A 67406-nucleotide genomic window follows, 5' to 3' on the forward strand; every position below is an offset into this window, starting at 1 on the left:
TGGAAGGATGAACTTGGGCTATGCTCCTGAACGATCATGTCAACTTTCCCAAATATCCTGTCATCGAATAGCTCAATTTTTTCATTTCTGCTCCCTTATTAGTCCATGTTTGTATTATGATCATTTCTTCTCTGGTTCTCTTTTTGAATGATACCAATATTATAAAAAGTTAACAATATATGTCTTTTGCAAAGAAAAAAATCCTTTGTGATTTATACACATATTAAATAAAGGTAACATTTCCTCAAATGAAAATAGCATTGCATTTGTGTTTTTACAGTGCCTTTTCACAGTATGCTTTAATTTGTATACCAATAACTCTTTTGCCAGCATGGTGTAGTGGTTAAGAGCGGTGGTTTGGATCGGGGGACTCTTACCTGGAGAACCGGGTTTGATTCCCCACTTCTTCATGTGAACACTGGATGCTAATCTGGTGAACTGGGTTGCTTTCCCCACTCCTATACATCTTGCCAGCTTGTTGACCTTGGACTAGTCACAGCTTTCTTAGAGCTCTCTCAGCCTCACCTACCTCACAAGGTGTCTGTTGCATGGAGAGGAAGGGAAGGTGATTGTAAGCTGGTTTGATTCTTCCTTAAGTGGTAGAGAAAGTTGGCATATAAAAACCAACTCTTCTTCTTACTCTTCTTTTAATGAGTCTGTAATACGGTTGGTTCTTTCTCATCTTTTGTACATTTTGGATGCTCAATGTTTACACGCTATGGATTATTATATAATAATAGCTGATCATACATGGGGGTCTGCCTATGTTGGTTTGTTTTTTTGCTATTATAGCTTAACATAGAGATACTTTTTGTTACAACTTTTTACTACTGCCACATTCAAAGATCACTCTCCCTTTCAGTCTGGTCCGTTGAAATGTCATCACATATGTTTAAAGTTAGAAATTTTTTGTTCCGTTTGTTACATTCCATGAAAGGAGGAACAGATTCAGTTTTGTCAGGGTTTGGGATTTTAAATGAGGGGTTAACTTTACTAATGTTTACACCTCCCATTATATACCCAGTCCATCTAGCACTGTGGATTAAACACATTTTTTCTAACTCTGCAGAACCTACAAGCAATCTTGGTGGACCAATCATACTTAAATATACTACATCTCTAAATTGTCTCATCTCTGTGTGAAAGGTATCTTTGAGTTCCTTTGGAGTTCCTTTGGAGCTGCCAAAGCAAGCTCAAAGTTCTTGGAGAATATCTCAGTATTGGATTCATTGGACCTATAATTAATAGAGGGCACTTTCACACATGCTGAATAATGCACTTTCAATGCACTAACAATAGTTTGCAACTGGATTTTGCCATTTCACGCAGTAAAAGCCAGCTTCAAAGTGCTTTGAAAGTGGATTGAAAGTTTATTGTTTGACATGCATGAAAGTGCCCTAAGGGTTGCCTTTTTTATTGCCCTTTGTGGCAAAGACTAAACTTTTAAGTTTTAGAACTAAATAATTGTAGTTGAACAGTTGGCAGCCATAATTATTTGTCCAAATCATGCTAATTTGCTGCCTGATTCTATCCACCCTTGGGGTCAGTATGGATCATGGAGAACATATTACTCTGCTGCACCAGAAAATTCTGAGAACGTCACTCAAGCATGTTTACATCAGTTCTCCTACTACCAATTACGCTGCTAGGATTCAAAAAGTTTTTCCAAACCAAACTGAGTAAATGTCACTTCCCCATGATAAAACAAGTCACTACAGGACCTGTTTTACCACACAGACTACAAAAATTGTGCCTATGTTCCACAACAATTGGGGGGGGGGGATCACAGCAAAAATGTTCCTGGAAAAAAATCCAGAATCTAATGGGGAAAGAATGGGAAACCTGTGAGCTATCTGAAACGTAGTCTGAAACAACTTTTATAATCTTGCGATTTACTTATGACAGTTCCACCAAAACCGACTGGGTTTTTCTTATCCTTGCCACGTTTTGAAATCATTGCCACTTTCCTGACCTCACTAGTCATCAGCGATTGATTTGAGTGACATCAGGCAAACATGTTTACTTCAATAGTTCTACTAGACAGGTGCCACATGAAGATGAAAACCTTTACGTAAATCATGATCTCAACCCCTCTTGTAATTATCTAAATGACCATAATTGATACATCTGGCACCTGGCCAAAGGTCTGGTAGCTTTACAGAAGGCATTGGAACAAAATTTCAACCAAGAAACCTGAAAAAGGTATAAAAAACATGTCATGTGCCTTTCAGAGCTAAGATTAGAAACTAGATACAGGCAGGGTTCTGTTAGCTTGACTGGAATCCCCACCACACACACACATTTAATTGCGTAGATCAGGCTTCGATTAAGTCTATCACCACTGGCATTCAATCCATGTTTTGGTAGTCCTTTAGATATGAATGTTAAGGTAGACATAGTTCCCTTTGAGAAGTGTATTGGCAGAGCCAAATGCATTCCAAGACATCTTGCTCAAATTAGATTGGTGCTTGTGGTGATGCTGTAAGGAGAGACCAGAGAATCTGTATCTTCAAAAAAGTTTCCCCATCAGGATGGTGGTGTGTTTGATGTTGCTTCTGATGCTGCCACACATGGTGTGCAGAGTCAGTGCTGTTAAATGCATCACCCAGGAACCCCTTTCCATTCCACATCAGTGGTACCAACCAGGTGACCTTCTCGTTGGTGGGATTGTTTCTCATATCAATTATGTTTTCCCCATGGTTTCCTTTAACAACCATCCTTCTCAAGAATCGATGTCTCAAGAATGGACTAAAATTCCAGTGTAAGGGGTGAAATATCTTCTCCTACAAAGATAAATTAGATATTATTTCAGTGATATTTTTGACTTTATGGCTGTTATGTCAATTTGGTTATCTTGACATATTTGAGGGTTTTAATTATGAATGAATGAAGGCTCTAGAACACAACGTTAATTCATTCCATGCTACAATGTAGTAATAAGGGACAAGTGACATATTCAATCCTATTGTTCCTTAAAATCAATAAAATAAATATTGAATTTAGGTTAGAAATTTTGCCGATGAAGAAACTGAGATTGAGAGAAAAATAATGATTCTTGCCAGGATGTGTTTTCTAATTCACTGGGGATAAAGACTGTGTTGGTTCCCATTTCTAAATATACATGTTGGGATACAATTTTAAACAGCTAGCCATTACTGATTTGTCTTACTTTCCATAGAGTAGCCCAGTCCTATGCACATATACTCCAAAATGTTCTGCTATTTTCATTGTGACTTATTCTGCATAGAGCAGCATTAGTTAAGACTAACAATGGCTTTGGGGGGTATTTTTCTTACAGGTGGATACTAGCATCATATAATATAAACTGTATATTTGAAGTTAGATGTGATTCTTTAGATGGTATTTTTGATTTAAAAAATTCATACGCTGCAGTATTCTCCTATAAAATGGCTTGTAACTCTGCTTGCAGGGTGCTTACAAAGTTTTACCAGCACATCCTGGCCTTGGTGTTTGCTGTCAATAAGATAAATGAAAATGTTAAAATCTTGCCCAATATCACCCTTGGGTTCCACATTTATGATAGCTACCATGATGCAAAGATGACCTACCGTGCAACCCTGGACCTGCTCTTCAAAGGGCATACGTTTGTCCCCAACTACAAATGTGGGATCCAAAAAAATGTCATAGGAGTCATTGGGGGAATAAGCTCTGACACTTCCTCATTCATGGCAGATATCTTGAGTGTTTACAAGATTCCACAGGTAGGATTTTTGTATATGGGGATTCTTGGGATTTCTGTAATCTTGCCCATTATTTCTTTAAATGTTAATTTGTATACTTGGGAGAGCCAGAGAGTATTTCAAGACATTTAGTCCTTAGTAGAGGGGTAGGGGACCTGAACTGGATGGCCCATGCTGGCCTGATCTTGTCATATCTCAGAAGCTAATCAGGGTAAACCTTGGCAAGTATTTGGATGGGAGACCTTCAAGCAATACCAGGGCCATGATGCAGAGGCAGGCAATGGCAAACCACCTTTGAACGTCTCTTCCTTGGAAAACCCTGCAGGGTCACTATAAGTCAGAAATGACTTGACAGTAAAAAAACAAAAACAAAAGAGGGCTAGGGATTGCTCCAAACTTGGTTAGGATCACTGTGGAGGGAAATGAATGTACAAGGAGGGGTGTGTGTTTGTAAAAAAAAGGAGGGTTTCTTAAAAGTAACATTGCTATGGGGAGTGGAATTACTTTTTCTGTAATGCATGTCTTAGATATAGCTATTGACTCATCTTATTTTATTTTTCTCTTTTGAAAGAGGAATTTCTCTTTGATTGCTCATTGTAGTTTTCTGTTACATTTTTGTGTGTCCTTTTAAAAAAAAACAGCCCTGGCAATGGGAAGAGTGGAAGTTAGATACCAACATGTTCTAACAAGAACATTGCCTGACTCTGAGCATTTACAGAGTGAAATGCTGAAAATTTCCTCTCTTTCAAATTCTATTGCTCAAAATGGAATTAATTTGCAGCAGAGTCTGGGGAATAAATGAATGTAGAAGAATGGTGGATGAAGGTGCTTTTCTGAGGAGAGATAGCCAACTAATTGTAGAACTTTGAACAAATTCCCATTCAGAAAGCTGCTTTGCCCAACCTTAGCCTGCCTTGTTTGGCAGAGGCTCATGACATAATTTAATTGCTATCCAGGTGGTTTTCTCATACAGTGGCTGAACAAAGCTCAGACAGAATTTGTTAAATGGTAGTGGGAAACGTTGTCAAGTAACAGCTGACTTGTAGTAACTCCATAGGGTTTTCAAGCCAAGAGTCGAACAGAGTTGATTTGCCAGTGCCTGCCTTTGAGTAGCATTCCTGAGAGCTAGCGTGGTGTAGTGGTTAAGAGTGGTGGACTCTAATCTGGAGAACCAGGTTTGATCCCCCACTCCTCCACATAAGCGACAGACTCTAATCTGGAGAACCAAGTTTGATTCTCTACTTCTCCACATGAGCGGCAGACTCTAATCTAGTGAACTGGGTTTGTTTCCCCAATGCTATACATTAAGCCAGCTGGGTGACCTTGGGTTAATCACAGTTCTCAACTCTCACTCCCACCTACCTTACAAGGTGTCTGTTGTGGGGAGAGGAAGGGAAGAAGATTTTAAGCAGGTTTGATTCTCCTTTTAAAAAAAGAAAAACCAACTCTTCTTCTTCCTTGGTGGTCTCCTATCCAAGTACTAAGCAGGGCTGACCATGCTTAGCTCCCAAGATATGACAAGATCTGACTAGCCTGGGCCATTCAGACTTAACAGGGCTCAGACAGAATGTGTTAAACAGTTCCTGAGAAATTGGTTCACATCTTTTGCTGATGATCTGCTTGGTTCATTCTGCCTCAGCCCCAACCAGCCTACATGACTTCATCTTATGCCAAGAGTCAGGGAGATGGTACTAACAATGCATTCTTGAGCATCCAGGGCAAAAGCCCTTAGGAGGCCAGGAAGGCACTGAGCTGGTGTCCAGGCCTCCCGCGCTGGCGCCCAGGCCACTTACGCTGCTGTTAGTGGCCCTAACACTGGCATGGAGGGCCAGACACCAGTCTTCAGCTGCTGCCACGGCTACGCCACCCTGGGACTCCGGTGACCCTTCCACGGCATCTTGCTGCCGTAGACACCCATGCCAGCATCTTGGGAGGCGTTTTGGCATCCTGGGAGGCATTCCAAGGGTGTTCCTATGCCCTTTCAGCCCTGGACGCCAGCGACCAGGACAGTGTTGCTGCACCTGCTTTAAAAAGCTTTTTTCGTCCTGGCGGCGTGCGCGGAGTGGGTTAGGAGGCGGCGTGGCTGCACCTCTTCCCCACAGTTCAGGAATGCACTCCAAGTGTTACAGCAGCAAAGGGACCAGTATAAAATTTCTTCTAAGCCACTTGGTACATTCTGCTTAAGGGCAGAGGGGGGAAAGGGAAGCATGCATGTGTCTGAAGCAACAGGAATGGATGGAGGAAAGTCCCAGAGGCTGCGGAAGTAATAATATTCCAGACTGAAATTCCAGGAATTGGGATGGATCCAACCATCTTTTCTGCTGGTGAATATGCCGAGGTTCCATCTGACCAACCAAAACAGCTGTGCTGGTGACCCTGGGACTTGCAAGAACAAAAGCCATGTGGGATGGGAGCTGTACTAAAGAGGAGAACTGGGTATGAGTGAATGAAAACACTGGCTAGATCCAACCCATTGTTTCCTCCATTGCAGATAGCAGCTCAGAACTGGTTTATCATCATTTCACAATCAGAATTTCTTATTTATAAAACTGTTCACAATATTTCTAGGGAATGGACAGTGGTGAAATCAGACAGGACTCTGAACACCATCTTAAACAAACAAAAAGCCAAAAAGAGTTTGTTATGCATTAAAGTATATTTAGAAATATAAGGTATAAGGGATGTTTAATAAATATCTTACCTATATCTTGTGCCATCTTTACCCCATGCACAATTTTGTATTGGAATCAAAATTTGAATTTGGTATTAATAAATGCCCACTTCCCACTCATAGGAATGTGTTTCAGGCCATATTTAACAAAATCTGTGATTTTTTTAGATCACATATGGCTCATTTGCAACAAACTATGAAACCCGGTTTCCCCCTTTTTACCATATGGCTCCAAACGAATATCTTCAGTATCAGGGAATTGTCCGATTACTTCTGCATTTCAGATGGATATGGGTAGGGCTCATTGCTGCGAATGATGAAAATGGAGAGCATTTCCTGCAGACCCTAGAGTCTTTGTTTTCCAAAAATGGAATCTGTTCTGCCTTCATAGAAAGATCTACAAAACATTCCTATACTGTTCTTTCAGGAGAAATTTTTGATCAGAGTGTGAACATCCATCCACTGTTCATGGAAAGTGAAGCCAATGCTATTGTTGTCCATGGTGAAATAACATCCATTACATGGGTAGCATTTACTATTATGGTAGCACTTAGAATAGATCCTCAATATAAGGAGAAGAACTTTCCAGGAAAGGTATGGATTACAACAGCACAGGTTGATTTCATAGTCAACATATTTCTAAGAGGCTGGGATATACAAATGTTCCATGGTGCTCTGTCCTTCACAGTCCATTCAAGTGAGCTTTTAGCCTTCCGAGAATTTCTTCAGAAAATAAATCCATTTTGGACAAAAGATGATGGCTTTCTCCAGGACTTCTGGGAGCAAGCCTTTGACTGTTTATTTCCAGATTCCAATATGCAGACACAATTCCCTGGAACATGTACTGAAGATCAGCGACTGGGGAGCCTTCCAGGTACTTTGTTTGAAATGAGTATGACTGGACACAGCTACAGTATCTATAATGCTGTCTACAGTATGGTGCATGCATTGCATGCCATGGCCTCGTCCAGACTGAAACACACAGTAATGGGCAAGAGAAACACTCTGGAACATCTGAAAGTGGAGCAGGTAATATCGCCCTACTGATAAAGGTCTAGTGTCATAATTATGATAACTTGGGGTATGGCTTGCAGTAATTAATATATCACCCATCAACTTTAGGACATGGTCTCCTCTTCTAGTCTCACTCATCTTCTCAGATCTACACACTTCTATTTCAAATTTTGGTACTATAAAATTTAAGTGTGCTCATTGTGTTTCCCGAATCATGATAACACTTTTTTAAATCAAGTATGGATCTGTATTTAAATATATGTCTGCCATACGACAATATATGGCTGATTTATTGCCAACATATGCTTATTTCAACATAATCTATATCTGATTCCAAGTAAGTGAAACTCAGGGATTGGACAAGAACCTAAGAATTCTTTGGAGACCAGAGTTATTCACTGGATTTGCATGTACTGACAAAGCTTACTTCTGGTGAAACAGATTTTGTTATACACTTACAGCACATTCCTGAAATGCGCCGCAGCTGCGGCGAAAGGCCTTAGGAAGCCGACGAAGGCAAAAGGCCTTAGGAAGCTGACTAACCCTAATCCTCCACCAGCACAGGGGCCCACACCGCCGGCGCCCAGAAGGCACATGCCGGAGTGAGTGACCCCAGTGCCGGCATGCAGGCCTGGATGCCACCGCAGCCTCCCACGAGCCTCCGGCCTCTGGCTCAGGCTGTGGCGGTGAGCCGGGAGGCGTTCCGGCACCCCGGGAACTGTTCCCAGGGCATTATGGTGCTGGCCAGGGGGCGGGGCCAATGTTAGTCGGCCTCCTAAGCCGTTTCCCTATGAGGGTTGCAAGGGTTTTTGGCGCTGGGAGGAGGTTTTGGCAGTGCCAAAACCTCCTTAGGAGGCAACGCCGCTGGGTTGCCTCCTAAGCCCAGCACAGGCATTCCTTTTAGGAATGCGCTGTTTATAACCTATGGATTAAATCAGGGGCTGTATCCAATTACTCCGTGAAGCCTTCCTCCAGCAGAAGAAACATTTAGCACAGTGGAGTGGGAGGAAACTATCCAAAGGATATAGATTTTTTCATCAGTGAAGAAAACAAATGTATAACTTTAAAGAAAACACCTGACTTATTAGTGACCATGGGATAGCTATACGCACACGTAAAACAAGGCTATCTGGATGCAGTCCTTTGAATAAAGTGGACCATATTTATAACTGCTAGTGTCTATGGCCTGATGTCTTTCTGTCTGTCTGCTAATATCTTTCTGACTTTGAAAGGGATCTGCCGCTCTAGTGTCCTATGTGTGTGATGTGTGTGTTAAGTGCCTTCAAGTCGCTTCTGACTCATGGCGACCCTATGAATGAAAGTCCTCCAAAATGTCCTATCTTTGACAGCCTTATTCAGATCTTGCAAACTGAAGGCTGTGTCTTATACTTATATGTCTTATACTTTATGTAAATAAAGTATGTCTTATACTTTATGTAAATGAGATTTCCCCCCACACGTGCTAATGAATCTAAAGCTGGATACAGATAACTACCCAAGGGATCTTCAGGGAAGAATAGAATGTTTTACCTTTATAGTATGTTACCAGATAAGAATCCAGATATGACTTTTAAAGTTGCAAAATTTGGCTGGCTGGTATTAAAGATCAGGAAATCTTGGTCTGCACAGGTTCAAGAAGGACCATAAGCAGATATTATTATATATCTCCTTTTATTCATCTTCATTTGTTTTAGTATTATTTTATTCTAGATTTTACTGATGACAAATGGTTATCAATCATACAGAGTTTGATTGAAGACATGATATTTATATTTACAACCTATGGTACACTTTTAATTCTATGTATATAATGGCATTCTAGTCTAGGACCATAATAAATATTTACTTACTTACAGATAACCACCGTAGCTAATCATCTGAAAGACATTGCATTCAAAAACTACTTTTCCTTGAGCAAAGAAGCCTAAATTGATCTCCTGCTTTTGATCTCTCTCCATATAGCTTCAATTCTTTCTTCGAAGGATTTCATTCAATAACAGTGCTGGAGATGAAATTGTTTTTAATGAACGTGGAGAACTCATGGCTGGGTTTGATATTATGAACTTGGTCACTTTCCCAAATAATTCTTATGTTAAAGTCAAAGTTGGAAAGCTGGATCCTCAGGCTCCTTCAGGGAAAGAGATGATAATTCACATAGAAAGAATGGTGTGGCATAAAAACTTGACTCAGGTTGGACACTGATTTCTCAGTCTTAAAAAGAAGAAATGCATGGTCATCCTTGATGTTGACATGAAAACTAGTGTGTGTGTGTGTGTGTGTGTGTGTGTGTGTATTTGGCATGGAGTGGGTGGGTAAGGAAATTACATGGCATGTGGAATGGTGAGGTATAGCTCTAGCTTGTGAAATCTTAGAAGCTAAGCAGAGCCAGTACTTGGATGGGAGGCCATCATGGAAGGCTTTGCAGAGGAAGGTGATGGCAAGCCACCTCTGTTTCTCACTTGCCTTGAAAGCCTGTTACTAGTGTCACTGTAATTCAGTTGCGACTTGATGGAACATATGTAAATACCTCAGGAAATTATGTGCTGGTAGCCTCCAGGGCACCAAAGGAGGTGCGGGACACACACCCCCATTCCCTTTTCAGGCCACATTGTCTTGAACAGACTGATTTCTTCTCTGACCATTTCCATTACATACTATTCATTGGCTTGATGCTCCTACACCATCTTCAGTACTCAACAGACTAATTTCTGGCTTACTTTTCCTTTGACAAAACCCTGTTTTACTGGATAGCTGCAGTACCCCCCCCCAAGTATGAGGAAACCCTATTATGTCTGAAGGCTGTGTGGCTTTCATCATCTACACATGGTCTTGCCCATTTACTATTGTGTCTGGGTAAAGTGCTGTCAAGTTGCAGCAGGGCTGTAACTGGGGGAAGGGGAGGCAGGAGGGCAGCTGCCCCCCCCCCGGTGACATGCAGAGAGGGTGGCAGGACTGCAGGAGGGTGGCAGGAGGAGTGAGTGCCTCTGTACCTGGTAGTTCTGCCACCCTCAATGCATGGCACAGGGGGGCAGCTGCCCTTCTTGCCCCCCTAGTTATGGCCCTGAGTTGCAGCTGACTTATGGCGACCCAGAAGGTTTGCAAGGCAAGAGACTTCCTCTGCATAGCAACCCTGGCATTCCTTGGTGATCTTCCATCCAAGTATTAACTAGAACCAACCCTGCTTAGCTTCTGACAAGATCACGCTAGCCTAAACCATCAAGGTTAGGGCCCATTTATTATTAGATTCAATGCATTTGTAGAGGTTTGGTGTCTAACTAGAGACAGAAAGGAAAGTGAGGAAGTATTAGCATTGAAATTGTTTGTGAAGGTATCTAGAGAAAATGCCTTTTCACAACAACAACGATAATAATAATACATTGCACTGCAGAAGCTATGTGGTGCATTGGAGAGAAGTCATGACCGTAACGAGGCAAACTCCATACAGATGATGAAGGGTTGGTGTACTGAGGGCTGGTGGCTAACATCTTATGTAGTGTTGCCAATTATTATGCACTTCTTAGCAGGATCTCTAAGGCAACTGATCTAAATAGGCCATTTATGATGAAATATGAACATCTTAAACTCCTTGAGTTTGTGTCATGCTAAAAAGTTCCCACTGAATGTGGCATCTGTAAGGTCAGATAATTTATTTTGCTACTCCATTACCCTTTTGACTGTCAGAAGGTAATTTGTAAATCAAAAAACCCCAGGTATCACCTCCATGCTAAATCCTTCCTTTGTCCAAGGATAGGTGCCTCCTTTCTCTCTCTGTAATGAGAAATGCAAGCCAGGATACAGCAGGAAAAGGAAAGAGGGGGAGAAATTTTGCTGCTACACTTGTGCTCTGTGTCCAGAAGGGAAGATGTCAAACCAAGAGGGTAGGAGTTGCACGGTTCAGAAATATTAATCTAATCAAATGTCTTGACAGTTTTGTTGGATTAATGGAGGGAAGGGTGACTTCAGTGTGTTTTAGGGTTGTGCATATCAATATACCCGAACTGAAAATAAACCCAAAACTAGCCATTTCAGCAATATGTGGGGTTTCGGTTTTACCAAATGCCAAAACCTGGGGATATCCCCAAATCCAAATAGGTAATTCTCGGAAAACCTGAATAATTATTCAGCTTTTCAGGTTCGGCCATTCACCTTTGCTCAGATGCACGGGTCTGCAACTTTCTCCCATTTTTCTATCTTTTTTTGGGGTGGGGAAATGACTGGTTTTGTCCTTTTGAGGTTGGGATTGTGTAATAGGAGCCAACTTGGTCTGACCAACAATTCAATGGGTTAATCTGGATAAAGCATAATGGTTTTTTAAAAGACAGGGCTCACCAAGTCCCTGTCGGAGGAATATACCCTCCAACTAAAAAGAACCAGCTTCAACATCTGCTCACGCCACCAGGCTTCCAAAGAAGACTCCCTTATCCACATGGATGAGCTGTCTCCTTCAAACAGCCCTCGTGGTTGAGACTGGCTGGCTCTGATATCACCCCCACCCCCCGAAAACCTGCTGTCAAACTGAAAGTTGCCCAAGTAGAGGCTTTGTTTCCTTACACCGTAACCATCTCTTGAAATCAGATTTTTGATGATTATAATAAAGGACTGTTCACAGGATGTCATTTGAAACCAAAATAATTGATTTCTGTGCCTTATTTTTCTTGCAATTAAGCCTTTTCCCTCAGTTTGCTAGCTAATTTGCATGGACATCATGCTATGTACCCCATATACGAATGGAGCCCCAAGACTTTGAGGTGCCAGCCAGTCAATTGGCTCTGTTTGCCAGTCCTCAGCAATGGTGAATTTCTGAACCTGAAAACCGATGGACAGCTCGGCTTGCAAATTGGCAACATGCAAGAGTGAAACAATAAAATTATTGCAGAAGAATGAAAATGCCCATTTTGTCCAGAACAAGTAGACTTTCTAACCCACATTGTTTTAGCATGTCCACAAAATAATACTACACGAAATAAATATATCACTCCCTGGATAAAACAGTTAAGGACACTTTCTGAGAAGCGGATACTGGATTATCTGTTGTCAATTAGATTGGTCATTTGCTTGAGAGATGTGGCAACTTTTCTCTTTATAGTGTCATGGAAAAATTTAATTTTATTTCCCCTTTTTTAAAGTGTGAAATGGTAGGTGAATAGCCAATGGCCATTAAATTTAGGGAAAGGTAAAAAAAACCTTATTACTGTGGTTCTTAAAACAGATTTTAAAGATGGGCCAGAATTATTATCTGCTTATTATTGTGCATAAATGTAAAGCGAAAGTGAAAAGCCACCCATAAATGGAGGGAAAAGATTCTACACTTACCAGTGAATGCACCCCTAAGGGATCAAAGTTAGACTCTATGGTTCTCATTTACAAAACATATGGCGGCATACCTGGAATCTCTTGATAAAGAATCTCAGGCTAGAACAGATTTACAAATATGATGCTGGTCAAATGTTCATTTATAGGGATCCTTGAAATTATGCCTCTTATTCCTAAAGAAACAGTTAAAATATTCTTTAAAATGTTTAACATGTGTAAATATGCTTCTTTCAGACATCGATTATTGTGTCACCTGCCCAGAAGATCACTATCCAAACATTGGTCAAGATAACTGTGTTCCTAAGAGTCCAACATTCCTATCTTTTAAAGAGCCTTTGGGCATTAGTTTATCTTTTTTGGCTCTTTTCTTGTCTCTAATAACGCTTCTGGTGCTTGCAGCCTTCATTAAGCACTGGAACACTCCCATAGTCAAAGCCAACAACCGGAGCCTCACCTACATTCTTCTTGTCTCTCTCTTTCTTTGCTTCCTCTGCTCTTTGCTGCTCACTGGAGAGCCTAACACAGTGACCTGTCTCCTACAACAAACAGCCTTTGGCACCGTCTTCTCTGTTGCTGTGTCTTCTGTGTTGGCAAAAACCATGACAGTGGTGGTGGCTTTCATGGCCTCAAAGCCAAGCAACAGTTTCAGAAAGTGGGTGGGGAAAAGGTGGCCATATTCCATTGTCTTGTCCTGCTCCTTTGTCCAAGTTGGCATTTGTGCTGTCTGGTTGAGTACTTCTCCTCCATTCCCAGATTTGGACACACATTCACTCACTCAAGAGATCATCATGGAATGTAATGAGGGGTCAGTTACTATGTTTTACTGTGTCCTGGGCTACATGGGATTTCTGGCCACTCTCAGCTTCACTGTGGCGTTCCTCGCCAGGAAATTACCTGACAGTTTCAATGAAGCCAGGTTCATCACCTTCAGCATGTTGGTCTTTTGTAGTGTTTGGCTCTCCTTTGTCCCAACCTATCTGAGCACAAGAGGAAAACACAAGGTGGCCGTGGAGATTTTCTCTATTTTGGCCTCCAGTGCTGGGCTACTTGGATGCATCTTTTTCCCCAAATGCTACATTATTTTGCTGAGACAAGATTTGAACAAGAGAGAGCAAATAATGAGGAGAAAGCATTAAAGTTTTTAGGAATCGGTATGTTTTGCTGTTGTTAGATTTGTTCCTCTAGCAAATGTGTGGAATGAGTCAGTCACCTGTGGAAGGCTGAACTTGGGCTATACTTTTGAATAATGCCATCTATGTCCCTCAACATCCCATTTTGGAATGGGCAAGTTTCTTCAGTTGTGAGCCATTGTTATGCCATGGTTTTATTGTGACAGTTCTGGCTCTGACAATCTTTTGGCATGATGGCAAAATTTCCATATGGCAAAATTTCCATAGATTGATATTTTTTTCTTTTGCAAAAACCCCCAGCAACAACTCCTTTTAAGATTTATAATGAACATATTAAATAATTAAATAGAAATCTTTGTTGAGTAAAATTTTTATATTCTGTTTATGTTGTGTTACCAGGTACATATTATACAACTCTTTTGCAAGTTAAAAGTGAAGATGCCCCCTTAAGATCTAACTACTTGCATGCCAAACATTGAGAGAGAGGAATTGGTTCAGAACTGTCTTGACCATGAATTGGAGCCAAGAAGGTGGAGTGGAGATGAAGAAATGTTGAATGATAATGCTGTAATTCAGGGGTCCCCAACCATTCTGAACCTGCGGGCTGCTCTGGAATTTTGACACAAGGCAGTGGGCACAATCACAAAATGGCTGCCACAGGAGGTAGTGCAAATCACAAAATGGCAACTGCAGGAGGCACAGCCAACCATAAAATGCCAGGGATATGTAAATCTAATATTATCTCTTTAACATATCAGGCCGAAGTTCTGATTAACAGGGTGCTTTTAAATCTGCACAGCCCATCAAAAGCCCAGCTGGGAAAAAGCTCCATCTAGCCCCACCCACTTTCTGGTAGGTACCAGGAAACGTGTCGGTGGGCACCATGTTGAGAACCTCTGCTGTAATTCAACATGTTATCTTTCTGTAGACACAGTGGAGGGAACATAGTCCCAATAAAGTTGAGCACAGGTCTGAGCCACAATGTTCTACCAACAATTATAGACTCTTGTTGGGAAATACCTGGAGATTTTAAGGGTGGAGCCTGAGGTTTGAGGAGGGGAGGGACCTCAGCCAGGTATAATACCATAAAGTCCACCTGTCATGGGTCAGCCTGCTGGGGCTTCCTCAGATGACAAAGTCCTAGAACCTTTTTTTTTAAAAACAATTTATTATTATTATTTTTATAACATAAAAGCAACATACAAATAAAAAGAAAAAGAAAATACAAAAGAGCCCTTGCTTAACAATTGATACTACTTATTATAATAAAAAATTACAAAATTCATAGTGCCCTGAAAAACCACCACCCACCCTGTAATAGTGTCCCATGACCACATTGGACTTCCGGAGAAGTGTTATGACAATTTTTTTAAAAAAAGATGTATTAAAATAATTATAAAAAAACATTAATCAATTATCTACAACTCAATAACTAAATTAGTAAAATTCATTTTTGCCAGTTTGTCCCAATATGCGACTGCCTTTGACCATGTTTTTTAAATCTTCCATGTCCTTTCCATGTAAGGACTCTGTTAATTTGGCCATTTGCATATACATACATAATTTCTCTCTCCAAGCATTGATTGAAGGTTTATTTACTTGCTTCCAGGTTTTAGCTATTGTAATTCTTGCCGCTGCAAAACTATATTGACATATCTAATTTGTTTTTAGGTATACTCAATAAACAAAAGGAAGGGTCCATTTTCACTTTAGAATTAATCGGATTGTTAGTTTCATTTAATACTTTTCTCCATTTTTTAAAATTTATTTACAAAGCCACCATGCATGCATAAATGTTCCTTTATCTTTTCCACATTTCCAACATAAATCAGAATCACCTTTTTCATTTTACTTATAACAGGAGTAATATACCATCTGTAAAACATTTTATATAGATTTTCTTTTATTTCATTGGAAATTGTAAATTTATATTGTTTTTTCCACAGATTTTCCCATATTTCCAGGTCAATATTGTATCCTAACCCCTTCATCCATTTCACCATCACTGGTTTAATTCTTTCATGTTCTAAGTTCATTTCAATTAATAATTTATAAATCTGTCCTATCAATCCTTTATTTCCCTTGTTTAATATGATTTCAAATCTGGATTTATTTTCATTAAAACCCTTCAACTTATCCTTATTAAATATATCTTTTAATTTATAATACATAAACCAGTCTTTTATTTTAAGTTCTTCTCTACTCTTTAATAACCAAATCCCTTCCTTACATTCTATAATCTCTCTATAAATATCCACATCTAAATTAAGTTGCATACCCCTCTTCATAAATGCTTCTATTGGGTTAATCCAACCTGGAGTTTTAATTTCAAAAAATCCTTTATATTTTCTCCAAGTTTGAAGTAAACCATATCTAATAATATGATAATTAAATTCTTTATTTACTTTCTCTTTCTCATACCACAAGTATGCATGCCATCCGAAATGTAAGTTAAATCCTTCCAATTCTAAAAGTTTTATGTTTTCTAATAATATCCAATTCTTTAACCAGTTAAAGCAAGATGCTTCATAATAAATTCTTAAATCGGGTAACCCCAAACCTCCTGTTTCCTTTAGTTGAATTAAATAATTATAAGCTATTTAATTTTTTCCCCATAAAAAAATTAAAATATCTTTCTTCCAACTTTTGAATATATGTACTCCTTTTATGATTGGCAAATTTTGAAACAAAAAAAGTATCTTGGGTAATACCATCATTTTAATCACAACAATTCTGCCCCATAGTGATAGTGGTATTTTTTCCCAATTTTTAAAATCTGTTACAATCTGTTGCCATTGTTTAATATAATTATTTTGAAATAAATTAAGATTATTTTGAGATAACCATATACCCAAATATTTTATTTTATGTTCAATAGTGAAGCCCGGTTTTTTGTTAATTCTTGTTGCTGTGAGAGACATATTTTAACCACTATTTTGGTTTTATTCTTATTTATTTTAAAACCTGCAAGTAGGGCTGTTGATTCGGTTCGGCCCAAACTGAAAATCAGCCGAATTTCCCTTGATTCGGCGGTTTTTAGTTCGGGACGAACCGAATTCAAAACTGGTGGGCAACCGGGGAGCCGAATTCAGCGAGTTCGGGAGTTCACGAATAAATCCGGCAAATTCGGGGCATCAGTAAGCAGCATAACCGTCAGTAAGCAGCATTCTCCTCCCCCGGCCAATCGGTGGCCAAGCTGGGTCTCCTTCTGGCCAATAATTCAGGATTGAATACTGGAGGAATCAGCTGATGTGCGGCCCAGCCAGGGAGAGAGAGAGAGAGAGAGGGAAATCCTCCTGTGTGTGTGTGTGTGGGGGGGTGCTTGTGCACATTAGCTCCTTTCCGTGGCTGCAGGGGGTGCATTTTTGAGGGTACAGACCCCAAACTTTCAGCGGAGATTCAGACAAGCCTTCTTAAGAGACCACCCAAGTTTTGTAAACATTGGGTCAGGGGGTCCCGAGATATGGGCTCCCCCCTTTTTTCTTTCCATGGCTGCAGGGGGTGCATTTTTAGCGGTACAGACCCCAAACTTTCAACGGAGCTTCAGATGAGCCTTCTTAAGAGACCCCCCATGTTTTTTAAACATTGGGTCAGGGCCCCCCGAGATATGGGCTCCACCCCTTTTTCCTCTCACCCTTTTCTATTTCCGTGGCTGCAGGGGGTGCTTTTTGGGGGGTGCAGCCCCCAAACTTTCAGCATAGCTTCAGGCAATCCTTCTTAAGTGACCACCCAAGTTTTGTAAAGATGGGTTCAGTGGGGGCAGAAATATCGGCTCCCCCCTTTTCTCTTTCCGTGGCTGCAGGGGGCGCATTTTTGGGTGTGCCGACCCAAAACTTTCAGTGGAGCTTCAGACAAGGCTTCTTAAGAGACCACCCAAGTTTTGTAAACATTGGGTCAGGGGGACCCGAGATATGGGCTTTCCCCTTTTCCCTATTGGGATGAATGGATCACCCTCGAGAGATGCATACATATGGATCTCATATTGGATACAAATGGAATCATATTGGATTACCCAGCCTCCCAGCCCCTCCTGATGGAACAGAAGACAGCCACAGTAAGACCCCTTTGGGGGCTTTAATCTATAATTTTTCCTTTCTGTGTGTGTGTAGGGGGGGAGGCAGAGTCTGTGTGTGTGTGGGGAGGGAGCAGTTTCTGTGGGTGGGTGGGGGGAAGCCAAAGGGGGCTTTTGCCGGTTCTGCCTGGGGTGTGTGTTCCCCCTCCAGTCTCTCTCTCCCTGGTTGGAGGGGGGGCTTCAGTTTTGTGTCTTCAGGTTTTCCCTCATTCATAAGATCAGTTAGGTTATTTTGATGCTTGCTCAAAACTGGTTTTCAAATGGTGGCTTAAAGAATGCATCTGCCTGGTCCCAAGTCCAATGCAAAAGGAGAAATTCCACCCCTTCCTGCTCATTATGCATAGCTAGCTGCCTCTGTCCCTTTCCATGGTTTGCAAACTCCCAGGTGTCAGGTGTTGCTTTGCACTGTTGCAAAGGTGTTGCATTGCATGCTTGTGTTGCTTTGCAGTTGTATTGCTTTGCAAATTTTTTCACACCTGCCCCGCCATTGCTCTCAGCTGTTTGTCGGGGCTGGGAGCTTTGTGCGTGGGCGGCAAGCTCTGCTCGGAGATACACATTAAGGGTGGGGGGACCCCTTTCAGGGTCCATATCTCAGCCCCCCTAACCCAATCTTTACAAAACTTGGGGGGGTCTTTCAAGAAGCGTCCTTTGAAGCTCCTCTGAAAGTTTGGGACCTTTACCCCCAAAAATGCCCCCCCAGAGCCATGGAAAGGCACGGTTGTGTTTTTTAATGGCTTTATTCAGCCGAATTTTTTTTCCGAACTTTGAATTCCCGCCAAATTGCACGGACCCAAAGCGGGGGAGTTCGGACTTCGGCATATCTCAAATCTAAACGGGCCAAATTCAGCCGAATCCGAACTATACTGAATTTTTTTTAAATTCAACAGCCCTACCTGCAAGTTTTCCATAAACTTCCAGTATTTTATTCCAGTTTTCAACTTGATTGATAGGGTTTGTCAAAAAACATACGAGATCATCTGCATATGCTTTAATCTTAAAGTGATTTCTCCCCATTTGAAATCTGTGTAAATCTTCCGTTTGTCTAATCCTTTTCAATAAAACTTCCAACACTACTATAAACAATAAAGGAGAAAGAGGACAACTTGTCTGGTACCTTTTTGTATTTTAAATTGTGATGATAGTGTACCATTTATCAACAGTTTAGCCGTCTGATAACTATATATTTTTTCAATAGCTGTTTTAAAATTTGTTCCCACATCTATAAAGTCTAATATTTTCTTCATAAAATTCCAATTCACATTATCAAATGCTTTTTCGGCATCTAAAAATATCATAGCTACCGGAGTTGGCACATGTTCTGTATATTCTAAAAGATCTATTACCACTCTAACATTTTGACTAATCAATCTACCTTATAAAAACCCCGCTTGATCTTCATGTATTGTCTGATTTAAAACAATTTTTAATCTGGATGCTAAAATTTCAGCGAACAGTTTATAATCATTGTTCAATAATGAAATAGTCCTATAATTCTTAACGTCTAATAAATCTGAGTTCGATTTTGGTATTAATACTATATTTGCTTGTTTCCAGGTTTGGGGAATGGATCCGTTCTGCAAACAAGCGTTCATTACTCTTAATAAATGTGGAGATAATTGTTCTTGAAATGTTTTATAATAAAGTGCCGTAAATCCATCCGCCCCTGGAGATTTATTTAATTTACTCTTACCTATACATTTTTTTTAAATTCTCCCATAGTTATTTTAGATTCTAATAATTTCCTGTTTTCTTGTGATATTTTTCCCCAGTCAAATTGATTAAGATAAACATCCATTTCTCTTTCTGGTGCTGAATTTTTGCTATACAAATTTGTATAATATTCTACAAATGTTTCCATATTTTTTTGTTTGTCTGTTAATACTTTCCCATCTTTCTTAATTTTCAAATTTGGTAATTTTTTCCCTTTCTGTTTAAGCTGCCATGCTAACAGTTTACCTGGTTTATTCGCATGTTCAAAAAATCTTTGTCTATTATACATTACTTTCCTTTCGATTTCAGTGGTTAATAAAAATTCATATTGATGTAATTTTTTCAAATTGTTTAACTGTTCCTGTTTTGCTAATTTATCAAGTAAATTTCTAAGCTGTCTTTCTCCTTGTTTAATGTTTCCTAATATATTTTTCTTTTGTGCCTCTTTTTCTTTAAACCATCTTGTATTTTGTTGTATTAAAAGTCCTCTAATTACTGCTTTACCAGCATCCCATATTACCTCTTCTTTTATTCCCTTATCTACATTGTCAGAAAAATAGTTTTGTATATCTATCTTTAATTTGTCTACATTTTTTGTTTTTTTTAATAAAAATTCATTTATTACCCACTGCTTGTTCCTTCTATCACCTATCTTAACTTTTGCTGAAACTGCATTATGGTCTGATAACACCCTAGGTAAAATCTCCGCATCCTCTGAGATGTTTATCAAACCTTTAGAAAGCCAGATCATATCTATTCTTGAATAAGTAAGAAGTCTAGCTGGAAAAAAAGTATATCCCTTTTTACTTCCATGTAACAATCTCCATACATCAAACATTTCCCATTGATCTATAAGATTATTAAAAGTACCAGGTAATTTACCCTCACAATTCCCCCCCTTTTTGCAGATCTATCCATCTTAGGTTCAATTACCCCATTAAAATCTCCCATCCAAATCATGAAATGAAACAAAGTCCTAGAAGCTGAAGGCTATGAAAGAGAGGAGGAACAGCAGGCTTAGAAGCCAAAGGCAGTAGAGTCCAGGCAAATGGGTATGCACATGGCTGAACCTGCTGAAATGGATGAGCCTACTTCACTAAGATGTAGAGAATGAGTAGTACAAATCCCAAGAATTTTATTCCATTAGGGATCCCGGAAAGAGAATTACAGGTAAAAATATGTTTCTGAATGAAACTATCCTGAACTTGTATCATTCTAGTCAAAAATAAAATTAAAGAATATTCTAAAACTGATAAAATATTAATTATCAAGCTGCACGTATGTGTTGTGTGCCATCAAGCTGCTGCCGATTAATGATGACCCTATGAATTAGTACTTTCAAAAGGTTTGGTCCATAACAGCCTCACTCAGGTATGGCAAACTGAAGACAGTGGCTGCCTCTATTAAGTCAATCCCTTTCATGTTGGCTTTTCTTCTTATCCTAGTGCCTCCAACCTTTCCTAACAAGGTGACCGATATGATAATCCAGATACTTTTCTGCATACATCCCTAGTTATCATGCTGTTGGTGTTACACATTTTCAACCACTGTGACTGGAACAGGATAATAGAATCCTTGGCCTTCTATGCATGGCTGTTTCCCTCACTGTCACCCCTCCGATGACTTTGGGTCTTTGTTTTTATTATGCATGGCATTTCTGACTGTCAGGGGTCGTCCCGCTCTCCCCCTGCATTTCCCTGCCTTTTGCTCACTTTTTCAAATTTGAGATAAAACAGGTCTCTGACAACACAGGCAAAATGTGGGGAAATGCAGGGGGAGAGTGAGGCAACCTCTGACATTCAGACACAGCATGCATAATCAAAACAAAGACCCAAAGTCATCGGAGGGGTGATGGCAAGGAAAACAGCCATACACAAAAAGCGTTCTTTTCAGGGATTTGTTTCTCACCATGCCTAGCCGTCATACTAAAGAGAGGAGAAAAACTTTGCTGAAATTCGACAAACATGTTTTCCCCCCAACTGTTCTACAGACACCTTGGTAAAGTGTCATTATTTCCTCGGTAATTATCAACACCCTTGTGATTACTTCTTGAGAGAGCCCCAAGTCATTTCAGCAGTCTTTAGAAATAAATAGCATTGGGGGTAAGGCTAAGGACAGGTAGGGTTCTCTAAATCCGATCTATAATGTGTGAAATCATATTCAGAAGATCACGGAAGTCGGGTGGTTTCAAACTGGAATAACTCCAATAGTCATATGAGAAAAAACAGATCTGGATTGTGAGGAACTGAGTGCAGGATGGTATCACCCGTGGTGTTCATTCTGATGCTGCTGTGTCCACTCATGTCCACGGTTCATGATGATAAATGCACCCTCAGGGAACCCCTCTCAAGCCTTCACAAACATTTTCAAGAAGGAGATCTCCACATTGGGGGAATTAGTTCTCATATCTATGCTATGTCTGAAATGATGGATTTCAGCAAACTACCCAATTCTACAGCATATGATATGCCCTTGTAAGGAGGTTTTTTTTCTCCTTTATAACTATTATCTGTGCATATCATGTTAATAGCTGAAAAGCTGTTCAGATTTCATTGAATTATAGGAATATAAAGATTAATTTTGTCTCTCTAAGTTTGCCTCCCAACCCCCAAATTTCCATTCCATGATTCTCTGGAAAAGGAGTAGGGTCCACTTTGATCCTGTATAGAAAGCACTGAATAGTCCTCAGCTATGAAACAAGTTGTTTTGTAATCGTAAACTTATTGTTTAGAAAAAAAGAGATGATCATGGAATCTTAGTAGACTGGATATAGCTCTGGATTCAAGGTGGTATTCACACCACACTCCTAGATTGCTCATGGGATTGGATAGAAATCCTTGGTAATTCCAAACAGCAGGTCAAGGGTGTTGCTCATGTAACCACACTTTAAATATTTTTCCAGTTTATGTGGACATTAGATGCTAATTGCATTACAGAATTTCGCAGCACTTACTCTCCAGTGGGATATTTAAAAAGTCAGATAATAATTTAAAATACCCAGAAACAATATCTGGGTTTAGAGAGGGATTGTATTTTAAATGGAGTGGAATCTGATGATTGCTAAAAGAAATCCAGTGTCCTTATACCGTAGTCAATATTTCTAGTAAGATGCAAGTAATTAAGCCTGAGGCACAATAATATTACAATAATTCCTTAGTTACTCTCTGTGTTTCTTGACATAGTGTACGGACTACTCATTACCAACATGTCTTGGCCATGGCATTTGCTGTGAAGGAAATCAATGAAAACCTTCAGCTCTTACCCAATGTCACCTTGGGCATCCACGTATGTAACAGCTACTTCAATGCAAGAGAGACCTATCGTGCCACAATAGAACTTCTCTCTACAAAGAACAGACTTATTCCCAACTACAAGTGTGACTTCCAGAAAAATCTAATAGCAGTCGTTGGAGGACTTGAAGCTGAAACCTCCCTCTACATAGCAACGGTGTTATCCATCTATAACATTCCACAGGTAGGCTAAATATTCAAAGTATGAAGGGAATCTATCAAAAGTGTTGTCATTGCTATAAAACAGTAAACCTCATCTAATCATGGAAGATCCAAGCTAAGAGAATCACATATCTTAATGATGTACCTCTTTTTAAAATATATCTCCACATGAGAATCAGTCATTTTAAAATGCAAAACCTTCTGCAATGTGTCTGTCCATGGTTCATATTTTTATTACTTTTGAGTATCTATGTGCTGCCTTTCTGTAAAATGTTTGGCCAAGGCATTTCATAACAACACAGAAATATACTAAAATATCCAATACAATTAAAGCATTGGAAAAAGAGTTCCTAAATCTGAGGCAGACAGTGATAGCTGACCCTCTGGATTTCAGAGGATGTCCAGTAGCATTAAGTCCTTGAGGGCAGGTTACTTTCACTCCAGACTGTTTAGGGCTTCTGATTAAAATCAGACTGGAAATAAACTTGGAGGTCTCATAGGTTATACAAGGAAAGTTTTAGTTCACTGTATCTGACAAATCTGTTGTTTTATTTGATGAAGGGAGCATTTACACTCAAAATTGTGTATCCTGATAATCTTGTTTATCTCTGAGGTGCTCTTGGACTCAGTTCTAGCTCTTGTTCACTGTAGTTGGCTCCTGTTAACATTCTGAGCAAACTCACCCCCACAAATGACATGTTGCAATAGTCTAATATGGATGTTACCAAGCCACGTTTGACTGTGATGAGGCATACCTTCCCCAGGAATGGGCACACATGATAAAACATAGGTAAAGAGTACTCATTTGTGCATGCTTAGATTTATTTAAAGCTATGGATATGTAATGGAATTATTTTAGATTCAGTATCAAAGTCTAGTTCACAAATGGATGACAATGAAGCCCAGTATGGTGGCACATTCTATGTCTGAATGAGCTAACCGTCATGTCAAATTTTGAATTGCTACTTGATTGAATGCTCCTCTATACAAAATAATGTCCTGGATATTAAAAAAATAGCAAATTAACAAATTGAACAGAACAAATTAACAAATTGAACAGAAGAATAGAGTGAAACATTCCAAAGTCTTTAAAGAAAAAACATATAGACATGGCCTAAAGTAGAAGTAGGGTCTTCCCTTACCCATAAGATCACTAGCTTTCTTCTATATCTGTGATCATTTTGTAAAGTGCCACTGGGCTCCTGTTTTAGTTTGCAGTTACAGACAAACAACATTTATGACAGCATAGGCAGGGCTGACTTAACAGCATTATAGGCCCCCAGGCAAAGCAGTGCACTGGGGCCCTTCCCCAAACAACCACTCACAGGAATAAAAATGTAAATGGTCGATAATATTAAATATATATTTATTGTCACTTCCAATAACAAATATTTATAGTTTAGCATGGTGTTTATTTATTCATTGACAGCAGTTCACAACATACATAGATTAGCATGGGGCCCCAAAGCTCGTGGGGCTCCCGGGCAACTGCCCATGCGTTAAGATGGCCCTGAGCCTTCATGAGTAATGAAGCTCATTTCATCAGATGTATCCATCAGGTTCTTTGTCATGCCTTTCACATTCCCAGCCCAGCAAATAAAACCATGTTCATTTCTTCTCTATACATGACCCACAAAGGGAAGCAGAGATTTGTCTTTGATTTTTACTAGCAACCCAACAGGAAAGTGTGCACTTATCTGCTGACTATGGATAGACTCACACAAAGAGGCATATTTTGAAAACCTTTGAACCACACTCTCTACATTTCCTTTCCTACGTTGACTTCCTTTAGGTCACCTATGGCTCTACTTCATTAATGAATGAAACATTCTCAGGGCTTTCTGTCTATCGGATGGTCCCAAATGAAGCCCAGCAGTACAAAGGGATCCTCCACTTAATTCTGCATTTCAGGTGGATATGGATTGGGACAATCGTTGTAGATGATGAACGTGGAGAAAGATTTCAGCAAGCCATGGTTCCTCTGTTTTCTCAGAACGGCATCTGTTTGGCCTTCATAGAAAAAATCCAACAAGTCACAACCATAGATTATTATTTTGCCATGATGCAATATGGATGGAAAATGTTTAATGTTAGAATGGAGAGTAAGGCCAATGCAATTGTCCTTTATGGAGATACTGGGTCTATCTCATATCTGAGATGTTTGATGAAATTCTCAGAGACAGGCTACATGACAGCAACATCAAAAGGAAAAGTGTATGTTATGACCATTCAGATGGATGTAGCATCATATTTTTATCAAAGAGATTGGAAAATAGAAGTCCTTCATGGTGCTATAGCCTTCACTGTTCACACAAATGAACCACCGGGATTCCAGGAATTTCTTCATACCAGAAAGCCTACTTGGACTAAAGGAGATGGCTTCATGAGGGAATTCTGGGAACAGGCATTCCTCTGCCAGTTCTCAGATTCAGTGGTGGAAAAGGGGTTTAGTACAGATTGCACTGGGGAGGAGAAGCTGGAGAGCCTTTCTGCAGATGTTTTCGAAATGGTTATGACTGGCCCCAGCTACAGTATCTACAATGCTGTTTATGCTGTGGCACAGGCTTTACATAACCTGAATTCAGCTCTTTACGGTCATAGAAGAGTGATGACGAGAAAGAAATTTAATCTCTTCAGTCAACCATCATGGCAGGTAAGTAAGCAGAAAGAAATCCATGTCTGTGGGAAATGGAAGAGGATGCAATCTATACATTATCTCTCCAGGTTACATTATCTGGATTTATCTTTTCCACTTCTTTATTCTCACATCCACCCAGAAATGTCACAGCTCTTCCTGCTTTCAGCCTTGCTCACCATTTGCTCCATTCTAACGCTGAAACAATTTGCTTTAGTATGATGAGGAGACACAATATGGAGTTCCAAGAACAAGAACAAACGGCATAAATTGCTCACTTTGGATATTATTCTCAGGTGATATGGTTAAAGGCGGTGGACTCTAATCTGGAGAACCGCACTTGATTCCTCACTCCTCCACTTGAACAGCGGACTCTGATCTGGTGAACCAGGTTGGTTTCCCCACTCCTTCACATGAAGCCAGCTGGGTAACCTTGGGCTAGTCACAGTTCACTCCAAACACTCTCAGCCCCACCTACCTCACAGGTGTCTGTTGTGGGGAAGGGAAGGTGATTTTAAGCCGGTTTGATTCTACCTTAAGTGGTAGAGAAAGTCGGCATATAAAAACCAACTCTTCTTCTTCATGTAGGCATTGTGTGCCTTTAGTTCTTTTGATATTTCTGTTGGATTTGAGTAAGAGAACAAGTAAGAGAGTGATGAACGATGAGAGGCTCTATGAGGGAATTCTGGGAACAGGCATTCCTCTGTCAGTTCTCAGATTCACTGGTGGAAAAGGGGTTTAGTACAGATTGCACTGCGGAGGAGAAGTTGGAGAGCCTTCCTGCAGAGGATTTTGAAATGGTTATGACTGGCCCCAGCTTCAGTATCTACAATGCAATCTGGGCTGTGGAACATGCTTTACATATCCTGGATTCAACTCTTTACGGTCATAGAAGAGTGATGAAGAGGAATAAATTTAACTTCTTCAGTCAACCATCATGGCAGCTGCGTAAACAAATTCTTCTTCTTTGTTATGTAAGCACTTGTATGCATTTAGTTCATTTGATATTTCTGTTGGATTTGAGGAAGAAAACAAGTAAGAGAGTGATGAATAATGAGAAGAGAAGTTGTCTTGAAACTTATTGATTGGAAACTTCTTTGGGTTTTGACAAGGGTCTACTTTTGTAGTCTTTTCCTTCATTCCATTCTAATATTAGGCATTTTGAGAGCTGCATCCAACCAGCTTTTCTTTTGGTGTCAAAAGAAGGAGTCCTCCCATTTGCCCCACAAAAAGTCTGTGCTTCAGATAATGGGACCTACATATAAACAAAAACAGAAGAAAATTTGAATGTGTTTAATAAATTTAATAAAATGATATATTAAAGAATAAAATGAAAAAGCCTAAAATATGGTACAGGATATCTAATAGCTTTCCTGAACAAAACATTCTAGTAAGGATAAGTCACATGTTTTTTTCTATCCAATGAGCAGATGTACTCCATTTGTGTTTTGCTTCTAGCTTCACCACTTTCTAAAAAGTGTTTCATTTAATAACAGTGCTGGGGACCGGATTTCATTTGATACCAGTGGAGAAATTTCAACAGGGTATGATATTATCAACTTTGTCGCTTTCCCAAATCAATCTTTCTTTAAAGTGAAAATTGGAGAGTTTCATCCAGAAGCTCCTGCAGACCAAATGCTTACCATTAATGAAAATGGCATCACATGGGACAGCTGGTTCAACCAAGTAAGAATGGTCTACACAATCTGGGAAAATTTCTAGTTGAGAAAATATGTTATGTAAACAGGCACTGTGTTGCCTCATTCCTTTTTTTAAAAAAGAAGAACAACGTTGAGTGCAATCACTCATTTGAAACCTCATGATAGAAGGAATATCCACTGGTGTTTAACTTAGAGCAGCCAGGAAAAGGGTTTAGGTTTCAAACTTCTTTTTCTACATCTCCTCTCTAAAGGTCCACTTTCCCTGTTGATCAAATGTGGGAGTTCATGGGACATGTGGCTGGGAGCTACAAGAAGAACTGAGTGGGATTGAGAGAAAAGGTTAGCTGCAGCCAACCCAAAGTAGTTGTGTGGGTTTTTTGTTCGTTTGTTTTGTTTTTAATAAGTGCACTTGTCACATTATGTGAGAAAGTTGTGATCAGAAAAGAGCGTCATTGAGATGTCTCTCTGATTTCATGGGTGCTTTTCAAATGGAGGAACAGTCAAACATGTCAACTCTTCAAATAGGGTTACGATCCTCAATGTGGGACATGGAGATCTCCTGCAATTAGAACTGATCTCTGCAGAAAATGGCTGCTTTGGAGGGCAGATCTATAGCATCACGCACACCAAGTCCCCTCCTTCACTTTGTCCTACCTAGAACCTAACCTCAACTCTCCAGGAATTTTGAAATCCAGAGTTGACAACCCTTTTGTTCACCTAGGCTGGGAAAGGAAGAAAGATGGAGGATGGAATATTCCATCGTTTTCATAACCTGAAACAGGCCTCCAGCAGTAATTAAACATAAGGCACTCAGTGATAAAAGAATTAAATGTCCTATACACTACTGGTGATAAGTGGTGATTTTATAATAACTTTTATAATGTCTTGGCCAATTGGCCATTAATAATTTGGAGAAACAAAGATAATGTCGATTTAGATCTATTACTGACTGATGGTTTTCCTTTCTCATTTATGCATCAGACAAAGCCCCTTTCTGTCTGCAGTGAAAGTTGTCACCCTGGTCATAGGAAGAAGATGAGGGAGGGGGAGCCATTCTGCTGCTATGACTGCATTCCGTGTCCAGAAGGGAAGATTTCTAATCAGAAGGGTAAGAGGCATGCAGTCTAGTCCTAAACAGGATTGCATCCTTCTAAGCATAGCTGGGGTCACACTGGTACAGAGGTTAGAGTATTGGAGAAGGATTTGGAAGACCCATCTTCAAATCCTCACTCTGCCATGGAAGCTTACTGGGTGACTTTGGGAGGGGCATACATTCCAAACCAAAACTGCCTCACAGGATTGTTGTGGGAATACAATGGAAGAGAGAAGAGTGATGTCTCTTTTGGGTCCCCATTGGAGATAAAAGCAGATTATAAACAAACAAATAAGGTTTGAGATAAGGTGATACACATTATGGCCACTCTCAATTTTGGAGAGAAAGGCAGGTTGTAAAGGAAATAACAAATCCATTAATTAAAACAATATTTATGTTTCGCTATATAATAATATATGTAATGGAGAAAATCCTAATTATCAGTATACACTGAGTAGGTGTGATCCACTGGAATGTGTGTGCGTTAAGTGCTGCCAAGTCATTTCTGACTCATGGTGACCCTCTGAATCAATGTCCTCCAAAATGTCCTATCGTTAACACCTTTGCTCAGGTCTTGCAAACTGCGGGCTGTGGCTCCCTGGATTGAGTCAATCCATCTCATGTTGGGTCTTCCTCTTTTCCTGCTGCCTTCAGTGTTCCCTAGCCTTATAGTCTGTTCCAATGACTCTTGTCTTCTCATAATGTGACCAAAGTACGATAGCCTCAGTTTAATCATTTTAGCTTCTAGGAACAGTTCAGGCTTGATTTGATTTGTCTTTTTGGTGGTCCATGGAATCTGTTAAATGCCTCAGACACCACATTTCAAAGGAATCTACTTTGTTCCTGTCAGCTTTTTTCATTGTCCAACTTTCATACCGATGCATAGTAATACAGAATACCATGGCATGAATTAACTTGATCTTGGTTGCCAGTGTCACATCCTTACATTTCATAATCTTTTCTAGCTCCTTCATGGCTGTCCTTCCTAGTCTCAATCTCCTGATTTCTTTATTGCAGCCTCCTTTTGGGTTGATAACAAATCCAAGTAATAGAATGTTTTGAACAATTTTCAATTTCCTTATTGTCAACCTTAAAGTTGTATAATTGCCCAGTAGTCATTACTTTTGCCTTCTTGATGTCCAGCTGCAGTCCTGCTTTGGCACTTTTGCTTTAACTTTCATTTCAAGTCTTCAAGTAGTCACTTCAAGGCTATTTTCTGCCAGTAATGTGGTATCATTGGCATTTCTCAAATTGTTTTTTTTTTTTTTATAATTTTTTATTGAATTTTACAATATAAAAAAAAAGAAAAGAAAAAAGAAACAAGAAAAAAAGAAAGAAAAAAAATACATATATAGATATAAAAGGGTATTCACATAACATATTGAATACATTTCATTTTTTAATACATTCATCAAAAGAAAAATACCCTTTCCCCCCACCCACCAAAAGTGACCCATCACCATGACTTCCATAGAAGTGTCCGGTAGCTTTATTTATTTATCTAAATTCTAATATTGCTTAAAGAATAATTTTCTATAGCTCACTAAATAACAAAGTAAAATCCATTTTTGCCAACTTATCCCAATATGAGGTAGCCTTAAACCATGTTAACTTAAATTCTTCCAAATCATTTCCATGCAGAATTTCTGTTAATCTGGCCATCCTCATATATAACCACACTTTCTCTCTCCATTCTGTAATTGAGGGTTTACTTGTTTGTTTCCATACTCTCGCTATCACAATCCTTGCAGCAGCAAAACTATATTGACAAATAATCCTATCCCGATCATGAATATCGTTTGTGGGTATTCCCAATAAACAAAATAATGGTTTTCTTTTCACTTTACTATTAATCAAATTATTTGTTTCTTTTATTATTTTTTTCCAAAATTTTTTGATTTTTTTACAAGTCCACCAGACATGCATATAAGTTCCTCTTTCTTTTCCACATTTCCAACAGATTCCTTTATCTTGACTGTTCATTTTGGATATCATAAATGGGGTTATATGCCATCTATAAAACATTTTATAGAGATTTTCTCTAATTTCATTAGTTATTGTAAATTTAAACTCCCTCTTCCATAAATTTTCCCATTTATCCAGGTCTATATTGAATCCTAAATCCTGCATCCATTTGATCATGACTGGTTTAATTCTTTCTTGTTCTAAATTAATAGTCATCAATAATTTATACATCCTACCAATCAATCCTTTATTTCCTTTATCTAATATCTTTTCTAACTCGGATTTATTTTTACTGAATCCAAGTTTACTATCTTTATTAAAAATATCTTGTAGTTTATAATATAAAAACCAGTCTTTTATATTTAACTCTTCCCTGCTTTTTAAAGCCCATTTACTCTCCTTCCATTCAATAATACCCCTATATATCTCTATATCTAAGTTTAATTGTTTTCCCCTCTTCATATAAGCTTCTATTGGATTAATCCACCCCGGGGTCGTATTTTCTAAAGTCTTCTTATATTTTGTCCAAATTTGAAATAACCCAGCTCTAATAATATGAATTTTAAAATCTCTGTTTACCTTTTCCTTTTCATACCACAGATATGCATGCCAGCCATATCGAAGATTATACCCTTCTAACTCTAATAATCGATAATTTTCTAATTTAATCCAGGTTTTTAACCAGAGAAAGCAGGAAGCCTCATAATATTGTTGCAAGTCAGGTAAACCTAATCCTCCTGTTTCTCTTAATTGAATCAAATTTTTATACGCTATTCTATGTTTTCCTTTTCCCCACAAAATTTTTTGAATATCCTTCTTCCAAATTTTAAAAACTTTGAACCCCTTAATAATCGGTAAATTTTGAAATAAAAAAAGCATCCTGGGTAATACCATCATTTTAATCACCGATACTCTACCCCACAATGATAAGGGTATTTTTTCCCAATTTGTCAAATCGGTATTTATTTGTTGCCATGTTTTTTCATAATTATTTTTAAATAGGTTAAAGTTGTTAGGAGTTAACCATATTCCCAGATATTTTACTTTATGTTCTATACCAAAACCTGTTACTCTCGCTAATTCCTGCTGCTGCAAGAGTGTAATATTTTTGACCAATATTTTAGTTTTATTTTTGTTTATTTTAAAGCCTGCAAGTTTTCCGTAAACCTCAATCATTTTGCTCCATTCAGCTATCTGAGTAATAGGATCAGTTAAAAAACACACTAAATCATCTGCATATGCCTTAACTTTATAATGATTTCTCCCTATTTTATAACCTACAATCTCTGCATTCATTCTAATTTTTCTCATCAATACCTCTAAAATAATAATAAACAACAGTGGTGAAAGAGGGCACCCTTGTCTGGTGCCCTTTTGTATTTCAAATTGTGATGATAATTCTCCATTAATTATTAGCTTAGCAGTTTGACAAGTATAAATATTTCCAATAACCTTTTGAAATTTATCACCAAAACCCATATATTCTAACACTTTCCTCATAAAATTCCAATTTACATTGTCAAACGCTTTTTCTGCATCTAAAAATATCATTGCAAAAGGTGTATTATCAAATTCTGCATATTCTAGTAAGTCTAACACAACTCTAACATTTTGATTGATTAACCTCCCCGGAAGGAATCCTGCTTGGTCTTCATGTATAATACTATTAAGAATTTTCTTCAATCTATTCGCTAAAATCATCACAAACATTTTATAATCATTGTTTAATAATGATATTGGTCTATAGTTTTTAACTTCCATTAAATCAGCGTTTGGTTTAGGTATTAAAACTATATTTGCTTTCTTCCAGGTATTTGGAATGGATCCTCCCTGTATACAATTATTCATAACTCTCAATAAATTTGGTGATAGTTGATCCATAAAAGTTTTGTAATAAAGATTTGTGAAGCCATCTTCTCCTGGTGCTTTGTTTAATTTACTTTTCTTTATTACTGATTTTAACTCCTCTAATGTTATTTCTGCATCTAATAATTCTTTCTGTTCCTGTGAGATTTTATCCCATACAAATTGTGTTAAATATTTTTCTATCTCTTTTTCTAAAACTATTCCCTGTGTATAAAGATTAGAATAATAATCTATAAAAGTTTCTGTAATTTTTTGTTTATCTAATAAAATTTTTCCATCCTTCCTTATTTTCAATATTGGCTTTCTCCTCTCTTTATGTTTAAGTTGCCATGCTAACATTTTGCCTGGTTTATTTGAATGTTCAAAAAATCTTTGTCTATTATATAATATTTTTCTTTCTATATCGGTAGTTAATAAAATCTCATATTGTTGTTGCCAAGTTTTTATTTTATCAATCTGTTCTTGTTTAAGTAATTTGGTTTGTGCTTTTCTTAACTGTATTTCCGCCTGTTTAATTTCCTCCAGTATTTTTTTCTTTTTTGACTCTCTTTCTCTAAACCACCGCGAGTTTTGTTGTATTAAAATGCCTCTTATCACTGCTTTCCCCGCATCCCAGACAACATCTTCAGATGTGCCTTTATTTATGTTATCTTGAAAATAATGTTGTATTTCTACTTTTATTTTGTCTGTAATTTTCTTATTTTTTAATAAATATTCATTAATATGCCAAGATTTGTTTTTCTTAATTCCCAAATTCATTTGCAACAACAGTGCATTATGATCTGAAAGAACCTTCGGTAAAATTTCAAGGTCATCTAGTTTGCATATAATATCTTTAGATAGCCAAATCATATCTATTCTAGAGTGAGATTTATGTCTTGAAGAGTAAAAAGTATATCCCTTTTTATTACCTTTTTTCATTCTCCACGCATCAAACATTTCCCATTGTTCTGTTAAATGATCAAAAATACCAGGTATTTTACCTTCAAATTTCCCCTGTTTTTTTTTTGCTGATCTATCTAAACGAGGATCTGTTACTCCATTGAAATCACCCATCCATAACATATTTTCCGTAGCATATTCAGCCAATGTCGATATTAGATCCATATAAAATAATTTTTGGTTATTATTAGGTGCATATATACCGACTAATACTATTTTTTGGTAACCACACAGAACCTCTACCATCAAAATCCTCCCTTCCCTGTCTTTATACAACATCTTTGGTTCAAATATTAAAGGAATGTACATAGCTATTCCATTAACCTTTTTCTTATCATTACATGAAGTAAACAGTTTACCTAATTTATTTTGTTCTAATCTTAAAACCTCTTTTGTTAAAATATGTGTCTCCTGTAAACAAAAAATGTTAGCTTTTGATTTCTGTAGATGATAGAATATTTTTCTCCTCTTATTTGGAGAGTTTAAACCATTAACATTCCATGATAGTATCTTCATCATTTGTTGGTTAGTAACTCAAATTTTCCCCCAGGTATAATACCCCTTCCCCCCCTCCTCCCCCAATAGTATCCCCATCTCCTTCTCATAAATCCTCAGACCCTAATTCAGTCTGTGTCCTCTTCTTCCGTCAGAGATTTTCCTCCTGAAGCTTCTGCAGCCTTCTCATTCTCTGTAAGATTCTTTTCAACCAGTTCTTTAATTGGTTGTTGTGGTGGTTTACTTAATTCTCCTTCATATCTCCGAAAGAACTGATCAACTTTAGCCATGTCAGTAAGTTTGAACCTCTTTGTTTTGAATATAAATGAGACTCCTTGAGGGTATTCCCATCTATGTTGTATTCCATTATATCTCAGCCTTGCCACCAATTCTGCAAACTCCTTTCTTTTTCTCAGTAGTCTCCCTGGTATCTCCTTCATTAGTCTCACTGGTTGACCTTCTATTGTTAAAGGATTTTTGTAATGTTTATTTAGTATCAGGTCCCGGTGAGATCTTGAAAAAAGCTGTACCAAGCAATCCCTTGGAACTTTGTTTCTGGATGCATAAGCAGAGTTGACTCTATAAGCTGTAATTATCATCCCTTCCACTATTGCTTCTTCTTCTTGCAAAAAATCAGCCAGGAGCACTTTCAAATATTCTTTCAGGTCAGAACCTTCAGTCCGTTCTTTAAATCCGCGAATACGAATCCAGCTCTCCTTTATCCGCATTTCTAACATCGCCACATTATCCTCTTGCCGTTCTTCACGTTCCTGGCGGGCCTCCAGTACAAGTTCCATAGTATCAACCTTTTTTCTGGTTTCTTTATTTTCCTTTGCTTGTTTTTGCTGTTTCGCCTCCAACTTGTCTTGCTTCACAGTCAAAGCTGAGATAGAGTCCTGCAATGTTGAGATAGCTGCAGTATTCTGGTTAAGACCTTGCTTTACATAGTCCATATCTTGCTTCATTGAGACAACTTCAGATTTTACTTCTGTCACTTCTTTTTTGACTTCAACCACTTCAGTTTTAACTGATGTCACTTCCTGAAGTGTTTTTGTTAGCAGCTCTTGCAAAGAGTTCAGCGTGGCATCAGCTTTCTTAGTCATTTTTGCCAAAGAAGTTGATCCTGTTACTGGGGAGGAATCTGGAGAAATAGCTGGACTAGTGAGAGATGGTCTTCTTTTTGTTTGCATAGATAATTGAGTCTGAAGGGTCTTGGGGTCTTTAATAAGTACTTTAGGGTGCTTTTCTGAGTCCTTTTTATTTTTTCCTTCTTTATCTCCCATTGAAGGGCTCAAAAATGCAACATTTGTAATCCAAAGGAGAGGAGAGGGGGGGGGGAGAGATGACAGTCTCACAACATCAGTTCAAAGAATCTCAGTAATGGAGCATTTAACTGGTAAAGTCAATCTTGAAGAGCCAGCTCAGTGATCATAAATCTGCTGGATATCTCTTAAAACTGTCAAAGTCAACAGAGCAGGAAATTCAACTGCGCCACAGTCTGGCAAAAAGCCAAGTTTCTTTTTGTATTCGTTAGCAAGTATAGAAAAAAAAAAACCAGCTTGCTTCTCCCTATGAGTTATACCACCAGACACCCCCGTGAATCACTAGTTGTACATCAAAAGAGTAAAAAAAAAACCTGTTGTTTCTTCCGTGCCTTTAAACCGCCGTCCCGATCAGCCTGAGAACAATGGCGCCTGCTTCTCCGCTGGTTCGCCCGAACGCTCCCCGCCGCTTCCAAGGCAGGGAGCGCATCAAGGGCAAGCCGCGAGCCGGCCGCTTGCTCAGCTTCCCCTCTACTTCAAGGGGAGCCGTGGCTGTTGTTCGGGGGAGGGGGGATTCCCTCCCTCCCTTGCCACTTTGATCGGGGCTCGAGAATCGTGCTGCCACGGTGATCAGCAACGGAAGTGGAAGAGGCATTTCTCAAATTGTTAATGTTCCTCATCCCATAGGGCCATTGCTGGATGGATTTCCAGGGAGATCTAATAAAATCAAAATTGAATATCTTATCTCAGATGAAAACCATCAAATGACACAAAGAGTTGCCAGGTTTTGTGCCCAGGTCTATAACCTCAAAAAAAAAAAAAAACACTGAAAAGTGATCTTAAATTAAAGAGTGGTAAAGATTTCAAGTCCTTGGGGTGACTTTATTTTTAGCTTTCGTTAAAACAAATTACGTGTATTTGTATTTCTGGTTGATGTGTTCTATGATTATTTGTATAATGTTCCCATTTTTGTACTTTTGATGTATTTGCTGGTTGTGGACTGTAATAAATTCTTTTTATTGGCCTTCCAGAGACTTTACCCCCAGCAAGCTGTATGGAATACCTGTCTGGATAGAAGCACTAAATAAAAATTTGGAAGCTGTACAGACTTCCTTTCTCCTCCAAATACTAGGACTCCCTAGTTGTGTCCCATTCCAATCTATCCTTAGTGAAACTGGAATGATGACTTTAGAGACCAAAGCTTGGCTCTTAACTTTTAATTATTGGATTAAGATTCATTTTTCTCCAAATGAAAATCTCCTTATTCCTTTTTTATTAAAAGAAGCTGCAGATACAGAGTGGTTCATGCTTATTTCACATAAACTGAAAACTTTGGGACTAGATATAGACAATATATTGATGTTGGACAGCCAAATAATTCTCCGAGTTATTAAGCAAAGACTGCTTGACCATGAAAGACAAACAATTCTGCCTACAACTCCTTTATCTTGTTCTTCATCCAAATTGGGTCTTTCTGCCAATTTTGGATTGCTTCAGGGTTACTTCTGTTTTCTAAGTGATCCCTCCCTCCGCAGGGCTTTTATGCTAGCTAGATTAAACGCCTTTCCATCGGCGGTTCTATTTGGGAGATTTAGTGGTACCCCGTTGGAAAGGAGAATTTGTGGTTCTGGCTTGAATCAGATAGACTCCATACATCCTATTTTTATGGAATGTGTAATGCTAGCGGATCTACGCACTAAGTTTTTAATGCCACGAATTCAGGACAGGAATTCTTCCCCCCACTCTTTGTTTAGATTCCTACTGAATGGGCACAACCCAGAAACTACAAAAATAGTAGCCATGTTTTTGAAGCAAGATTTAAAGATAAAAATCAAACAAAAATATAATAGCTATTATTTCTGTTATTTTAGATTCTCGTTTTCTATATATACCTTATATTCACTGCATTCTGGCATATCCGTTTTCATCCATGTTTATTGATATATATTTTGATATTGATGCTTTATCATTTGACTAATTCTGGAATGCTTTGGAATTGTTATGCCAATAAAGGTTTTTGAATTTGAGTTTGAATTCTCCATCCTAGCCACCACAAGTCATACATATAAGGATAGGTTGTGTAGTGAAATACAGATGCTGAGATCCCCATCAAAGGATTCTCTAGAAGCATGAGATATGGGAACAATTACGGGATATGGAGAATGCTGAAACTCTCCTTCCTACTCTCTCCCTCTCTCTCTTTTACAGACTTGGACGAGTGTATCACTTGCAGAGAAGGTCACTATCCAAACATGGGACAAAATCGATGCATTCCCAAAGATGTCACTTTCTTGTCTTATGAAGAGCCATTGGGGATCACTTTAGTGACTTTTGTCCTTTTCTTTTCTTTCCTCACACTCTTGGTGCAAGGCATCTTTATGAAGCACCACAGCACCCCCATTGTCAAAGCCAACAACAGGAACCTCACCTATTCTCTCCTGATCTGCCTCCTCCTGTGCTTCCTTTGTGCTTTGCTCTTCATTGGTCAACCACAACTGGTGTCGTGTCTCCTCCAACAAACCTTTTTTGGCATGGTCTTCTCGGTTGCCCTTTCTTGTGTGCTGGCAAAAACTATCATGGTGGTTCTGGCTTTCCTGAGTGTCCGTCCAGGAAGCAGCCTGAGGAAATGGGTGGGGAAACGGGTGGGCAATTCGATTGTGATTTTCTGCTCCCTTTTCCAAGCAGCCTTTTGTTTTGTGTGGCTGGCAACTTCGCCTCCTTTTCCAGATGTTGATGTGCACTCAGAGACTCAAGCAGGTGTACTGGAATGTAACGTGGGATCTGTCACCATGTTTTACTGTGTCCTGGGCTACATGGGCTTTCTGGCCATTGTTAGCTTTGGGGTGGCTTTCTTGGCCAGGAAGTTACCTGACAGTTTCAATGAAGCCAAGTTTATCACTTTCAGCCTATTGGTCTTTTGCAGTGTTTGGTTGTCCTTTGTTCCAACATACCTCAGCACCAAGGGAAAAGCCATGGTGGCCGTGGAGATCTTCTCCATTTTAGCCTCCGGCGCTGGGCTCTTGTGTTGCATCTTTGCCCCCAAATGTTACATTATTTTGCTGCGGCCTGAGCTGAACAACAAGGAACAACTGATAAGAAGAAAAGGGCAATAATGTGAAGGACTACAATTGGACAGATAGCTTTGGTTCCCACTCTGTCTAAGAGGGACCATAGAAGCTGAAATAATGTTGGTGAGAGGCTGACAGATAAACAGCCATTAGTTCAGTTAGAGTCAGTGCTGGCTGATAGCAGAAGTAGAAAGCTTGAGCCAGGATGCAGCAGAATAGCTGACTGCTATTGACTGAAATTCATCTTGTTAGAAAGAATCCCAAATGGCTGAATAGAGCTATAAGTTCAAATGGGGAGAAACTTTGTAATTTCCCTTTCAAAGCCATGATTTACTCAGGCATGAATAACTCATCCCCGCAAAAATAAGGACCCTCAAAACTGGCCACTGGCTTCAGAATATTCGTGGGCATTTCAGTGCCAAAATGAAGGGAAACAGAACATCTTTCCCCAGGTTATAATGACAATTCATCACCAGGCAGAACTCAGAAAATAAACTGAGGAGTACCATAATTGGCTACCAGCTTTAGGATGATGGTGAGAATTGCAGTAAATAAATACATATCAATTAAATTCCCATGTATATTTTGATTTGTGTACTGAATATTTATGCACCAGGAGGATTCAAAATTTTATTCTTTCCAAGATATAATGGGGAATATTTACCTTGACATCCTAGCTACCTTTTGGTAGACTCATGGTGGCTTAAAAAATAAAATTACTGTTGCACAAAATATTTAAAACACCTGTTTGTATTCCCATGCAGGCAGACCATTCCTGAACCTTTGGCAGCCAGGGACAGCATGAACAAGGTGCCGCCATGGTGCCTCCAAAGCTGTTCCCGGGCTGCTCAAAGGCTTTTAAAAGCCTTTAAAAATTGAATAAATATGGGGCATTTTGCCCCATTGAAAACAGCGAGGCTGTGCCAGCAAAAAGCTATTGCAGCAACGCTGTTGCTGTAGACGACATATCTGGAAGGTGTCAGGAAGCTGCCCAGGATACCAGTGTGGGGCTTTGCACCAGTTGGATGCTGGCAGGAAGCCAAGCCGGCATCCCTGGGCCATGCTGCTGTGGCAGCGCAGGGAGGCCGGCATGAGCGGCCCAACACTGGCATCCCTGCCTCTCCTGGCAGCACAAGTGGCCCGGATTCCGGCACAAGCAGCCCAGATGCCAGAGCGGGCACATGCGCTCCTCCTGAGCTCTTTCGCTCCAAGAGCTCAGGAATGGGCTGTAAATCAACACTTCTTACCTGTGGAACTTTGTAGAAGCCCATCACCATTGCCAGGTAGAAGCAGGTGGCAGGAGAAAGACCTTCTGTAACAGATACAAAATTGTTTTGGATGCTACACTTGTAGTTTGGAAGAAATCCAATCTTCTGGGAGAAAAAGGGGCCATTATGGCAAGACTTGTCTCTCCAGCAAAGTTGTCATAGATGTGAAAACACCAAATATCCATACCAGTAAATGGGTATTTCAGCTTTATTTCTGGATCATCGTCCCCCGCCCCCCGCCACAAAAATTGGGTCCATTATAGTCTATGAAATTTATTTTAAATGCTCGGGGGGGGGCGTTTTCCGAGGTAGAGTCAACAAATTTGCAGCATGGTTGCAAGGAACTCTCCTTACACTATGGACACTGAAGTTTGGTGAGGTTTGGGACAGGGGGTGCAATTTTATGGGCCCTCAAAGGAGTCACCCCCAACCTTCAGGCATTTGTGAGAGGCTAGAGCCAAGCTGTCAATCAGTGTTCAGGTTCTGAAGGTCAGCATTGTCGAGGACAGGTGGAAAGAGTTATTTAGCAGGCTGGCACCTTAAAGTCTGGGGGCTCCATTTGTATCTGGGGTGCATATCATGATTTCCATGCAAATTAGCTTCCAAACAGCTGCTGTGGTTGGTTTTTTTGTGGACTTCCTGAAGGCACCTGGTTGGCCACTTTGTGAACAAAGTGGATTTGATGGACTGGTCTGATCCTGCATTGCTTTTCATATGTTCTTATGAGACAACACTAAAAACATTAACATCACTATTTTAAATAGCACAGCTACCCTTTCATCAAGATTCTGGTTGCCTTGTTTGGCTATGAATGCACTTCCTTACTATGCTCAGTAATACTTTCTTGCTCTCAGGTTTAAGTGTCCTTCTGTTCTGTGTGTCTTGCAACCCCCCTTTCCTTTCAGTTCATGGCCACAGGTACTGGAATGCCATGAATAAATCCTTGGTTCCAACCTGCCTTGGAATCTTTGAGATAGTTTTGATCATTGCTTCCAGTGCTGAATGACTGCACTGTACATTTTCTATTTAATAGCGATAGCTTTGTGCTGAAATACCAGCCAAACTCTGTAAGGTGAAATAAGTGAGGGAAACAAAGAATCATTCTGGACTTCAGTGTAGGGCTGTTGAAAAAAAAAATTCAGTATAGTTCAGATTCGGCAGAATTTGGCCCGTCTCGATTCGGGATATGCTGAAGTCCGAACTCCCCCGATTCAAATCCATGAATTCGGCGCCTAGTTTGAGTTCGGGGGAAAATTCAGCCGAATAAAGTCATTTAAATGCACTCGGGCCTTTCTGGGGCTCTGGGGGGGCATTTTTGGGGTGGAGGTCTCAAACTTTCAGGGTAGCTTGAGGGGACGCTTCTTGCAAGAACCCCCAAGTTTTGTAAAGATTGGGTCAGGGGGTCCCGAGATATGGGGCCTGGAAGAGGTTGCCCCCCCAAAAAAATCACCCAGAGTGACAGGAATAAAGCCCCTTAAAGCACATTGGCGCTTTTCCGTGGCTCCGAGGGGGGGTACATTTTGGGGGGTGCAGCCCCCAAACTTTCAGCATAGCTTCAGATGAGGCTTCTTGGAAGAACCCCCAAGTTTTGTAAAGATGGGATCAGGGGGTCCAGAGATATGGGTTCCCCCCTTTTCCCTATTGGGATGAATGGGATCAGCCGATCCTATGCATCTAGAGAGCGGCAAATCCAAGGCAAAACCTCCCGTGCTAACCAATGCAAAGCAACACGCGAGCGACCATGGAAAGGAACAGAGGTGCACTAGGCTAGCTATAGCAAAAAGGAAAAAAGGAGCAGGTGACTTGGACCGTGAAAATGTATTGTGAAAGTCAGATTTTGCAAAAACATTTTTGAGTGAGCAGCAAAACAGACCGTGCAAAAAAAAAAAAAAACCCAGAGTTTGTATTTTCTGCCCTGCTCCTTCTTCTCATGGTGGAGGGACGCTCCCCCCTTATGCAAACGACCCCACCAAACTCAAGCAAGTCTCACCAGCACCACCACCCACCTCTCCAACCAATACGGCGCCACGGTGCACCCCCCAAACAGTGAAAAAATCCAAGACGCAGGGGATCTCACGCAAGCCGCCCCGTTGCACTCAACACCAGGCAAGAGGCAAAAACAGTGAAAAACACCAAGGAGGAGGCTCGACACCAAAGGTGCCGAGCGGAGAGAGACTCTCTAGCCGCTGCACAGACTCAACTTTAAATTTAACTTTAAAAGCAATACACACACTCCCACAGAGGTGAGTGGTCACACACCCGTCGGCAGAATGGGCGAAAGCCTCCTTTGGCTTCCCCCCCCACAGAAACTGCCCCCCACAGACTCTGCTTCCCCCCCTACATACACACGGGAAAAATTATAGATTAAAGCCCCAAAAGGGGTCTTACTGTGGATGTCTTCTGTTCCATCAGGAGGGACTGGGTAATCCAATATGATTCCATTTAAGCACAGGAGGTTTTGCCTTGGATTTGCCGCTCTCTAGATGCATAGGATCAGCTGATCCCATTCATCCCAATAGGGAAAAGGGGGGGAACCCATATCTCTGGACCCCCTGATCCCATCTTTACAAAACTTGGGGGTTCTTCCAAGAAGCCTCATTTGAAGCTACGCTGAAAGTTTGGGGGCTGCACCACCAAAAATGCACCCCCTTCAGACACGGAAAGGAGCGAATGTGCACACGCACCCCCCGCACGGGGATTTCTCTCTCACACAAACAGATACTCTCTCTTTCTCTCCCCGGGCCATGCAGCAGCTGGGCTCACGTGGTCAATCGCAACTGATTGGCCAGAAGAAGACCCTGCTTGGCCACCGATTGGACGTGGGAGAATGCTGCTTACTAACTGACGGTTATGCTGCTGTGCCGAACCCCGAATTTGCTGAATTTATTTGCCGAACACCCTGAACTCGCCGAATTCGGCTCCCTGGTTTCCAGCCTTTTTTGAGTTTGGTTCCATCCGAACTAAAAACCGCCGAATCGGGGGAAATTCGGCTGTTTTTCGGTTTGGGCCGAACCAAATCGACAGCCCTACTTCAGTGAAACTGGCAGAAAGATTTTGTACAACAACTCTGGCCTGTTGACAGTTGAGGTAAGGAACAGTGAACAGCCATGGCTACACTGGACGGAGCATTGCCTTTTCAGAGAGTCTACAAAGAGCAGCATATTGTTTAATTCCAATGAAGTCATCCAAGCATATTGAGCAATGGTGTGCCATTTGCCCCAGGCACCCAATCAAAGAACACATGAGGCAACAGTTTGGGTTTAATTAGTTTTAGTTAATTCAACTGATCTGCACCATTTAAATATGCTAATGGGTGGCCTGTGCAAAGGCAGCTTGCTCATGGCTACTTTTTCTGGCAGACCCACCATTGACTCCAAACACAGCCAGCATCTGCTGCTGACTTTGTTTATCATCACCTGCACACAATGTGCCGAGAGGTGTTCAGCCCCATCTCCCTCACTTGATTTGCCACACAGCCACCACCAGGGTCAGAAAGATGTTGCTCCTTCCTACCTTCACCCCGCCTCGCAGCCAGTGACACGTTGTTCCAAACACTTCCTCCACCACAATGGATGTCTCAGGGTGCTTGCCAATCATCCCTATCTATGGTGATCAGCCCACCCAAACTCTGCCACACAAGCAGGTTAGGCTAGCTCTACACCCCTTTCCCCACCTGCTGCTTATCATGTCCTGCAGGCACTGATGCAGATCAGCTAAATAGACATTGCATCCCTCAGCAGAATGATCTGCACCACTGTCCCTATATATATTTGATGGAATCAAGCTGCCTCCATACCATCCTTCTTTCAAGATCAAAGTGTACATTGCTTATTTCACATTGGCCCTTGCCCAAAATACGCATGCTGGCTTCCTAGTTCCTCTCCAGAAACTCTTCTCTACAATGATTCTGACCATACATTGATTGTCCCAAGAAAATGTTTTCCCTAATTAAATCCCTGAGGATTCCCCTGTTAAGGCCATTCCTTTCATCCTCACTAGGTTGTTGTCACCTAAGTGCATGACGAGAACATTGGGATGGCTGCCCTCTCAAAACCTAGAGGACAGATTCTAAACCAGACCTGTCCTCCAAAGCCCTGTAAGGCCATTAACTGTACCAAGAAAACATGCCTGCCCTGGTTTGCCAGGTTTGGAGAAATATCTCATTAGTGTCCTCATGTCCCTGATCCATGGATTTAAGAATCTGCAGACGGAGCCATGTTGAGAATTAGATATACTGATAACTTTAGGTATACTGTGGGAAGTGAAAAAGTTCAGTAGCAGAATTTATATGTCTATCCCCAAATACATTGATTTTTCACTTTCTATCCCAGGACCCAAGATACTTGCTATTTTCTCACTCTGGGTCATACTGATCCCATGGGCCCCTCCTTCCCTGTTAAGGAGCAGGAAAGAATTGTGCTAAGACTGACCACACATGTTTTTCCCCACCCTTTCTACTTTAGGTGATGTCATAATCAACACCATAGTCTGGGGAGCTTCATTGGAATCCTCTAATTATCTCAAAGTATTTGTTATTTTGCAATTTTGCCATCCCCACATGGCTTTTCTACAGGTACTAACACAATTGGTAGCTGAGTCAGAAAGTTTTAAAGAATAGCTCTAGCCATTTAAGTCTAAAGGGGGGTTCTTTGGATTGTGGCAGTTGCATGGGTCTTGTATTACCCTTTATTAGATGAATTTGGCATTATTGAAGGAAAGGCCATTTAATCAGACCATAGCGGGTGATCTTGAGATTATAATAAATGGCATATTCTCTGTCACGATTAGCACTTGAGATGGAAGTGGAAGTTGTTTGGCTGCTGCTTTTTTTCTTGATACCACAGCTACCACAAATTGATTGCAGGGCACCCACTGATATATGTATTATGCCTAATTCCCACTGCATCCCATATGAATATTCTAAGATAGGTGATGCTACCATTGGAGCAATTGCTACTCAGTTTGACTGCCTATTTGATCAAATGACATTCAGTGAACATCCAAAAACAAAATTTATAGATGAGCTCATGTAAGGGATTTCTCTCTCTCTCTGATCCATCCATCCATCCATCCATCCATCCATCCATCCATCTATCTATCTATCTATCTATCTATCTATCTATCTATCTATCTATCTATCTATCTATCTCTATCATTTTTTATTTGTTTGATTTCTAGCTCGTCCTCACTCCCCGGGATAAATAAAGTAGGATTCTACTGAACTAGACCATTTGTCTGTTTCAACGAATCCTGTCTCCTTTGATTAATTCTGACCTCCCATGGTCTTCCTGGTGACTTTCCCTAGCTCTGAGATCTTTCTTGAGTTGGCATTGCCATTAATTGAATTTGGGACCTTCTGAATTTCAGCTCAGGTTTAGAAATACCCACCATGTGATTATTATTTATCTTTTTAGAAAACACACTTAGGTTTATTAAAATTGCATGTTCATATCCTTTTACATGACAACCCTGTTATTTTTTTCTCATTTCGCTTTTGCCTCGCTCTTTTCTGCCATATCAAACCTCTTCAGATCTTCTATCACTGCCTTCTTATTCCATTAACAGCTTCCCTCTTTCTGTTCTTTCATCTACTTTCAGTTTTATGTTTGTTTCAAAAACGTCAACATTTCTAGTTTCTATGGTTCCTAACCACTATATGTTTCCCTTCTTTATCAAGTTCAGATATTGTGCTACATTTTTACTTTTATATAACTTAACCCCAAAATTATTGGGATTTATTTCAAATAATGTCAATTTCTCTGTCTGATTGTGTGAACCTCATAATGTACTCTTCATGCTTGCACTGGCAAGATCTATTCCAATGCGTTCAATATGATTTTTAAAATTCATATAATTCTTGTTTTGTTTGAAGTCATTGCTTGGTTGCAATTAATGATAAAGGTTTGACCGTTGGAGACATTCCAGCCATATTTATTTACTATTTGTCTGTTTATCGAGAACATGTGTGTGCTGCCTCTCCAGACCTTCTCAAGGCAGTTCAAAGTTAAAACAATTTAAAAATTTAAAAAGTACAGTGCAATCTGCTAAAAATTCCTTTTAAGCCCATGAACGTTAGGATGGTAAAACTCTTTTTTTAGGATTGCAGTCAGGCAAAGCTATGAGTAGCCTCCAATAGCTTTGTGCAGGCCCATTGCAAGCATTCATGGAAAACTGAGTTTTCCCACGGTTCTTGGATGCGAATGCGGCCATTACAGACTATGGAAAGTTAGTATTTTAAAAATTCTCCCAGGGAGGGGGGCATTTTTCAAGGTAGGGTCATCAAATTTGCAGCATAGCTGCAAGGGACTTTGCTTACATGAACCCTGAAGTTTGGTAAACTTTGGGTAAATTGACAATGCTTTCCTATGGAGAATGGAGGTGACCCCTTTAGGGCCCCATAAAATTGGACCCCCGTCCCAAACTTTACCAAACATTGGTGTTCATGCAAGGAGAGTCCCTTGCAGCTAGGCTGAAAATTTTGTAACCTCAAAAAATGGCCCTCCAGAGCTCCTCAAAGAATTTCCAATCGGGAAAAACCTGGGGAAAGTCAAAACAAACCAAAAAAAAAAGCCGAATGCATATTTGGTTTTTTCAGCGATTGGCTTAGGCTTGATTCCCAGTTTTGTTATTCAGATGAAATTAGGGCTGAAAGAAGCCAAAAAGACTTTTTTCGAGTTTATTTTCAGTTTGAGAAACCTGATATGCACAGCCCTAGTATGAGTTTAAAGAAATATAAACCTCAATCTCTAATATATGTGTAGGTGTTATGATGTGTATTACTGCATATAGATAATACAACTCTGTCTTTAGTGCAAGGCCAAAGAACTACCAGCATGTTCTATCCTTGGTATTCGCTATAAAGGAAATCAATGAAAACCCTGAGATCGTACCAAATGTCAGCCTGGGGTTCCACATCTATGACAGTTACTTGAATGCAAGGATGACTCATCACAATACCCTGAAACTTCTGTCCACCCAGGAAAGGATTATCCCCAACTACAACTGTAACAACCAAATGAATCTGGTAGCTGTTATTGGGGGACTTGATTCTGAAATCTCCCTACAAATATCTAACATCTTAGGCATCTACAAAATTCCACAGGTAAAATGAGCTCATGGTATATGAAGCATTTTGAAGTCAAGATTAATATTTGCTCTTTCGCTATATTCTCAGGAGGTCCCCCCCACCCAGCTTTTTGAAGAAAAAGTGCATAATGGCAAGATGTATGTCACAAGCTTTGGTCATTTTTCAAGAAAATATCTATGCTGAGGAAAGCAGGTTTTTACAGCCCCTAGGGTAGAGCATTGTTTGACTTATGATGACCCCATGAGGTTTTCAAAGCAGGAAACATTCAGAGATAGTTTGCCATCTCCTGCCTATGCATATGACCCTGGACTTTCTTGGTGGTCTCCCATCCAAGTACTGATCAGAGCTGACTCTTCTTAGCTTCCAAAATCTAACAAGTTCGGGCTAGCTTGGGCTTGGTATGCTTCATTTTTTAACGGCAGCAATAATTTGGACAATGTATTGGTATTTTTGTGGTTCAGGAATTCTGCATGAATATTTCTATTTGATGCATCTGTTCCTCTGAGTGGAATAGTTTGTGGTCAATCAGAAACAAACTTTAACTCCCGAAAGGCATTAAGTATCCTACAACAATGAAAGATTTTCCATTGGTGGTGGTGGAAAGCATCATCTTATGGTGACCCCACAGGGTTTCCAAGGGAAGAGATGAATAGAGGTGGTTTGCCATTGCCTACCTCTATGTAGCAACCCTAGACTTCCTTGATGGTCCCCCATCTAAGTACTAATCAGAGCCAACCCTGCTTAGCTTCTGTGATCTAACAATATTGGGCTATTCTGGCTAGGGCTGTCTGCGTCTTACTGTAGTTTATTTTTAAATTTCAGATTGCCTACTGTGTATTTCCTCCAGTGCTTAATGCTAACACCCAGTTCCCTTCCTTCTACCGGATGATTCCCAATGAAGCATTTCAGTACAGAGGGATTATCCTTCTGCTTCTGCATTTCCAATGGACATGGGTCGGTATCATTGCGGCAGATGATGATAAAGGAGAACAATTCATGAGGACCTTGATACCAATGCTTTCTCAAGAAAGCATCTGTACAGCCCACATTGAAAAAACACCACCCCTGTCTCAAGTTTTAGAGATGGCTCAACCTTTCGAACAGGTTCTGGCCAAGGCCGTTTCATTAAATAACCCCAAAGTCCAAGTATTCATAGTAAATGCAGATCCACAGACCACCTCATGTTTAAAATGGTTTATACACTTGGGAATTTTGCACGGCATGCTACGATCTGTTGGTAAGGTTTGGGTTATGACAGCCCACTGGGATTTCTCAACACAGACAGTGCATAGGGATTTTGATATACAGAACTTCCATGGGGCCTTGTCATTTGCAATCCACTCCGAACCAGTTCTGGGGTTTCCAAAATTCCTTCAGATGCTACATCCAGACTCACCAAATGGTGATGGCTTTATCAAAATCTTCTGGGAACAAGCATTCAGCTGTTTGTTTTTGGATTTTAAAGAGAGCAAGGAGAATGAAGAAATCTGCACTGGACAAGAGAAGCTGGAGAGCCTACCAGGAGCTCTTTTTGAAATGAGCATGACTGGCCAAAGCTACAGTATCTACAATGCAGTCTATGCCATGGCACATGCTTTGCATAAGATGTACACATCCAGGGCTACATTTAGCTCCTTGGTGAACAGAAGAAGACTGCATCTTCCAACTATGCAGCCCTGGAAAGTAAGGTTTAACATCCAAAACAGATCTCGTGTTATGGCTAGTCACAGAGAGACGACAAAGTGGTCAAAATGTATATACATGTTTCCTTTAAACCTTCTGTCTTCCCCATGTTGATGACTTCAGCTGCCTTTTAGATCAGGGGATCCCAAAATGTTTGAACCTGCAGAAACCTTTGGATTTTAGAGAGGGGGTTCTGAGTACTACTCCAAATGGCAGCATTAGAGGCACAGCCAAACCCAAGATGGCCTGCCCCAGTGGCAGACCCAAACCCAAGATGACTTGCACCAAAGGTGGAGCCAAACACAATGCCTCCATCTTCACATTGCAAAAATAAGGGGGAGGGGGGATAAAAAGAAATGAAGGGAATCTCAAAAAAAGAGGGAAGGAGAAAGAGATTGGGGAATAATGTAGTGTCATCGGCATATCTCAAATTATTAATGTTCCTCCCTCCAACTTTCACTCCACCTTCATCTAAATCTAATCCAGTTTTCCTAATTATATGTTCTGCATATAGAGTGAAGCGATAGGGAGATAAAATACTCCTTGTCTGACACCTTTGCCAATTGGAAACCATTCCGTTTCTCCATAATCTGTTCTAACTGTGGCCCCTTGTCCAGAGTACAGATTGCACATCAAAATGATCAGATGTAGAGGCCCTCCCATTTCCTTTAAAACTAGCCATAGCTTTTCGTGATCCACATAGTCAAAAGCTTTGCTGTAATCTATGAAACACAAGCTGATTTTCTTCTGAAATTCTCTCGTATACTCCAGTAACCAGCATATATTTGCAATATGATCTCTAGTGCCTCTTCCTTTTCTGAAACCAGCTTGAACATCAGGCATTTCTCGTTCCATATATGGTAACAGCCTTTGCTGTAAGATTTTGAGCATCACTTTACTTGTGTGAGAAATTAATGCGATGGTCTGATAGTTGCTGCAATCTTTGATGCCACCTTTCTTGGGAATTGGAATGTAAATGGATCGTTTCCAGTCTGTGGGCCATTCTTTTATTTTCCATATCTGTTGGCATATTCTTGTCAAGATTTTGATGGATTCCGTTTCTGTGGCTTGGAATAGCTCTATTGATATCCCATCTGCTCCTGGTGATTTGTTTCTCCCAATTGCTCTCAGTGCTGCTTTCACTTCACTTTCTAAAACTGTAGGTTCTTCTTCAAAAGATTCTTCTTGGAAATATTTTGTTATCCTTTCATCTCTTCTGTATAGTTCTTCAGTGTATTGTTCCCACCTTTTCTTTATTTTGTCCTGTTCAGTTAATGTATTTCCATGCTGATCATACAGCATGCTTAACCTTGCTTTAAATTTCCCTTTGATTTCTTGGATCTTGTGGAACAGATCTCTTGTTCTTCCTTTTTTGTTGTTCTCTTCTATTTCTTTACACTGGTTATTATAATAGGTCTCTTTGTCTCTACGTGCGAGTCGCTGGAATGTTGCACTTAGACTTTTGATTCTATTTCTGTCACCTTTTACTTTTGCTTCTCGTCTATCTTTGGCAATTTTAATAGTTTCCTCAGACATCCATTGAGGTTTTTAATTTCTTTTGAGTACAGGAATAGTCTTTGCACATTCTTCCTTGATAATATCTCTAGTTTCCACCCATAGTTCTTCAGGTTTACATTCACTTGAACTCAGTAATGCAAATCTGTTCCTTACATGGTCTTCAAACTCTTCCGGAATATTGCTTAGATTGTATTTTGGTGCTATGAATGTTTTGGTGTTTTTCTTAAGCTTTATCTTGATTTTTAATATTATCAATTCATGATCTGTACCTCAGTCAGCTCCTGGTCTTGTTTTGGCCAAGAGAATAGAGCTTCTCCATCTTCTGCTTCCAATTATGTAATCTATTTGATTTCTATACTGGCCATCTGGTGATATCCATGTATACAATCATCTATTTGGTTGCCTGAAACATGTGTTTGCAATGAACAGATTGTAGTCTTCACAGAATTCTATGAGGCATTCTCCTGCTTCATTCTGTGCTCCTAGCTCAAATCTGCCAACAACATTTGATTCTGCTTTGTTTCCTACTTTTGCATTCCAATCACCTATGATTATCAGCATATCTTGTTTAGTTGTGTGATCAATTTCTTCCTGAACGCTGGCATAAAAACTTTCAATTTCTTCCTCATCAGCATCTGTAGTTGGGGCATAAACTTGAATGATGCTTATGTTGATAGGCTTTCCCTGAAGTCTGGTTGATATTATTTGGTCAGACTTTGCATTATAGCTCCTGACTGCCTTTGCTACATCTTGCCTCACTATTAAAGCAACTCCATTTCTTCTCTTTTTGTCATTCCCTGAATAAAACACTTTGTAATTTTCTGATTGAAAATGTCCTAATCCAGTCCACTTTAATCCACTTACTCCCAGGACTGAAATGTCCATACGTTCCATTTCTTGTTTAACAATTTCAAGCTTACCCCGATTCATGCTTCTCACATTCCATGTTCCTATTATATGCGTCGAACAGCTTCGAACTTTCCTTTTGCATCTATTCATGTCAACCACTGAATGTCCTTTCAGCTTTAGTCCAATTGCATGTTCTCTAGAGCACAACAAACTAACGATTGTGCTTGCAATATTTAAAGTTATTCAATTTGCTAGGATACATTGTAAAACATACACTTGCTTCTTTCGATCCAGCTAAATTCTTTCTTGAGGAGAATCTCATTCAACAACAGCGCTGGGGAAAAGGTGTTTCTTGATGATAACGGTGAATTAGCGACTGGATTTGATATTATAAACTGGGTTACTTTCCCTAACCAAACCTTTTCTCAAGTGAAAGTAGGAAGGATGGATCCACAGGTTCCATTGGACAGACAGTTCACCATTCATGGGGCAGCTATCACATGGCACACCATTTTTAATCAGGTGAGATCCCATTGTGTGTCTGTAAAGTGCCATCAAGTCTCTGTCAACCTATGGCAACCCTGTAGGGTTTTCAAGGCAAGAGACTAACAGAGGTGGTTTGCCATTACCTTCCTCTGCACAACAACCCTGATATTCCTTGGTGGTCTTCCATCCAATTACTAACCAGGGCCAACCCTGCTCAGCTTCTGAGATCTGACAAGATCAGGCTAGCCTGGGCCATCCAGGTCAAGGCAAGATCCAATTAGAGGTTCTAAAATAACAACACTGAACAGCTCACATTGGGTCAGATCCAACCAGCTTTTCTGCTGGTGAAAAGGGAAGGAGGAAGCCCCTTTGACCTCCCACAAATGTTGTGCAGGGGATCATGGGAGCTGCATGGATAAATGTTGGGTGGGAGAAGCAACAGGGATGCACTCCCCCCTGTCATTCTCCCAGTGAAGATCATCCATCAGTGTGACCAAGGCCATTTGTATCCCAAACCCAGGCCTGAATCCCAATTGAAATGGGTTTAGACAATCCATTGACTCCAAGAGAATGGGAATGGGTGAGATTAAGTAAAAACAAAACAAAACACCTGGCTAGATCCAACCACTTCATATCTTTTCATAGATACTAAAGGAAGACTACAATTATACATGGTTTTCAAAATGCTTTTATTCTCTTTGAAGGTATTATTTGACACCAAATTGGAAGCTTTTTCCAAAATCAACTAGGTCATTATTCCTTCTATCAGTTATAAGGGTCTCTCTTGGAGAAGCAACTTTTCTCTTAATTGCATGAGGTAATTTGTTTGATGGGTAGCCAACTATTGTAGTTTCCTTTGTTTGTGGCTAGGTCCTACCTCTTGCTGTGTGCAATGATCACTGCCCTCCAGGTTTCAGCAAGAAAAAGAAGGAGGGGGAGTTGTTTTGCTGCTATGACTGTGCTTCATGTCCAGATGGGAAGATTTCAGACAGGAAAGGTAGGAAAGATAGGGAAGATAATTCAAGTACTATGAAGGTATCATGCATTGTTTTTATGCATATTCCCTTGTTTATCTCATAAGGTTTTCAATTTTGGAATTCTATGCTTCACAGTTTCTATGATCCCTAAACCACAACCACAATATCTATGTGAAAATGGTATATCTAATATATGGCCTTCCAAAGCAAAAGGCATTGAATGGGGGCGTCTGAAGATTACACAGGCCAGGATTTTCCAGTACCCTTCATGTTTGGCACTGTAACTCCCAAGACCATCGTGAGGCGGATGAACATTTTTTAGACTCCTACTTTCATTTGCCAAGGAGTTGTGCATACCACAGCTAGACAGACAGACGGATGGATGCCAGATGGCTGGCCAGATCCTTTTATTATTATAGATGACCCACATGGAGTTTGGAGGTGGTGTGGAATTTTTCAGGTTCAGGTATATTGGACCCGAAAATTTTGGAAAAAGCCATACACACGCACACACACACGCACACATATTGGTATGGGGATTCGGCTTTTCCCAGATTTTTCAAAAAAATTCAGGTCTACTAAACCCAAACCTGAAAAATACCGGGGGGAAATGGTGTACACCCCTAACTTTTACCTATAGTTTCGGATGCATTATGCATTGTTTCCAAGTCAAAAACACAGGGAGTGGGGGGTTCTGGATTTTGTAGGATCCTCCATTCCTTTCATGTTTGCCACTGCAGCACCCACCATCATATTGAACCCAGAATCTGATTTTGAGGATCCTAGTTTTATTTTTGAATGAGTTATGCCTTCCCAGGCAGCTGTAGCTTCCAGTGCAAACAGTATCTGGGGTGGAGGGAGGAGAAAAGTGGCATGCCTATTTTTTTAAACAATCATGAAAATATGCAGACTACTGAGATGAATCCATTCATTTCTCTTGACATGAGCTTGTATATGTCATAAAAAGGCCTATATGGCTTCGGACAGGGGAATCTGAAGGACCGTCTTCTCCCAAATGTTCCTGTCTGGGAGCTAAGATCAAAGGGAGAGGCCCTCTTGACTGTCCCGTTGACCAAAGAAGCTCATCTGGTGGGTACATGAGAGTAAGCAGGCCCATAATTAGGAACAACCTCCCCAGGGAGGTATGCCTGGCACCCTAACCCTTGATCTTTAGGAAGCAGCTGAAGACAGTTTTATTCATGGCTTCATTTGATTAGTCGGTTAGTTCTTCTGCCCACTGATAGTTTAAATGATTGATTTTAACCTAGTGGTTTTTATGTATTTTTATGCATTTTATTGCTAGATTCAAGTCAAGTATCAGAGTCCAACAAGATTTTCGGGGTATAAGCTTTCAAGGGTCAAAGTTCCCTTCACCAGAGTCAAAAGCTCCCTTTGACTCTTGAAAGCTTATATCCTGAAAATCTTGTTGGTCTCTAAAGTGCTACTGGACTCAAATCTAGCTGTTCTACTGTAGATCAACAGAGCTCCCCTCTGAAACTATCTTAATGTATTTTATTGTATTTGATTATTATTTAGATTGTAAGCCCCTTGATTCCTATAAAGTAGAAAAGCAGTAAATAAAAGTTTTAGGGGACATGATTGGGGCATTAACACAGCATCTTTTCTATTTTTCAGACATGGATGATTGTTTCCGATGCCCAGAAGATCAATATCCCAACAAGAACCGGGATGAATGTCTTCCCAAGGTCCATAACTTCCTCTCTTTCTCTGAACCTTTGGGGATCACTTTGGTGTCCTTGGCTCTATCTTTTTCTCTGATCACAGCTTTGGTGCTGGGGATTTTCATTAGGCACCGGAACACTCCCATTGTCAAAGCCAACAATCGGGACCTCACTTATACTCTGCTCATCCTCCTATTGCTCTGCTTCCTCAGCTCCTTGTTATTCATTGGTCGCCCTCAGACAGTGACGTGCTATTTCAGGCAAACAGCATTTGGCATCATCTTCTCAATGGTGGTGTCTTGTGTCTTGGCAAAAACAATCATTGTTCTTTTGGCTTTCATGGCTACCAAGCCAGGGACCAGAATGAGGAAATCGGTGGGGAAAGGACTGGCAAACTCTATCCTTCTCTTTTGTTCTTTTATCCAAGTAGTTGTTTGTGCTGTGTGGCTCTGTACTTCTCCCCCATTCCCAAATTTTAACATGCATTCTATGGATAAAGAAATCATAGTGGAATGCAATGAAGGGTCATCTATGATGTTTTATTGTGTTCTGGGCTACCTGGGGTTTCTGGCCATGGTCAGCTTCATGGTGGCTTTCCTAGCCAGGAAATTGCCAGACAGTTTCAATGAAGCCAAGTTTATCTCTTTCAGCATGTTGGTTTTTTTCAGTGTTTGGTTGTCCTTCATTCCATCTTACCTCAGCACCAAGGGAAAATATATGGTAGCTGTGGAAATCTTCTCTATCTTGGTTTCCAGTGCTGGATTACTGGGTTTTATCTTTTTCCCTAAATGCTACATAATTATTTTTAGGCCTTGGTTGAACTGCAAGGCACAGTTAATAAGGAAATATTAGTAGCATGGTAGGTGACTGAGATGACCTCTTTTGTATTATCCTTCAATAGTGCTGTTTATCTTGAAAGTACAACCGATAAACACTGTTCAACTGTCCTTCCTCTTTTTCTATTTGTTGTCCTCTGCTGAAGCAGCACTGATAGAGAAGGAAGAAGGAGGAGGAGGAGGAGGAGGAGGAGTAGTAGTAGTAGTTGGTTTTTATATGCCGACCTTCTCTACCACTTAAGGAAGAATCAAACCTGCTTACAAACACCTTCCCTTCCTATCCCCACAACAGACATCCTGTCAGTTAAGGGGGACTAAGAGAGCTCAATTATTCTTTCTTGTTCTTTTATTCAAGCTAGTATATATATTGCATGCCTATGTACTGTTCCTCCATTCCCTGATTTTGACATGTATTCCCTGGCTGAAGAAGTCACAGTAGAATGTAATGAAGGGTCAGTAGTTATGTGTTATTGTGTTTTTGGATAGCTGGGATTCCTGGCCATTCTCAGCTTCACTGTGGCTTTCCTAGCCAGTAGGGCTGTCAAAAAAAAAAAAATTCGGTACAGTTCAGATTCGGCCGAATTTGGCCCTTGTGGGTTCGGTACGTGCCGAAGTCCGAACTCCCCCACTTCGGATCCGTTCAATTCGGCGGGAATTCAAAGTTCGGAAAAAAAATTCGGCCTAATAAAGCCATTAAAAACACAATCGTGCCTTTCCGCGGCTCTGGGGGGGCATTTTTGGGCTTAGAGGTCCCAAACTTTCAGCAGAGCTTCAAAGGACATATATTGAAAGACTCCCCAAGTTTTGTAAAGATTGGGTCAGGGGGGGCTGAGATATGGGCCCTGAAAGGGGTCCCACCCACCCTTAATGTGCATCTCTCAGCAGAGCTTTGCCCAGGCACAAAGCTCCCAGCCCCGACAAACAGCTGATGAGAGCAAGGGCGGGGCAGGTGCTAAGAACTTTGCAAAGCAACACAACTGAAAAGCAACACCTTTGCAAACATGCAAAGGGCGGGGCAGGTGTGAAGAATTTTGCAAAACAATACAACTGCAAAGCAACACAAGCACGCAATGCAACACCTTTGCAACAGTGCAAAGCAACACCTGACACCTGGGAGTTTGCATACCATGGAAAGGGACAGAGGCAGCTAGCTATGCATAATGAGCAGGAGGGGGTGGAATTTCTCCTTTTGCATTGGACTTGGGACCAGGCAGATGCATTCTTTAAGTCACCATTTGAAAACCAGTTTTGAGCAAGCATCAAAATAACCTAACTGATCTTATGAATGAGGAAAAACCTGAAGAATAAAAATGAAGCCCCCCCCCCTCAAACCAGGGAGAGAGAGACTGGAGGGGGAACACACACCCCAGGCAGAACCGGCAAAAGCCCCCTTTGGCTTCCCCCCCACCCACAGAAACTGCCCCCCCACACACACACACAGACTCTGCTTTCCCCGACACACACACAGAAAAGAAAAATTATAGATTAAAGCCCCCAAAGGGGTCTTACTGTGGCTGTCTTCTGTTCCAGCAGGAGGGGCTGGGAGGCTGGGTAATCCAATATGATTCCATTTGTATCCAATATAAGATCCATATGTATGCATCTCTCGAGGGTGATCCATTCATCCCAATAGGGAAAAGGGGAAAGCCCATATCTCGGGGGGCCCTGACCCAATGTTTACAAAACTTGGGTGGTCTCTTAAAAAGCCTTGTCTGAAGCTCCGCTGAAAGTTTGGGGTCGGCACACCCAAAAATGTGCCCCCTGCAGCCACGGAAAGAGAAAAGGGGGGAGCCGAGATTTCAGCCCCCACTGAACCCATCTTTACAAAACTTGGGTGGTCTCTTAAGAGGGATTGTCTGAAGCTATGATAAAAGTTTGGGGGCTGCACCCCCAAAAAAGCGCCCCCTGCAGCCACGAAAATGGAAAAGGGGGGAGAGGAAAAAGGGGTGGAGCCCATATCTCGGGACCCCCTGACCCAATGTTTACAAAACTTGGGGGGTATCTTAAGAAGCCTTGTCTGATGCTCCGCTGAAGGTTTGGGGTCGGCACACCCAAAAATGCGCCCTCTGCAGCCATGGAAAGAAAAAGGGGGGGAGCCCATATCTCGGGACCCCCTGACCCAATGTTTACAAAACTTGGGTGGTCTCTTAAGAAAACTTGTCTGAATATCCCCTGAAAGTTTGGGGTCTGTACCCCAAAAAATGCGCCCCCTGCAGCCACGGAAAGGAGCGAATGTGCACAAGCACCCCCTCACACACACATGAGGATTTCCCTCTCTCTATCTCTTTCCCCGGCCGGCCGCACATCAGCTGATTTCTCCAGTACTCAATCCTGACTGATTGGCCAGAAGAAGACCCAGCTTGACCACCGATTGGCCGGGGGAGGAGAATGCTGCTTACTGACGGTTATGCTGCTTACTGGCGGCCCCTGTTGCGTACAGGCAGGGACCAGGCAGAGGTGCTTGGCTTCTGACTCCACTCCCAGCAATGGAGAGTACTGGGGGGAGCAGAACCTGTCGCAGTTTACTCTTCCCGGTAGTGTGGGTGGACTGAGTGTGTAACCAAGGCAGCACTCTAAACAAGGAACAGGTCTACTCACCAGAACGAGCTCCTTTGAATCAAGGACTAGGCTCGGTCCTCCCAGGTTCTGCAGGGGTACCAGAAGGGCACGAGCTGGTAGCTGGCACCTACGCGAGATAATACTGAGCACAGAGATCTCAGCACGAGCAGCAGCGCTTGCAGTAATTAGCAAAGTTGTTCCCACACTGACTGACTGGCCAGCCTAAGATTTATGGCTGTTCCTCCTCACTCCCTTCCCGGACCAGCTGTTCTGCATCACTCGCTGGTGTTGACTCCTGCAAACACCTACGACCAATTGCCTGCAATCTCGCGCTGCGACGCCTCTCCTGCAAACTGAGCCGAACCTTTGATCTTTGCTGGCTAACTGGGCTGGGTGAGTCTGGAGGTGATAACCTTCTCTGTTCCTCTGCTCCTTCCCAATATGTACCACCTTCTTCTGCAACTGCCGTCTTTGCTGGTTCAGACCTATGGTCCAGTCGCCCTGGTAAGACTTCCACTGGTGCATCACCCTGCTCTGCCACTCCTTCCTCCTCTTCTTCCGAGGAGAGTTCAGGCTGACTCATGACAGCCCCGAATTGGCCGAATTTATTTGCGAACTCCCGAACTCGCTGAATTCGGCCCCCCCGGTTGCCCGCCAGTTTTGAGTTCGGTTCCTCCCGAACTAAAAACCGCCAAATCAAGGGAAATTCGGCTGATTTTCAGTTCGGGCTGAACCGAATTGACAGCCCTACTAGCCAGGAAGTTGCCAGACAGTTTCAATTAAGACAAATTCATCACTTTCAGCATGTTGGTGTACTGCAGTGTTTGGCTATCATTTATACCAGCCTACATCAGCACCAAGGGGTAATATATGGTGACCGTGGAGAACTTCTCCATCTTGGCCTTTAGTGCTGGGTTACTGGGTTGCATCTTTCTCCCAAAATAATTATCCTGAGGCCTGGGTTGAATAGTAAGAATGAGCTGATACAGACTAGCAAGAAAGAAGTTTCTGTGAAAATGATTTTTGTATTATTATTAGTGTGGGTATGATTTCTACTGTGTCTGTTGCATTGTTTCAACTGTTTCTTAAAGCAAACCTAGGAAGCTAATTGTGCCACTGTTCCAATTGCTTTTTATTTCTCTTTACTTGCAGAATTCTTTTGAGGTAGGACACTTGACTTGTATGCAGTACTTTCCAGACTAATTACAGGAGTGCATTAAGCCCCATCCCAAACCCCTTAGAACCCTAATGCTCACCACTTTCATTTTACTTCCCCCTTCTGGGGATTTGCCTCTAGGCAAATCCTCTTTGCCTCTAGGGTATATTTACGTTCAGATTAAAAATAATAAAAATTTGCAGAGACAAATATATTGAGAATGCAGGATCACTGATAATTTGTGTTTTCTTGGGGAGGGGAAGATTTCATCAATGAGGATATCCCAGCGCTTTATCAAGTACACTTTGTAGCTTACTAGCCAGTCCCATGACTTAATAATCATGGGAGTTGGAAAAGGAACCCCTCAGGGCTGGACTTCACCATTTCAACCTCCACAATTTATCAGCACGCTGTGGCAGTGGAACAGCTGCTTGAGACATACCATTGATATAAAGGCTAGGAAAGCTAGCAGGCTAGGAAAGCTAGCAGGCTGCTATCTCGGTTTCAGTATTGTTTCTGTGTCGGTACTGTACTGTCTAGCCTCAAGGCCGACCACACATACCAAGGCCTGGGAATACTGCTCCTGGGAAAGTTGCCTCTGTCTGTGTATGCTGATGTTGTATAATCTCCCGCCATTTACTGCCTTATATTATCGTTCGGCTAGTAAGACTCTCATAGCTGCCATAGTTCCCTGTATGCACTGTATTGCCTTTTTGACCAGTAAAAGCCATCTGCTTGGATTCTATACGACTCTGTGGTGATTTCTGGTTCGAAGGGTCAGGAGCTTACATTATGGCAGCTATCCCTCATCTTCTTTATTATACTACTAGTCAGGCTGGAGCCCAGGGGGGGTCGCCTGCCGCTTGGATGGGAGCTGAGAAGCTCTCCAAGTGACCTACTATCCTGGATTCCTCTCGGAAGGATCCCACCCTGTTACAGGACATAGTCGCTGAACTCTTCAGAACTACCCTAGAGGTTTGCCGCTTGAGGGAACTGGTACAGGAGCAGTGGCAATCTCTTAAAGGGACTCTCTGGATGTTGACGTCGGAGGATACTGATACTCGTTTAGATCTTCAGGTCTTGGATCAATTACTGGACGATGCCCGGTTGGCAACTGAAGATTTACAAGTACTAACTGGACTTTTGGATAATCTTATTTCTCGAGAGACTCTTTCTTCTAGTTCTATCATGACAGGAGCCCCGCCGGAGGGTTTTTCCCTGATCCCGGATGCGGCCAGCTGTCAGGCTGAAGCCAAGCGAATCGCTATTCACACCGCTCTTCTCCTTGTGGAATGTACAAAGGACACCCCGGTCGCCACCTTGGCGCAGGCTTTGACCTCGACTTTTGGAGCCGATGCACCTGCACTGGCGGTTCGAATACAACCCTTGCTGGGCGGGGAATCCGACCCCATACTCTCACTCCTGGAAACAGAACTTTTACCGCGCATTACGGCGGAGGCTGCCCTAAGACTTGAGAACGCCAAAGTTCTTGCGGATAAGGATGCCGCCGAAGCGGCTAAGGTCGCCAGAGAGAGAGAGGCTGCTGACGCAGCCAAGGCGGCAGCAGCAAGGGTTAGGGATCGGGCGAGAACGGATACGCGCCCCAAGGGCACTGTACAAGGGCTATCAGGTCTGTCTTTTTCCCCGGCGTTTGTCCCGTCGCGCGCGACCCAACACGCACGCCGTTTGGCTGACCGACGTCTAGACTCAGGAGAGTCTGAAGACGAGGATCTTTATGGAGATAGCTCTCAATGGGCCACGAGCTTCCGGACCAGTAAGCCTCATCTCACTGGTGGCCCAAGTGAGGAGGTTCACCTCTTACGAGCCCAGAATCGGGAGCTCTCCGACCGTGTTGATCAACTCCAAGAACTAATGGAACGTATGCTTCAGGATAACAGGCAATTACAACAAACCCTGATAGCCCAAGCACAGCCTGTTCCGATACCGGGTCAGGGGGTGCCCATCCAGCCACCCCAACCACCCGCTAATGTGCCTGCTCCACCCTTGCCTCCCGGAGCTCCCGTTGTTCCTCCGCCCGGACCACCCGTGCAACCGGCCCAACCTGCGCCCGGCCCTTGGAAGCAACTTAAATTGAGGACTACGTATGACGGATCTCTCGAGACTTTGCCTTGTTTCTTGCATCAAGTGGACAGTTATATGCGAGAACAAGGACAACTTTTCCCCACGGAAGATAGCCGGGTGCGTTATGTAGCTTCCCTTCTGACAGGTAAAGCAGCTGACTGGATGGTCCTCCAGTTTGACACCCGCTCTCGAGCTATTCGTTCCCTCAACAACTTCATGACTGCTCTAAGAAGGAGGTTTGAAGACCCCTTCCTGGGGGAAAGAGCCAAAACGGAACTCTTACAACTCAAACAAGGCTCTGCTACAGTTCGAGAATTTGCCGATGAATTTCAACGACTGGCAAGCAAAATTGTAGGCTGGCCCGAAACCACTCTAATTCATCATTTCAGGGAAGCCTTGCACCCTGACGTTCTGAACTGGTCATACATGCGGGGCGATCCCGATACCCTTGAAGACTGGATTCTATTGGCCGAGGAAATGGAAAGCCGCCGACGCTTTATTTCCCTAGTCTGTCAAAAGCACAAGGAAAAAGGCACCCAAAAACCGCAATCCAAGGCACCACCGCCTGTCCCACGAAATCCTCCACGTCCGCCCCAGGAACGTGAAGTCCGATTTCAGAGGGGTGCCTGTCTTACTTGCGGAGAAATGGGCCACTTTGCAGCTGTTTGCCCGCACCGCCATGAATTATTTCGTCCCAGCACGACGACCCGCGCCAGAGGTCGTCCACCACGCAGAGGCACCGCGGCCACCCGCAGCGCAGCTCCGGGAAGACCCACACCCTCTGCACTCCATGCCGGAGACCCAGCCTCCCTGCCTACTACCAACGACCCCACCGGGTCTCGGATTACAAGTGCCCCATTGGGGGACAACTTTCCCTCTTCGGATGAGGAAAATCCTTGGAATTCTCTAGCCTTAAACCTGGAATCTCCCCTTGACTTATCAAAAAACGGCTCCGGTCTGTGGTGAATGGAGCGTCTCCACAGACCTCTCAGGATCCTCCTGTTAAACCGAATGCTCCTACCAAAATCAAAGAAGTGGACTCCACCGTCTACGTAGATGCAGTTTTACAACACACTAACGGTGGCCCACAACTACCCGTCAAAGCACTAATCGACTCCGGTTGCTGTCGCACTCTCATAAGCGAAGCCACTTTCGCTGCACTCAGAGCCGAATCTGAAGCTCTACCCGCCCCCATCCAATTTGCCCAAATGGACGGGAGCCATTTCCAGGGGGGTCCAGTTGATCACCGCACCGTAGGGGTAGCAATGGGAATTGGCTCCCACTGGGAGCAAATAGACTTCACTATAGCCCCTATCCGTTTTGAAGTGGTCTTGGGTATTAACTGGATTAAAGGACATAGTCCCAGTATTAACTGGGAAACAAACACTATCTCCTTCGCCAGCCCCATGTGCAATCAGCACCAGCAGAACTTTGCACTATTATATCCGCCCGTACCAGCACTGGCCTCCGATGTCCCAGCACTTCCAGTCCTACCTAATGTGTATCGAGACTTTGCGGATGTCTTCGACCTTAAAGAATGTGATACCTTACCCCCCCACCGGGCCTCCGACTGTACAATTGAGGTGGTCAAGGACTGCACCTTAACCAAAAGTAAGATTTACCCTATGAGCGCTTCCGAGCGCACTGTTCTCCGGGACTTCCTTGACAAAAACCTCGCCAGAGGGTTCATTCGCCCATCGAATGCCCCAAACTCGGCCCCCGCGTTTTTTGTCCGGAAAAAAGAGGGCGACCTTCGTTTATGCATTGACTTCAGAAAACTCAATGCGGTTACCCAAACCAACGCCTATCCTATCCCATTAATATCTGATATTTTGGGACAGTTACAGGAGGGCCGGGTGTTCTCCAAGTTGGACTTGGTGGAAGCCTACTACCGAGTCCGCATCCGCGAAGGAGATGAGCACCTCACTGCCTTCTCTAGCTGTTTCGGTATGTATGAATTCCTCGTGATGCCGTTCGGATTGAAAGGAGCCCCGGGGGTCTTTATGCAACTCATCAACGAAATCCTTCATGACTTGCTGTATCGCGGGGTGGTGGTTTACTTAGACGACATTCTTATTTATTCAAAAACCATGGAAGAGCATGTAACTCTAGTCCGAGAAGTTCTGCAGCGCCTGCGCGACCACCAACTCTTTGCAAAACTGGCTAAATGCGAGTTTCATCAAAGCCAGCTCACATTTTTAGGATACATAATCTCCCACCAAGGTCTTCGCATGGACCCTGTCAAAGTCCAAGCCGTTCTCGATTGGACTCCTCCCACCAACCGCAAGCAAGTGCAACAGTTTTTGGGATTTGCAAACTTTTATCGAGGATTCATTCCTAACTTCGCACAAGTGGCCCTACCCATTACTGATCTACTAAAAACCAAAGGGAAAGCAAACACAGCTACCTTACCCTCCGCAAAAATCCTGTGGACTGATCAATGCCAAGCCGCGTTTGTGGCTCTCAAGCGCCTCTTCACATCCGAACCCGTACTACAGCACCCGGACCCAAACCAAATGTTTATTGTGCAAGTCGATGCCTCCGATGTAGCTATGGGAGGGGCCCTCCTCCAAAAAGGTCCGGATGGCCTCCTTCACCCGTGCGCTTACTTTTCGAGAAAATTTGCGCACGCACAATTGAACTGGCCCATTTGGGAAAAAGAGGCAGCGGCCGTTCACCATGCCCTGACTCTATGGAGACAATTCTTAGAGGGGTCCAATATCCCCTTCGAGGTTTGGACCGATCACAAGAATCTAGCTGCCCTCACGGGGTCCCACAAACTATCAGCAAAACAACAACGTTGGGCTGAATTCTTCGCTCAGTTTCGTTTCGTCCTAAAACATGTTCCTGGGAAACAAAACGTTCTCGCAGATGCCCTCTCCCGGTTGCCACAATACCCGGTAAAACTCGAGAGACCAACTGACTCTCTGTTCACCCCTACGCAAAGGGGAACCCTTCCTGTACTGGCCGTGCAAACCCGATCTCAGCAACAGCACCCCAGATCCAGTTCTCCAGCACCTCCAACCCGAGCGGCTACCCAACCGCCCTCGCAACAACAACGAACCGACGGTTCCACTCCTCCAACCCCACCGGCTGCCCTACCGCCTACAATCTGCGCACCACCGCACGTAAGCACTACCCCCATAGCGGGTCCTCAGACTACTATAGCCGGGGGGGGGGGTTCCTGCCAAGATTCCCATCTCCGAATCCTTTTTAAATACCCTTCGGAACCACTGCCTCTCTGAACGCTCCACTCACACCCTACCCCCTGGGGTAATAGAACAAGGAGGCTCATGGTACAAAGACTCTAAATTGTATGTACCCAAGTCACTTCGAAAAGAAGTCTTACACTTAGCTCATGGAGTAAAAACAGCTGGACACTTTGGATTCCTAAAAACTCTCCACTTATTGCGCAGACAATTTTGGTGGGGGGGAATGCGTTCTGACGTTGACTCTTTTATTCGCAGCTGCCCTGTTTGCGCCACAGTGAAGCGATCACAAGGCAAACCCCCGGGGCTACTGCAACCTCTAGAAACACCCACCAGACCATGGGAAGTGATTGCTATGGACTTTATGACTGATCTCCCTCTCAGCGGGGGAAAAACTGTGTTATGGGTTGTTACTGATTTGTTTTCCAAGCAAATCCATTTAGTTCCATGCGCAGGGATCCCCTCTGCTCAAAAAATGGCCCGCCTCTTCGTTACACATATCTTCAAATTACATTCGTTTCCGCGCAAAATAATCTGTGACCGCGGCAGTGGCTTTGTTTCCAAGTTTTGGAAAGCATTCCTCAAGTTGGTGGGGGTTGAACAAGGATTGTCTACTGCATACCATCCTCAAACCGATGGTCAAACTGAACGTGTAAATGCTGTCCTTGAATGTTATTTACGCTGTTATGTAAACTACCACCAAGATCACTGGGTAGAACTGTTACCTTTTGCAGAATATGCCTACAATAATGCTGTACATCAATCTACAGGTTTTAGCCCATTCTATGCAGTGTATGGACAGGATTTCGGTCCTGTTACGCCCAAAAATAATGTGGAGGGGGAGGGAGATCCTGACGTTGCTTCCTGGGCACACACCCTCCGTACCACTTGGCCTTGGCTCGTTAGCAATCTCGACCGAGCCAAGCGCAAATACAAAGCGCAAGCTGATAAGCATCGTTCCCCCGGGGGCGAACTGCGAGTGGGTAAATTGGTCTATCTTTCCACCAAAAACCTACGTTCCACCCGTCCGTGCCTTAAACTCAATGCTAAATTCATTGGCCCTTTCCCAATCACACGGGTCATAAATCCTGTCACGGTGGAATTAGCTCTCCCGAAAACTCTGAGGCGTGTGCATCCCGTTTTCCACATTAGCCTCCTGAAACCCCATACGGCCTCTCCACAATGGCATCCCGATCCGCCCCCCGAACAGCCCATTATGGTGGGGGGGGAAGAGCACTTCGAAGTCTCCAAAATCCTTGACTCCCGTGTTCACCATGGCAACCTACAGTACTTGGTCCGTTGGAAGCACTTCCCCCCTGCCTACGACGAGTGGGTTCGTGCACGAGATGTCTCCGCCCCCAAACTAATTGATGCCTTTCACACTGCCTACCCGAACAGACCATCCCCCTTGCCGACTGGGAGGGGGCCTTAAGGGGAGCAGGATGTCAGGCTGCTATCTCGGTTTCAGTATTGTTTCTGTGTCGGTACTGTACTGTCTAGCCTCAAGGCCGACCACACATACCAAGGCCTGGGAATACTGCTCCTGGGAAAGTTGCTGATGTTGTATAATCTCCCGCCATTTACTGCCTTATATTATCGTTCGGCTAGTAAGACTCTCATAGCTGCCATAGTTCCCTGTATGCACTGTATTGCCTTTTTGACCAGTAAAAGCCATCTGCTTGGATTCTATACGACTCTGTGGTGATTTCTGGTTCGAAGGGTCAGGAGCTTACAGAAGACCACATGGGATTTCCTGTAGCACTGGAAAACCAGTAACAGCACAGTAGATAGGGTTACTAACACTGAGGGGGTAAGGTATTTAAAGAAATTATACCCAGTTTCAGTTTTTTGTAGCATCTTCATATTGAGGGTGTGTAAGCAACCTTATTTGGATTTCTCTGTAGAAGTGAGTGGATATCCCCACTTTCCACTGGTTGAAATTACTTGTCTTCTATTCTTTCTTAATTCCAGTTTCTCTAGAACAACTGAAAGGAATACTGGCATTTGAATGCACACAGCCTGTCAAAGCTTGTATCTCACGGGGGTCTTTCTCTACCTTCATTTCATTTCCATCTTTTTCTTCTCCCACACTTTATTGAAAAGGAAAGGAGGGGGGCCTCCTTTGATCAGCAAAAGTCTATGCTAGGAATCATGGGATCTGAATAAACAAAAGCCATGTGTGACAGGAAACAACCCATTGTTTCCAAGGGACAGTGTGAGAGTGTATATGCAATCTAACTTGAATTAACCAAAATTATACCTGAATTTTGTTGTTTTGAGATGGCTCAGGGACATTTTTTAACGATGTCATGTTACAGCTGACTTATGGTGACCCCATAGGGTATTTAAGGCAAGAGACTTCGAAGGTGGTTTGCCATTGCCTGCCTCCGAGCCACCCTGTTATTCCTTGGAGGTCTCCCATCCAAATACTAGCCAAGGTCAGTGTGCGACTGGCCCAAAGATATCTTTCAAGCTTCCATGGTGCAACAAAAGGCTGTGAACCTGGTTTTCCCAGGTCCTAGTCCAACACCTTAACCACTACACCACAGTAACAGCCCATTCCTGACCTCTGAGGATGAAAGAAGAAGAAGAAGAGTTGGTTTTTATATGCTGACTTTTTCTACCATTTAAGGGAGACTCAAACCGGCTTACAATTACCTTCCCTTCCCCTCCCCACAACAGACACCCTGTGAGGTAGGTGAAACTGAGAGAATGTGACTTGCCCAAGGTCACCCATCTGGCTTCATGTGGAGGAGTGGGGAAACAAATCCAGTTCACCAGATTAGCCTCCACCGCTCATGTGGAGGAGTGGGGAATTAAACCTGGTTCTCCATATCAGACTCCATCGTTCCAAACCACTGCTTTTAACCGCTACACCACGCTGGCTCAGGAGGCCAGGAAGGGGCTGCGCCGGTGTAGAGCCCCCCCCCACGCCAGCACCCAGGCTACTTACGCCTCTGTGAGGGGCCCCAACACTGGCGAGGAGGCCCGGATGCTGGTGTTCCGGTGCTGCAGTGGCAGCACCACCCAGGGACACTGGCTGGGACTTCCACCAGCATCCCACTGGCATAAATCCCAAAGCCAGCCTTCCAGGGGGCGTCCCGACATCCTGGGTGCATTCCTGGGGCATGCCAGGGGGTGGAGCTGCCTGTAGGCAGCTTCCTGTCCCTTTTCGGCCCGGAACGCAGGTGTCGAGAAAGGCGTTGCTGCAACTGCTTTTTAGCAGGTGCAGCATCACTATTGTTTAAGGAGCAAAAAGGCCCTTTAAAAAAAAAAGCCTTTAAAAGACTTTTTAAAAACCTTTTGGCAGCCATGAAATGGCTTTGGAGGTGCCACGGCCATGCCATCCCAAGCTCAGGAGATGGCTGTAGGGCTCCCAAATTGGAACCTGTGGGCACCATGGCTCCTGCCAACTCCTTTTCTGGCACCCACTAACTGTTTCTAGAAACTGGCTGGAGCCATTTTTCAGAATAACCAAGGTGCCCACACGTTCAAAAGGTTGGGAACTCCTGAATAAGACATATGCAAAGAACTAACAAACATGTTTTCTTCTGGCTTTCTGCTACAAATGAGGCCCCATGCAACACAATGATCTGGACCATTGACTTAAATACTGTAATTATTCCAAATTACTAAATGCCCATTCAGTGTGGTGCCAGATCCGGTAGGCATATTCCACAGTCACTTCCACAATCAACAAAGGTTTGAAATTGTATATAAAATATCCCTCTTCCACTCAATTCTTTGGTGATGGACTGGGAATAGATCTGAGTGTAACCGTGTAATCTTTGCCAATTATTCCTTATTAAAATATTGGAAAGTCATTGAATATGATCAGTTGGTAACTGGGTTGAAGCTGGATGATAACAACTGGACATGCTGCATTCAGATTCACCAGAGATGACAAAGATATTCCATATGCTCTTCATTTTCAAGCTGCAGTTACTTGCAAGTATAAGCCACA

General features: G+C 41.9%; 3 protein-coding genes across 3 annotated transcripts; all 3 read left to right on the forward strand.

Annotated features, from left to right (window-relative positions):
• The first annotated feature begins 3407 nt into the window (after window positions 1-3407).
• Window positions 3408-13835, forward strand: LOC130490858 (vomeronasal type-2 receptor 26-like). Its single transcript, XM_056864662.1, has 5 exons — window positions 3408-3722; window positions 6541-7401; window positions 9349-9576; window positions 11138-11264; window positions 12934-13835. The coding sequence occupies exons 1-5, from the start codon at window positions 3408-3410 to the stop codon at window positions 13833-13835; spliced, it is 2433 nt and encodes an 810-aa protein (XP_056720640.1).
• A 7685-nt stretch (window positions 13836-21520) lies between these two features.
• On the forward strand, window positions 21521-38095 carry LOC130490859 (vomeronasal type-2 receptor 26-like). Its single transcript, XM_056864663.1, has 6 exons — window positions 21521-21609; window positions 22794-23085; window positions 24856-25716; window positions 27157-27384; window positions 28341-28467; window positions 37191-38095. Exons 1-6 carry the CDS (start codon window positions 21521-21523, stop codon window positions 38093-38095), a joined length of 2502 nt encoding a protein of 833 aa, XP_056720641.1.
• An 8163-nt stretch (window positions 38096-46258) lies between these two features.
• On the forward strand, window positions 46259-54452 carry LOC130490860 (vomeronasal type-2 receptor 26-like). The gene is made up of 5 exons (XM_056864664.1): window positions 46259-46420; window positions 47228-48088; window positions 50750-50977; window positions 51812-51938; window positions 53554-54452. Exons 1-5 carry the CDS (start codon window positions 46259-46261, stop codon window positions 54450-54452), a joined length of 2277 nt encoding a protein of 758 aa, XP_056720642.1.
• The last annotated feature ends 12954 nt before the right edge of the window (window positions 54453-67406 follow it).

The sequence above is a fragment of the Euleptes europaea genome, chromosome 18, assembly GCF_029931775.1.
Source record: "Euleptes europaea isolate rEulEur1 chromosome 18, rEulEur1.hap1, whole genome shotgun sequence".
NCBI lineage: Eukaryota > Metazoa > Chordata > Lepidosauria > Squamata > Sphaerodactylidae > Euleptes > Euleptes europaea.

Bases quoted from the DNA above. Each gene is read 5' to 3' on its own strand.
- LOC130490858 (XM_056864662.1), top strand. From the start codon at position 3,408: ATGGCTTGTAACTCTGCTTGCAGGGTGCTTACAAAGTTTTACCAGCAC. The intron at 3,723-6,540 runs GTAGGATTTTTG...TGATTTTTTTAG, and splicing joins GTGTTTACAAGATTCCACAG to ATCACATATGGCTCATTTGC. The intron at 7,402-9,348 runs GTAATATCGCCC...CTCTCCATATAG, and splicing joins AACATCTGAAAGTGGAGCAG to CTTCAATTCTTTCTTCGAAG.
- LOC130490859 (XM_056864663.1), top strand. From the start codon at position 21,521: ATGCCTAGCCGTCATACTAAAGAGAGGAGAAAAACTTTGCTGAAATTC. The intron at 21,610-22,793 runs GTAAAGTGTCAT...TTCTTGACATAG, and splicing joins ACTGTTCTACAGACACCTTG to TGTACGGACTACTCATTACC. The intron at 28,468-37,190 runs GTAAGAGGCATG...TCTCTTTTACAG, and splicing joins GAAGATTTCTAATCAGAAGG to ACTTGGACGAGTGTATCACT.
- LOC130490860 (XM_056864664.1), top strand. From the start codon at position 46,259: ATGACTCATCACAATACCCTGAAACTTCTGTCCACCCAGGAAAGGATT. The intron at 50,978-51,811 runs GTGAGATCCCAT...GTTTGTGGCTAG, and splicing joins GGCACACCATTTTTAATCAG to GTCCTACCTCTTGCTGTGTG. The intron at 51,939-53,553 runs GTAGGAAAGATA...TCTATTTTTCAG, and splicing joins GAAGATTTCAGACAGGAAAG to ACATGGATGATTGTTTCCGA.